Source organism: Lissotriton vulgaris, chromosome 1_1 (genome assembly GCF_964263255.1).
Source record: "Lissotriton vulgaris chromosome 1_1, aLisVul1.2, whole genome shotgun sequence".
In the NCBI taxonomy this organism is placed as follows: Eukaryota; Metazoa; Chordata; class Amphibia; order Caudata; family Salamandridae; genus Lissotriton; species Lissotriton vulgaris.
In genome coordinates this window covers 1,123,382,554-1,123,454,642 of record NC_141685.1, presented here as the reverse complement: position 1 = coordinate 1,123,454,642, position 72,089 = coordinate 1,123,382,554, and the positions used below count along the sequence as shown (strand labels likewise).

The following is a 72,089-nucleotide window of genomic DNA, read 5'->3' as shown; positions in this document are numbered from 1 at the left end:
CCGCTGTCCGTGTCTTTTTGTTCCCGTTGTGTCCGTGTCTTTTTGTTCCCGTTGTATCCCGCCCCCCTCCCGCTGTCCGTGTTTTTGTATCCCGCCCCCCTTTGTTGTTTTGAGAACCAGCTCCGATGTTAAGCGGGTGTGGTCAGTTTAGCCCCGGCCGTGCTGCAGGGTGTCAGATTCTGACTTTAGAATCGAGTGCTGTGTAAAGTGTGCTTGTGCGTGAGGACGCGCAGTCCCGCTCGATCAGGACTACACTGAATGTGGTGTCTGTTTCAGCCAGGAAGATTTTCGCCCCCCCCCGGGCCCCTCCCTGTTCTGCTGGGCGTGTACGTGTGGGCAAGAGGCAGGGACCGAGGCCTGAAGGGGCGTCTCATCCCAGCAGCAACAGCCCACATCCTGCAGCGGGCAGGACCGGGGGCCTGGTACCGGAGGCCTGCGCCAGGCAGGGGGAGCACCCGGTCTGTGGAAGGGAAAACTAGGGTAGAGGAAGCAGGGAGGAAGTTTGGGTGCAGCGGTGGACATAACAAGAAAGAGAGAGCAGGAAACTGGGGCAAAGCAAGGGAGTCCTGGGGCGACAGGGTAGCAACAACACGTGCGGGGGGGATGGTCGTAATAGCAACAGAGGAAGTGTAGGGGCGGGCCTGGCAACACAGACCGCAGGAAAGAGGAGAAAGTGCTGCGAAGGAGGTGGGCGCGAAAACACAGAGCTGAGGAACGCATGGGGGAGGGGCTTCCAAGAGAGAGGAGGGGTGCATGAGGGTACCTGCCAGGGCAGAGGCTGCCCTGGTAAAACGCCGGCGCGGGGCATCTGATAAAGGAAGGGCACTTTAAGAATCACGCTCAGCATATGGCGTGCGCTCTTTCGACTTTGAGAGTCGAGAGACCGGGTCCTCCGAAACTTGCCTGTTTTTGGACAAAGCTGAACTTTGAACTAATGATGGGCGAGAGCTCACAGATGCTGAACTCAGAGTAACTTCTTCACTACAACAGAGAGACCCTGAGGTGTACGGAGTACAAGGAGATACCCGGTGTAGGCAGATGGGTGGGATGATGCTATCAGTGAGTGCTAAGGAAGTGGAGGACAGCGCCGGAGAGCATTAAAAGGGGAAGTGGGCTATGGGTACCGGCAGAGGAAGGCAGGAAAGGCTGAGAGGGCCGGGGAGGGACGCTAGGGGCTGCAGAAGTGTGGAGAGAGGGTGCCCAGGGCTTGATTGATTGCTTAAGTGAGTGAGTGAGGGTGTGGAGGTACCGGAGGGTTCAGCAGCTGTTGTAGTGAGAGCTGTAGTGACAGGGTAGGGGGCTGCGACACCGGACACTCCCGGACCAGCCATGAGTGTGCACGTTGTCCGGACCAGCGCCAGCACCATGATGGTGTCCCAGGACTCCGGCCCCATCGACAGGGGTTATCTCCGGACCGTGCAGGCGATGCTCAAAGTGGTGCAGATGGTAAGTGCCACCCCCACCCCACTTCACCCCCCCGGTCAGGAGGTTGACCCTCTCTGTGTTTTAACTTATTGCTTGGAGCTGGAGTTGTTTCCGACATGAGACAGGCCAGACTCTGCAGCATCGTAGTATCGTTTTCTGTAGCGCCGATATAAAGCCCGGAGGCAATTTTATAGCGCTATGTTCACATACAACGCGTTATTATTTGAACACGGTGTATTTTTTTTTATTGCCTGTCAAGAGCGGTGGGAGGCTGTAAACGTACAGAAATGCCAATAACAGTAGCCTATAATGCCTATAAAGCAAAACTACTAGTACCAGCCTGCAAGAGGGATTCTGTATTCTGCTCTCAAATGACACAAGGTCACGTGACATCTTTGATAGCTCGAACATGTTAGCCTTACACGTGAAATCACATCTACAATGGCAATGCGTTTCGAAAACTGACTGTATTTTTCGTTAGAACTCAACAGAATACATCTGGAAAAATATGTATTAGTTGAGCTTTATGAATGCTGTGCTTTTATTATCACTCCGCACATTCACGGACAATCTATACGCCAGTGGCGTAGGCCGGGGATTGGGACGGGCGAGACGGTTACGCCAGGGGAGCAGCTGGTGGATTGTTACTGTCGAATGGAAGGCAGGCTGGTGGAGGCTTAAAGAGACAACAGCAGGGCGAAGAGAGCAAGGAGAATGAAGGGATTAATGGTGCAGGAGAGGACTGCCGCCCCCCTGTGACCGTCCAAGACAGGTAAAAAGCCTCCAGACGTGCATTGGGTGTTGGGTCTGAATTGCGGGCAGGCGGCTGTGACTTCATCCTGTTGCTTACGTTGAACACATCTCTTCCTGTTGGCCAATTGAGGGAGGCTTTGGGAACTCATCTGTAAGAGGCCTTACCCACCCCTTGAGGTAGGGAAGATACTCTCTTTTCCCCATTCTCTTCGGAGACGTTTTCGGACCCATTATGGGTGGGCCACCAATCGTTTTGCAAAGTCAGGATCATTTCACTCGTGGGAGACACGACACCCACACTCTCTTCAGGGTAAAGCTTCATCTAAAAATGGCAGAGTGGACAGAGGCCCTTCTCATTCCCAGGAAACAGGCGCCCCTCATCAGTGGAAATAAATGCTTATATTTGTAGTGATCTGAGGCCCCTCTCTTATGCAAAAGGGAGAGTAGCCCACACACCTGCAAAGGGCACTCACTTCATCAGCACGAGGCAACAATACAGCCCACTTATCTGCTAGAGGTAGAGTTGTCCAATCACATGTGCAAGAGGCAGAGTGCCACCACAATATGTAAGAGCAACCAGTCACTCCATCTGCTAGATGAGAAACTCCTGTGGGTTAGAGCCCACACACAGCTGCAATGAGCAGAGTAACCCCTGCCAGGGGCTACTTTTCCATCTGCTAGATGCATGCCTCCCTCCATTCAAAAGGCAGAGAAGTGCCAAGTCTCTTGTCCCCAGGGACTGTGGCCAAGGCCAAGCCTCGTCCGCAGGGGCCGGATCACCCCTTCTCGGATCTGCAGGGAACGATCCTCACATCTGCATGGCATAGTCGCCATATCTTCTAGGGGCAGAGCACCCTTCTTTCTAAGAGGTAAATGATTTAATGTGCGGAGTTAAATAGGGTGTTCCTCCCACCCCTATTCTGTAAAGTACAGAGTACTTTCCCCATCCCCAATGGGCCAAGTTGTGTCCTCCTTGCTGTCATCCTCAAAAAACATTGTTATACCCCCGCCTCAATGATCAGGGTTGTATCTTTCCAGATCTCACTGTCCATGCCCTCATTGTCAAGGGACATAACTGTATCATCCCTTACCTTATCATGGAGGAACAGAGTCTTCATCCCCACCACTGTCCAAATCCGCAAGGAGCAGTAGTAGTAAATGTATAGACATTTATATAGCGCACTACTTACCCGTAGGGTCCCAAGGCGCTTCGACCGCTGCGAAACCCTTCCTGGCTTCCCTGAGAGATGGTCCCTTAATGGGTATCTCCAGGGTGAGACCAGGCATCCCCGGCGGTCTGGTGGGGCCGTTAGTGAAGATGAGGCAAGCTAATGCCCAGAGTTGCCGAGTGTGATCGCTGATCAGAGTGGGCACCGAGGCGAGAGAATTATCGAGTCCGCTGACCCTGGTCCAGAAACCTGCCGCGCCGGGAATCGAACCCTGGTCCCGGGCTGTCCTCTGCTCTCGGGTCTGCCGCCTCTAACCAGTGAGCCACACTACTTCACTCATAGTAGTACCCCTCATTGTTAAAAGGTAGAGTGCAGGCTCAGAGTGCAGGCTCAGAGTGCAGGCTCAGAGTGCAGGCTCAGAGTGCAGGCTCAGAGTGCAGGTTCAGAGTGCAGGTTCAGAGTGCAGGTTCAGAGTGCAGGTTCAGAGTGCAGGTTCAGAGTGCAGGTTCAGAGTGCAGGTTCAGAGTGCAGGTTCAGAGTGCAGGTTCAGAGTGCAGGTTCAGAGTGCCGATTGTGTGGGTGGCTCTGTATGTGTGTGGCTCTGTGTGGGTGTAAATGCAATAGGTCATGCATTTGCGAGCGATTAAGCTATTGGCAATCTAAATGACAATGCCATTTATTTATGATTTTTTTTAAAAACAAACACCCAAAAGAAATGTCATGGGCAATGCCAATACCTCTACCTTTTATAATGCCAAGACCATTGCATTGTAAATGCTTGTTAGTAGAATGTTAAGTAATTTACTTTTATTACACAGTGCAGTATACCTGGATACTACATCAGCAGTAAAGCAAATGGTGGGGGCAACCAAGCAGAAAGAGGGCACTTTCTCACCCACCCCCACGAAAGAAAATGAAGACTCTAGGGAAAGGTTAATCTCACCCTCTAAGTGGAAGTACCTGGAATGTCCCATCTGCATCATTGGCATGGGCAGTCCCAGGTCTGTGTTCCACTACAAAGTCCATTCCCTGTAGGGAATTGACCACCTCAAAAGTTTAGAATTTTCTTCTTTCATCTGCATTAGCCACCTGAGAGATCTGTGTGAACTAGGAAGTGAGTACCAAACAAGTACACTCCGCTTCTTCAGGGACCAAACCACAGCAAAGGCCTCCCTCTCAATGGCACTCCAGCGCTACTCCCTGGAGAGAAGCCTTCTGCATATAAAAGCAACAGGTTGGTCTTAGCCATCACCATTGCTTTGGGATAGGACCGCTCCTATCCGTAGCTCAGAGGCATCAGTCTGCACAATGAACTGCTTGGCATAGTCTGGAGCTTAAAGAATTGGTACTGGGCACATTGCCGCTTTCAGGGTGTCAAAAGCTTGTCGACAGCAAACTGTCCAGTTTACATTTTTGGGCATCTTCTTAGAGGTGAGTTCTGTGAGGGGAGCCACAATTGACCCATATCCCTTCACAAAACGCCTGTAGTACCCAGTCAAGCCAATGACCTGCCCAGTCCAGGGTAGCCTGGATCTTGGGCTGTAAGGGTTGCACTTGACATCCACCAACAAGGTGGCCCAAGTATACCATACTTCCCTGCCCTATCTGGCATTTAGAAGCCTTGAAAGTTAGGCCTGCAGTTTGCAAGGCATTTAAAACCTTCCCAAGGTGGATCAGGTGATCCTGCCAGGTGGAACTAAAGACTGCAATACCATCTAGATAAGCTGCACTAAAGGATTCCAATCCAGCAAGGACTTGATTCACCAACCTTTGGAAGGTGGCAGGGGCATGCTTTAAACCAAATGGCATAACAGTAAAATGATAATGCCCATCAGGTGTGGAGAATGTAGTCTTTTCTTTTGCTCCTTTTGCCATGCCCATCTACCAGTACCCGGAGGTTAAGTCAAAGGTACTTAGAAATTTGGCTGCACCAAATTGGTCTATCAACTCATCTGCTCTTGGGATAGGGTGAGAATCTGTCTTGGTGACAGAGTTGAGCCCCCTATAGACCACACAGAACCTTATTTCCCTTTCCCACCTGTGGATAAGGTTTGGGGACTAGAACCACTGGGCTGGCCTAGGGGCTCTCAGAGGGTTCAATAACCCGTAACTCCAGCATCTTGCTGACTTAAGCTCTGATGCTTTCTTTGACTTTAGACGGTCAATAGATGTTCTTGACAGGTGATCTGTGACCAGTGTCCACATCATGGGTACACCAGTTGGTCAGACATGGTGTCATGGAAAAGAGCTTTGAATACTGCTGCAAGACTTCCTTGCCATCAGTCTGCAGTTGGGCAGCGAGGGTGTCTGAAAAGACAACTCCATCCACTGTCCCATCTTTGGGGCTGTATGAGAGGAGGTCAGGGAGAGAGTCATTCTCTCCGTCTCCTGATCTTCATCAGTCACCATCAGCATGGTGATGTCAGCCCTATCATGGAAAAGCTTAAGGCAGTTCACATGGATCACCCATTTGGGTGTCCTGCTTGTGCCCTGGTCCACCAAGCAGGTGACTTCACTTTTCTTTTGTAAGACGAGGTAAGGGCCACTCCATCTGTCCTGGAGAGCCCTTAGTGCCACTAGCTCCAAAACGCACACCTTTTGCCCTGGTTGAAATTCTACATACCAGTGCTTCTGAAGCTCCTGGCTGGCCTCAAAATTCTTGGATGCTTTTTCCATGTACTCAGCCATTCTGGACCTTAGGCCAAGCATATATTCCACAATGTCTTGTTTTGGTTCTTGAAGAGGCTTCTCCAAACCCTCTTGTAAAAGACAGAGTGGTCCCCTGACAGGATTGCCAAACAGAAGTTCAAACGGGGGGGGGAATAGGGGGGAAACCCTACTCCCTTATGATGCACCTCTCTGTAGACGAAAAGCAAGCATGGTGCGAACACAGGAGAACGTACGGACCCCCTGGACCTGGAGCACGGAAAAACCAAGTCTTGACTAACGGACACCGCCAAACAATTCATTCCGGTCCCCTGGAATGACTCCTTATACGTAAGGAGGTACAACAATTCATTCTATCCTCCGCCAACACCAGAACAAATAGAGAAAGGAGACACACCGAACTAAATACACCGGTGGTCACACGCCGGGTACCACGACAAATACGATTCAGTGATTGAGATACACTGTTATAAAGTATGGTCCTGATGAGAACTCGACAAATAGGAGGAGTTCGAAACGCGTAGACCCTGTATTGTATGATGCCATAAGAATTTAAAAGAATTGTTGAATTGCTTATAAAAATTTACAAATAGGCTGAAAACATTGTCTATGGCACTATCGGAAATATGATTTATATTGAACTGTATTGAATTGTTGGTATTTTTGTATTGTAGAGAGTGTGTGAGAGTGGCTGACTGATTGTTTGTGATTCACAACTGAGTGTATGCGAGAGTGTCGGTTGGGGAATGTTTTAAATGTATATAATGTGTTCCATATTTTGTATGTCATATGTCTTTTCAAACTGAAAAAAAGAAATTCTGAAAAAAACTAAAAAAGTTCTAATTGAAGAAATATAAACAATAAAATTGAAGATTCACAAGAGACATTGATCTCCTCACTTTGTGTTTAAATCGATTGTGAGATGCGAAGATAGCAAGAATTATTCAAAGGCAGCATTGGCGCTCTTTGTTTTTTGATAAATTAGGCTGTGGCTTGGCCTTGCTGCTTGGGAGCCCATACCCAGTAGTTTTCATTTGCAGTCTGCAGTTGGGCAGCGAGGGTGTCTGAAAAGACAACTCCATCCACTGTCCCATCTTTGGGGCTGTATGAGAGGAGGTCAGGGAGAGGGTCACTCTCTCCATCTCCTGATCTTCATCAGTCACCATCAGCATGGTGATGTCAGCCCTATCATGGAAAAGCTTAAGGCAGTTCACATGGATCACCCATTTGGGTGTCCTGCTTGTGCCCTGGTCCACCAAGCAGGTGACTTCACTTTTCTTTTGTAAGACGAGGTAAGGGCCACTCCATCTGTCCTGGAGAGCGCTTAGTGCCACTAGCTCCAAAACGCACACCTTTTGCCCTGGTTGAAATTGTACATACCAGTGCTTCTGAAGCTCCTGGCTGGCCTCAAAATTCTTGGATGCTTTTTCCATGTACTCAGCCATTCTGGACCTTAGGCCAAGCATATATTCCACAGTGTCTTGTTTTGGTTCTTGAAGAGGCTTCTCCAAACCCTCTTGTACAAGACAGAGTGGTCCCCTGACAGGATTGCCAAACAGAAGTTCAAAGGGGGGGGGGGACCTTACTCTCTTATGATGCACCTCTCTGTAGACGAAAAGCAAGCATGGTAAGAGGACATCCCATCTCCTTTTGAGTTTTTCAGGGAGCCCCAAAATCATGCCTTTCAATGTCTTGTTGAACCTTTCATTAAGACCATTGGTCTATGGGTGATAGGGTGTAATAAACTTGTACTGCACTACACACTCTTTAGGTAAGCAGATGTGAAGTTGGAACCTCTTTCTGTAAGCACCTCTTTAGGAAACCCTACCCTGGTGAAGACACCAATGAGGGCATTGGCTACTGCAGGAGCTGTAGTGGTCCTAAGGGGGAATTGCCTCAGGATACAAAGTGGCATGATTCACTACCACTAGTATGAATTGGTTTCCTGATGCAGTGGGAGGTTCAAGTGGACCCACCATGTCCATACCTATCCTTTCCAAGGGAACCCCAACCACTGGTAGTGGTATCCCGGGGCCATTGGGTGTCCACCAGTCTTGCCACTGGCTTTAATTTCTGAGACATCTGGGGCCAATAAAAATGGCTAACTAGCCTTTCCCAGGTTTGGGTTTGGCCCTGATGTCCAGCTACGTGGATGTCATGAGCTAAAGTTAGTAAGAACTCCCTGTTCTTCTGAGGCACTTCCACTCTCCTAGTGGCTCCAGGGTTGGGGTCTCTGACTTTAGTTTACAGTAGCCCCTCCTCCCAATAAACTCTGTGGGTACCACTGAAATCTCCCTTTTCCTGGAAGGCAGACTGCTGCCTCAGGCTTCCAAGAGTTCGACAGTCCTGCTGCCCAAGGCATAGCTCTTCCCTAGAGGGCCCCCGGCCCAGCTCAGAAATGCCACAGATCTGTTGGCTTTCAGAAGGGCCTTAAGAACATGGCTGTTCAATAACTAACTCTTTCTGTTGGTGATAGCTGAAAGGGCAGGTAACCGTTGCGCTCTACAAATAAACTTAACATTAACAAGAGTTCAACCTGGTAAGGGTAAAGCTCCATGGGCTCAGTTCCCTTTGGGGTGTCCTAGGCCTCTCCCTGAAGAGAGTGATCCTTTTGCTGTATAAAAGCTGGTTTCCCAGTCTTCTTACCTTTTCTCTTTGAAGTTTGGGCCATACTTGGAGGCTCAAACACTTCCTTTTCACCTTGTTAGAACAAGTAGCATCTCCAGGTAAGTGTCCCAAATGTCTACAGTTGTTGCACCAGGTCTTGGCAGGATCAAAGTTATTTCTCCTGTATCAATTAGTAGATTGGGAAGAGTGTTTAGACCCCCCCCCCCCCGCCCCCCATGCAGGTTTTTGGAGCACTTTTGAAGACTCAGGCTTTTTATCTTGGGGATTCTCACCACCTTTCCCCTGGGGAGGTTTTGTAACCCCTTTCTTTTGCTCACCCCCAGTGGTTGTATTTGTCACCATTGTCTAGACCCAATGGTCTGCCTTCTTTCCCAATTCTTGGGGAGAAATTAGACCCAGCTCTACCAAATGCTGATGTAACTTTATTAGTGCAATTACTTGAAATATGTTTTACATAAACAGTTGTCAATTAAAATCATGCACATTGTGTTCAGTTAACCAAACATCTAGTTTTTTAACTGAGTAGTCTACGAAATCAATCCAGGATTGGTTTTGTGAGTCCCCCTGAATCCAATTCTATATTACTCAGTTTGGAGTCCAAATCCCTCAATCAGAATTCCCTTCTTGAGGTCATAAGACCCAGCATCTGCCCCAGAAAGGGTCAGGAGTAGGTCTCTGCAGTTACCAGAGAACAGTTCCCAAAGGAGTGACCCCGTGTGACTTCTTGACCTCTCTCATTTAACAAGTCCTCTCCGACGCTATGAACCATTTTGTGATATCATCACTCTTTATATTTAGGGACAATCCCTTTGGGATTTTAGGATCATAAGATTGCTCTTTATCCTGAAGTAAATTACTACCACCATTGATGGGTCCTAGGCCCATCTCTGCCCTCTCTCTAGAGCAAGGAGTCTGGTCTCCAGGTCCAATCTTTTGCTCAACCTTGCTAGCAGGTTGTCCTCCTCATTGAGGTGGTCCTCCATAGTACCTGATCCACCTGTGTGGGTTCTAGGTACTGACTGGTTGATTTTTGGATTCAGGGCCATTGGGGCCTTTTTTCCCTATGAAGTGGGGGTTGATCAGCATTCTCATCCTCTCCATCTTCTTCCTCATCGGATTGGTCTTCACCATTTTCAGATGGGTGATCCTTAACATACCCAGCCAACAACTCCTGGAGCTTTTGTTTGGTGGGATGGGACCCAATGGTAATGTTTTTAATTTTACATAGGGATCATACCTCCTTGGAAGACAAGTGAAGGTAAGGGGCGAAGTCAAGCTCCTCAACATGGTCCGGTAGGTCATTGCGGTTATCTTCACAAACAGCTGGCTTCTTGTTAAGGGTGCCAGGTGCAGGGGTGCCTTTTAGGGTCAGATCTTCTTACCAGCTCCTGGTCGCGGTTGGCGGGGGCTTCTGTATTTAGGCTGAAGGCGTCAGCTGGAGGCTTGACGCAGGTCAGGGGTCACCAGATCTCGGGTCAAGATCGCCTGGGAGACCTCCCCATGGTGTTGGGCCACTCGAAGTCGGGCTGGGGGCATCAGGTGCAGACTCACGGATCCTGCCGGAACTGGAGTCTGTTTGGTGAACAAATCCGGTGTTCACAGGAGACAAAGTGTTTGTTTTGGAAGGCAGGGCAGGTCCTCAGGGTTTTTGAGGTTGCTGGCTGCAGGACACACCGGAGTTTCACTTCTGCAGGTTCGAGGTGGGGACAGGCCGGTAGGGCTGGGGCCAAGACAGTGGGTGTCCTCCTCTTGTTAGTTTCGGCATGGTTGTTCGATGATTCTTCTTCTGGTTTCTTGTCTGAGGAAGCATGGTTCAGAGGTGCCCCTAAATACTAGATTTAGGGGCGTTCCAGGTAAGTAAAATATTGGCACCAATGGGTCCCATCCCTGGGGTGAGTACCCCTCTATTATGCCACCCTCCAGTGGGAGGGGGCATATGCCTCACCCTGGTTGGCTGGGTCCCCCCCTCCCCCATCTGCAAGGTGGTGGTGGGGACAGAGTTGTGGTTCACCTCGCCTCCCACACCGGAGTGGTGGAATTATCAGAGGTGGGCACACCTCTCTTCCTCACTTGTTTTTCCTGCCAGTTCTCCCGCTCAAAGTGGGGATCAGAACCAGTGGGGACTAATTAATGAAAGTAGCAAGTGGCCTGGGGTAGCTCACAAAGGCGGCAAAGCCTTTGAAGCTTCCCCTTCGTGGACCCTGCCCATCCTGGGGGAGGAGGCTTGGCACCTCGTGCCAGGATGTGCATAGTTTCAGGCCCCCGAGAGCAACAGACTCTTGACTTCGGGGTCCAGAAACATGTCTAGTGGTGGCAGCTGAAAGCACCCACTCAGCCTGGACACAAGTGGTAGGTCGTTTAGGGGGCATCTCTAAGATGCCCTCTGTGTGCATTTTTCATTGAATCCCACACAGGCATCAGTGTGGGTGTAATGTGCTGAGAAGTTGAATACCAAACTTGGGGACGGAGCTTGCCAGCGTCGATGGTGGACGCTTCAGTGCGGAGCTCCGCGCCAGCACCCTAAATACCCATAACTTATCCTGAACCAACGGAGCAGGGGCACAATCAAAGTTGGGGCATGACATCTGGAGATACGGAGCCACACTATCTGATTTGCACGGCCCCCCGACTGCCCGGGATCGAGATACGGGCTAACCTTCACTCCGACAAACAGGGCCGCTAAGCCGCGGCCTCGCCTGACGAGTCACCCGGTGTACGTCACCTTGCGTGCGGCTGGAGCCGCGCGATATGACCCGGGGGCGTCGTACTACACCAACACCCTGGGGCTCCTGAAAGTTGAACGTTGCCTCTGAATGCCCAGATTGCCAGGAATTAGCAGCCGCACAGAAATCTGAGCTCCAGGAGGGAAGGAGTGCGGACACAGTTGCGGTGGGGCGATAGGCCCGCGGAGCCTCAGTGCTGAGAACACGTCCGCTGGCACGCGCTGTGAGTCTTGCGGCAGGAGCGGAGCAATCGGCCCGGGGGACACCGGAGTGCAGCGAGGCCCAGTGGTGGCTGGTGAGCCAGGAGAGCGGACGGCAATAATAGCGGGCGGCGGAGTAGCTTCGGGCAGGCCTGGGCCCATACACTCTTCCCCCCCCCCCCCCCCCCCCCGAAATACCAACAGGGCCCCACCGGTTGCTGCCATTTGGGGAGGCCTGGTGAGTCCCGGGGCTGCCGATAGCCGTGCCCCCCCGGCGCACTAACCCTGAAGCGGACCGCCTGCTCCCACAGAGCGTATTGAGCTGCAGGAGAGCTCAGGGTGCTGGCCCTGACCTATGGCCGGTCGGTGTGGGTGCTGCGGAACGGGATATGCCAGTGGTTCCTGAACGACAGTAGCGACCTCCCTGAGAGCACTTTGGACATCCGGGGTCCTCACCAGGAAGAACACTGAACCCTGCCCGCACTCCCCTGTATCTGCCTGAGTTCTGGAGGGAAAGTCACTGGGAGCCTGAACCTCCGCAGGGAGACGGGGGATCGGAGGGCTCGATCTACTCGGGCATTAAGGAGCTGTTGGTCACCATGGAGAAAGGCCTGCAGGACAGTATGGCTTAGATAGGCACGAAGATAGATGCCCTCACGTATCGCATGGACCGGATGTCCGAAAGGGTGGACAAGCACACCGAAAGGTTGGGCATGTCAGAAAGGCGCCTGACCGAAGTGGAGGAAGCTCAGATGGAACTAGATAAAAGATCGTAAACAAATTGGCAAGCTCCTTCAGGTAATACAAGATACATACGCATCACAGGTGTTTCGGCGACGACGCAAACCGGGAAGATGGAGCTGTTTGTGGAGAAACTGCTGACCACGCTACTAGGAGACGAGGTCTTCTCGCCCATTTTTATAGTTGAGGGCGCATCGCTCGCTGGGCCCGCGTCCGGGAGCTCCCCAGAGACCAATTATCGCAAAACTCCTTAACTACGGAGACAGAGATACTGCGTTGCGTGTGGCCAGAGAGAAGGGAAAGCTGCAATTAGAGGGGGCGGCCATCTCCCTATACCGAGACTTCACGGCAAAGGTGCAGGAGGAGCGCAGGCACTTTGCTCCATATAAACAGCAACTCCGGGAAGGCTGGATTATGCCATGCTGTATCCGGCGAGGCTACGCATCAACCGACCGGGGCACTCTCACTTCTTCACGGATCCGAAAGACCTCCAAAAAAACTCTGAAAACGTGGATTAAGGAACAAAGCCAGACTGGTGACCAGGTAATAGCCAGCGGCCTGGACGAGCAGGAATAGGATCACTGCATCTTCGTTGTCGCACTGCCATTCGCAGGACTGTGGCGCGACCTGAGAATCTAAGGAGAGCTGGGACTTGCCGAGCTGAGCCTTCTGTGCGATGGAGAGTGGAGCTGACTCAAGGAGTGAACGGGAGCTGGAAGTCCTTGAGACATGGTGAGATCTGTCCAAGTTGTCTCCTTTATGCATGCAAGTAACAGTCATTAACAGTCACTGAGTGGGCATACGTGTTCCTTTTGGTGCTTAGTTAGCACGCACTGAGCCCGGATGCAGGATAGGGGGGGGGATGAGATGCACAAGTTTAGGGGCTGCGGGATGTGGCCCTCTGGATTACTGACTTTTGCTCTTGTTAAAGGATACGGATGTGGTGCTGGCGCTAGGAGCATCAATGAGAGACAATTTGGCATGGAATTGCTATTGGCCCTTTTTATGGCGACCTCTGCCCTAGTGCTGTATGCACCAATTGGTCCCGCGAGGGACTACTTGGGTTGTTTGGAAAAGTCAGGGGGGGGGGTGTTTCATGCTAGGCCGAGTTGGGGTTGGTCTGCTGTGGGAAGGGGGGGGGGGATCTTATGGGAAGCGGGATGTTTTACTGTTTCAGGATGACTGTACCTTCTCCCTTACCTCCAGGGACACAACTGGCTTACTATAGTTTGACCCGTGCTTGTGATACACCCTGCTTCCTGGGTTGCAGTGCTGATTGGGTCCACTTCCATCAGTCAGGCGCCTCTCACACTATGTACCACACCCTAACATGACTGGTTTACCGAGAGTTCAAGGCCATGCGCATCCAGCCATGGTTTGTGCCCTTACTTGGAATGTCCGGGGGCTAAACGACTTCAGAAAACGTAGGAGAGTGGTGGGCTACCTAAAAAGACACAGTGTAGACATAGCGCTGCTGCAGGAAACACATTATTATCGAGCAGGATGCTGCAAAGTAGAGGCCTCGAGGGTAACATAGCAGCAGCCGGGTTCACCACTCACGCCAGGGGGGTTATTACATGGGTCAACCCGGATTCGAAAATACAGATTCAGACGCTAAGCGCAGACCCGGAGGGCAGATACATAATAGCGTCCTGCAGGGGAAGGGGGCTAGACTTGCTGGTAGTCAACGCATACGGTTCCAATTAGGATACCCCAGAATTCTACAAATCACTAGCTGTTAAAATAGGTACATAAGACATGCCCCACGTAATATGGGGAGGGGATTTTAACCTGACACTCAATCCGGATAAGTCTATAGGCCCACCTCGCGGATCGTCGGCGGCTGCACAGATGTTAGTAGCTAGACTTCTGGTGTTAGACATGGAGGATGTGTGTAGAAGCAGAAATTCGGGTCCGGGAGGGTACACACACTACTCGGCCTATCACAGAGTACACACTAGAATAGACTATTGGTTCGCCACCTCGGGGATTAACCGCAGTATTAAACATTGCAAAGTGTTGCCACGCACGCTGTCAGACCATTCCCCCATATTGCTGGTAATGGAGGCCCCAGTGAGGAAAATCCCCTTTTACATGGCGCTTTCCACCGTACTCGCTACTAGACCCAATTTTTCGTGGAGAACTTGCAGAGTTGATCGAAGTATTCTTTGAAAAGAACGTCGGGTCAGTGGAGGACTTTCAGACAGTGTGGGAGGCGTTTAAAGTCTACATACAGGGCATTGCGATGTCTAAGCACTCCAGCGTCCTGAAGGCGATAAGAAGTAGACTGGCGAATCTAGAAAACCAGCTGCAAGCCCTTGAGGAGCAGCAGCGTAATCTCCCGGATGAGGCCAATGAGCAGAGTATCAAACGCCTTCTGATGGAGTTTCATGACAAAGCAAACAGGGAAATTAAACATCTGGGCAAATATGCCACGGCCCGCACATATGGAGAGGAAGAGAGACCTGGCTCAGTGCTGGCTAACATTCTCAAAGGTAAGAGAGGGAAACCACTGGTCTCGGAAATGAAACAGGCAGATGGGCAAAGATCCACAGATGAGGCAGCTATAGCAACTATCTTTAGAGATTATTACTCGGAATTGTACTCCTCGAAGTGTGGGGAAATGTCAACCGAAATTCTAGATTACTTGGAGCATATACAGCTTCCATTCCTCCCTAACTCACAAAGCGAATTCCTCATGTATCCTATACAACTTGATGAAATTAGAGACGCTCTGAACTCAATGCGATCGTGTAGCGTGCCTGGCATGGATGGCCTGACCATAGACTTCTATAAAACTTTTCTGGAGCAGTTACTGCCGCATATTTCCACACTGATGAGCGATTTGCATTCAGGGCAGCATGCCGAGCTCCATGAGAGAAGCAATGATAGTCGCCATACTTAAGCCGGGCAAGACAAGACGAGTGCGGATCATACCGTCCTGTCGCTGCTGAACGTTGACACAAAGCTCTATGCTAAAGTACTAGCTACCAGATTAGCACTGCTGGCTACAGAATTAGTAGCCCCAGAGCAAGCGGGGTTTATACCTAGCAGGAACTTAACATACAACATAAGGACGGTGCTAGGAACGGTCCAACATATTAAGCAGGACGTGACAGCCTCAGCCATTTTCCTGGATATGGAGATGGTGTTTGACTCGGTTGAGTGGCCGTTTCTGATCCAGGTACTACGTCGGATGGGACTTGGGGAGCCCTTCCTGCAAATGGTGGGCGCTCTTTATAAAAGGACCCTCGGCCAGAGTGCGAGTCGGTAATGCGGTCTCGGAAGCTCTCTATATTGGCAGGGGAACCTGCCAGGGTTGCCCCCTATCCCCCTTGTTATATGCACTGGCGGCGGAGCCTCTGGCTTGTGCAATGAGAGAATATCACAGACACGAGGGCATACGGTTCCCGACCTATAAAATAGTGGTGTCCATGTATGAGGATGACACGTTGCTGTATGTGCACGATCCAGCGAGGAACCTCCTCCCGCTGCTGAGAGGTGGTAAGTTTCGGTGCGCTTTCCGGACTCAAAGTCAACTGGGCAAAATCTATTGTGCTTCCCCTCACGCCTGTGACTAAGCAGGTGGAGACCGAGTACCCACTCCAGTGGTCAGAAGACCCGATTAGGTACCTTGGAATACAAATACATACAGACCCAGGCCTACTCATTAGTCAAAACTTTGGCAGAGCGGTCAGCAAATTGGAAGATTATATAGCGATTTGGAGTAAATTGCCTCTCACTCTTATGGGCCGCATAGCCATCATGAAGATGGTAGTGTTGCCGCGTACCCTGTTCCTCTTTAATGCCCTCCCAATTGTGCTATCCAAAGCCTTCTTTCAGAGGCTAACGAGCCTCATGATCAGCTTGACGTGGGCGGGAAAGCGGCCGAGGGTCAAATGGTCGACGCTCACTTTGCCCTACAACCTGGGAGGCCTGGCAGCCCCAAATCTTGAACTTTACTACCGAACGGCTCAGGCATCGCACCTGCACACATGGATTCAGAGACAAAATGATCCCGCATGTACGTATGGAGTGACTTTTCGCGCACCCGCGGCCTCTTCCAGCCACGATCTGCATGCCCCTAGATCGTAGAATAGGAGTGTTCGACTCCATTACTGCCACCAACCATGCCTGGCCCTCACTCCTACAACGACAGGGAGGAGCGCTACTATACTCCCCAGTGATGCCGCTGGAGTGGATGCTCTGTCTACCGCCCATGGCAGAAAAAGGTGTCAGAGCTGGCGAAACTTGATCTCCATCGAGCAGGCGACCTCTTTCTAAACAGTGTGGCCGAAACCTGGGATCAGGTGCGCGGCGATAGCAGAGAAGTGCCTATTCTGCAGTGTTTCCACTTTCACAGGACTCGGAGTGCACTCTCGGAGCTGCTAGGTCCAGACATAGCAGAACCCCCTGAGGTTCTGGAGTTGTCATTTGTCATCAAGGCTAAGGAGCCTCTGAAGCCTCTCACGAACCTGTACAGGGTGGCTAGATCACAAGGCGATCATCAGGTCATGAAAGCAAGATTGGCCTGGCAAAGAGACCTGGCCACCACGCTAGAGGACGCAACGTGGCGGTACTGCTGCGAAAGCACGAAGAGGATATCGCTTAATGGCAGACAAAGATTGATCCACTTCAAGTTCCTGCAGAGGGTGTATTACACCCCGGAGAGACTCCACAGATATGGTCTGCGGCCATCAGCGGACTGTGAACGCTGTCATGCCGCTGACGCGGACTTCATGCATCTGGCATGGACCTGCCCGGGTATCCAGTCGTTCTGGCGAGATATTTTCTCCGAAATGAGCAAAATACTGGAGTTAGACATGTCCCCGGAACAAGGCTTGGCACTCATTGGCAACTCCAGGCGGCTCCCGGTGGCACTTCGCAGACTCACGGATATGGGGATGCCAATGGCAACAAGAGTTGTAGCACACTGCTGGATGAGAGGACCACTCCTAACCAGAACTAGATGGGCACGAGATATGGTGTATTGTAGCACACAGGCGGGGAGCTACAGTGAACTACTGCCTCCAAAAAGCCGCCCTAAGAATTTTTGGACATTGTATCAAACTTATCTTGCAGGGAGAGAACGAGTGGAATCTGAAAGCCCAGGGGGGGGGGGCGACTCCAAGTACACATGCAAACAGTGAATCGGAAGTTGGGCCACGGTTGGTTGGAGAGGAAAGCTGTGCACCTGATACGGAGGGGGTGTCATTGAGCACGATGGAGGAGTGGAGCAGGACGGGCATTGGTTAGACTAGCAGGGTGGGATTGAGATCGCGCAGCCTACCCCCGATCTAGCTGGGACATTGCAACAGAGACAGGCATCCCGGACAGGAAGACTCGAGTGAGGCGTAGACACTATTTAAGGACAAACCTGGGCACAGGCGCATCAGGGAGGTAGATCTAGATGTCACATGGACGTACATACCACAGGTACCCGCGGAGGTTAAAGGGAAGGGGGGTGGGGACACAAGGCCAACGGCCTAGTTAGGGGGTTAGTTTTAGTATAGTACACCTATGTTATTCAATGAGGCAATGTTCACAAGTATTATCGTTTTTCATGTTGTCTGTGGCATAAAGAGTTCTAAGCTGAACGCAATGTTACGGAGAGCACACGAAATTTCTGAAAAATGTCAGCCCAGATGCATTCTGGTTGCGAGAGTTGGTTAAGCATATGTGGAATATACCAGACCAGAATGTGGATCCCCTCGTGCCCAACTAGTGCACAGAAGTAGAACCAGGGTGGTTCACCAGATTTAATACTGGAATGGGTCGTCACAAGTTGGGATGTGTTGCTCAGTTATTACCTTTAAAGATTTCTGAGATCTCATTCAATCCCCTGGTGGCAGTGTTGAATTTCATTATTAAAAATGCTTCCCGTTGTGACAACCTTAAGTCCAAATTTCCTCCTCTTGGATCATTTTCAATCTTCGAAATGATCGTCCACCGAAGGTCACTATCATTATGTCCATGTGAGTTCCAATGTTGTACCAATGGTGCATTGGGGACCCGACGTCTTATTCTAGACTTGTGCTGAGTAATTCGTTGCCGTGCCTCCTGTGTCATTTTTCCAATATAGAGCTACGGGCATGGGCACCAAATCCCATATATTATATTCTTTGTCAGACAATTCGTAAACGTGAGGTGTTTCCTGTGCATTTTATCAAAACTGAAGACAGACCCTTCTTCTGTTGAAGGACAGCAGACACAGTTGGCACATTTGTGGTGTCCCAACTATTGCAGGAAGTCCCAGCATACCTCTTAATGTCAATCTAGGTTCACGGGGCAAAGCTGCCCTGACAATATGATTGGCCACACTTTTTTCTTTTTTAAAAGCAAAAGGGGGGGGGAGGGTCATGAAATTCACAGTGTAAGTCTTTGACTAGATGCCACTTTTGCATCACCATTTTCCGTAGTTGGTGTGTATTGGGGCTAAAAGTGGTAACACATACAATCCGTTTTTGTTCCTGCGTGTTTTTTTAACAATGTTTCCCTTGGTACCCACCACGCTCTTCTCAGTGAGTTTTTTTTAAAGAGTTTTTTAGGGTAGCCCCTAACAAGTAACCGATCCGAGAGTGCATTTGCATGTATAAAATACTCCTCTTGGTTGGAACAATTCCTCTTAATTCTTAAAAACTGCCCAAAGGGTAGATTTTGTTTGAGGCTTCTTGGATGGTGACTTGTATAATGTAGGGCTTTATTCCTATCAGTTGGCTTTTGGAATAAGGTTGTTCCCAGGGTACCATCAATAGCATATACTTTGACATCTAGAAAATTGATTGATTGCTCGCCACATGACTAAATTTAATATCTTCTGTTCTCATGTTAAGCCATGCCAGAAATTCATCCAATTTTTCATGTGTTTCCGTCCATATGAAGAAGACGTCGTCGATGTATCGCATACATTTAGTAATATGCTTAGCGTATGGATTGTTATAGATGAAGAGATTTTCATATAGCCCCATAAATAGTACGGCTAATTCCGGTGCGAAGGGGCAGCCCATGGCTACCCCTTTAATTTGAAAAAAGAAATCTGAGTCAAATTCAAAATAATTTTTCTGCAGTGCAAATTTGGCCAATCGAAGGATATAGTCTGTAGGGACCCTGCTTGGTTGTTCCCGTTGGTCCAAAAAGAATTCCAAGGTTTCCAAATCTTGCTCTTGTGGTATCTGTGTGTATAAGGACACGACATCCATGGTGACCATTAATTGTTTATTTTCATCAAATTCAATCGATGTCAATTGGTTGATAAATGCGGTTGTGTCCTTTAGGTGAGCTTGGACTTTGGAGACAAGTGGTTTCAAAAAGTGATCGATGTACTTTGACACCGGTTCGATCAGTGAATCGCACCCTGAAATTATTGGGCGTCCAGGAGGCTCCTTAGGATCTTTATGTATCTTTGGTAAGATATAGAATAGTGGTGTTCTGGGATTTTTATTTTGAAGAAAAGATCATTCTTTTGGTGCAAGAAATCCCAAATCATGGCCTTCTTGGAGGATGTTGAACAGTTCATTTTGAAGTTCTTTGACCGGGTTGTGAGTGATCTTTCTGTAACAAGTTTGGTCGTCTAGTTGACATCTGACTTCCCTCTTGTATTTGTTAATGTCCCAAAGGACTACTGTACCCCCTTTATCCGCTTGTTTTATTATAAGCGATTTGTCATTTTTTAATGAAACAATGGCATCCTTTTCATTTTTACTCAAATTGTAATTAACAAATTGTTTCCTTTTCTCCAACGCTGTAATCCCTCCTAAGATGGCTCTTTCAAAGGTAAGTACCTCTTTTGGCGTTTTATAAGTTGGTGGACAAAAATTTGATTTAGGTCTAAGACCAGTGGTTTCTTTATTCATTATTTCCGGCGTATCCTTGAAAAAAGTTTAGACTTATTTTCCTACAAAATTCTATAGCTTCCACCTTCATTTTCACAAATTCTGTGGGTCTTACTGGGACGAAAGAAAGTCCCTTCTCCAGGACAGTTATTTCGGAAGGGGATAACTCACGATCTGATAAGTTAAAAAGAGACGATGTTGTTGCTAGTTCCGGGAACAACCAAGCAGGGTCCCTACAGACTAAATCCTTCGATTGACCAAATTTGCACTGCAGAAAAATTTTGAATTTGACTCAGATTTCTTTTTTCAAATTAAAGGGGTAGCCATGGGCTGCCCCTTCGCACCGGAATTAGCCGTACTATTTATGGGGCTATATGAAAATCTCTTCATCTATAACAATCCATACGCTAAGCATATTACTAAATGTATGCGATACATAGACTACGTCTTCTTCATATGGACGAAAACACATGAAAAATTGGATGAATTTCTGGCATGGCTTAACATGAGAACAGAAGATATTAAATTTAGTCATGTGGCGAGCAATCAATCAATTTTCTAGATGTCAAAGTATATGCTATTGATGGTACCCTGGGAACAACCTTATTCCGAAAGCCAACTGATAGGAATAAAGCCCTACATTATACAAGTCACCATCCAAGAAGCCTCAAACAAAATCTACCCTTTGGGCAGTTTTTAAGAATTAAGAGGAATTGTTCCAACAAAGAGGAGTATTTTATACATGCAAATGCACTCTCGGATCGGTTACTTGTTAGGGGCTACCCTAAAAAACTCTTTAAAATAAACTCACTGAGAAGAGCGTGGTGGGTACCAAGGGAAACATTGTTAAAAAATAAAACCCGTCAGGAACAAAAACGGATTGTATGGGTTACCACTTTTAGCCCCAATGCACACCAACTACGGAAAATGGTGATGCAAAATTGGCATCTAGTCAAAGACTTACACTGCGAATTTCATGAACCCCCCCCTTTTTGCTTTTAAAAAAGAAAAAAGTGTGGCCAATCATATTGTCAGGGCAGCTTTGCCCCGTGAACCTAGATTGACATTAAGAGGTATGCTGGGACTTCCTGCAATAGTTGGACACCACAAATGTGCCAATGTGTCTGCTGTCCTTCAACAGAAGGGTCTGTCTTCAGTTTTGATAAAATACACTGGAAACACCTCATGTTTACAAATTGTCTGACAAAGAATATAATATATGGGATTTGGTGCCCATGCCCGAAGCTCTATATTGGAAAAACGACACAGGAGGCACGGCAACGAATTACTCAGCACAAGTCTAGAATAAGACGTCAGGTCCCCAATGCACCATTGGTACAACATTGGAACTCACAAGGACATAATGAAAGTGACCGTCGGTGGACGATCATTTCGAAGATTGAAACTGATCCAAGAGGAGGAAATTTGGACTTAAGGTTGTCACAACGGGAAGCATTTTTAATAATGAAATTCAACACTGCCACCAGGGGATTGAATGAGATCTCAGAAATCTTTAAAGGTAATACCTGAGCAACACATCCCAACTTGCGACGACCCATTCCAGTATTAAATATGGTGAACCACCCTGGTTCTACTTCTGTGCATTAGTTGGGCACGAGGGGATAAACATTCTGGTCTGGTATGGTATATTCCACATATGCTTAACCAACTCTCGCAACCAGAATGCATCTGGGCTGACATTTTTCAGAAATTTCGTGTGCTCTCCGTAACATTGCGTTCAGCTTAGAACTCTTTATGCCACAGACATGAAAAACGATAATACTTGTGAACATTGCCTCATTGAATAACATAGGTGTGCCTGCACAATTTCACCTTAATAAAGTTGCAAACGAAAAAACGACGCGTTTCCTTTAAAAGCAACAAGGTCACATGACCGGGAGCTACTCGCACTGAAGGATTGCTTGCCTACACTGCGGAGACGCCACATTGTGAGAAACTGACAAGTGAGTAGGTTATGCGAAAGTGCAAGAAAGCTTATTTACCTCTTGTTTGAAGCCTTACGCTGTTTAAAAACGGGTCGCATTGGCTAATTTCGGGCTGTTTATTACAGGACTGCGTGCATTGAACGCATTGTTTGTAAAGAGATGGCGGCAACTTGAACCACTAGCCCCGAGCCACAAGAACGCCTGGTACAGCGAACCGCATTTCATTAACGGGTAAGCCGTTTAAACAAAAAGCGACAGCAGTTTTCGAATTGCGCTCTTTAAGGCAGATAATTGAATAACGGCATTGTGCTTTCTTTTTTACCCACAGGCACCTCAAGCGATCTTCAGTTGCTTGCGAGGTGAGTGGATTTATTAACTGCCAAAATGGGTAGCACCGGCCTCCATAGAGCAGGATTCACCTATAATGTATGTGCAACACCGGCATCCATAAAGCAGGATTAGCCTGTAATGTATGTGTATTGTGTTTTTGTGTTTCAGTGTATCTAACACAACATCTACTACAGTCCTGAGAGACACCTTTAACTTGACTCATAAGGTATGTTGGTTTTAGCCGGTTGGTGGCTGCTTTACAGAATTATTTTGGACATTATTCAACAGGATAGCCTAATTTTGGAACATATTTCTCTTCTTCCCCTAGAAATCGGTCTGATCCTGAGGAGAACCCTGCAATCAGGGTGTTCGAAACGTGTAGATCTGTTGTGGTCTTGGTCAACAAATAAAAGGGTTTAGAGACACTAGATTAATATAGTATTTGATTTTAACTGTTTGAAGTATAAGAAATCTAAAAAACTGTGACTCATTTAATTTGTTTAAACCTCTTGCAATACAAATAATTTCGTGTTGACGCTGACCTATACCTCAGAGGTAACATTTTTTTTATTTGTTATATGTATGAATGTGACTTGAGCGTTTGTAGTGTGAAAGATATGGTATGGATGTGTTGTGTGGAAGTTAGAAGACAGTTACTGTAAATCTTGTAAAAATTGTATATTTTGTATATTTGTACAGTTTGTATATGCACCAAAAAAATTTGTTCAGAAACTGAGAAAATTAAAAAGTGTTCTGACAATAAAAAATGAGTATATAAAAAACTAGCAATAAAAGAAAGAATAGACTGCTATGTTTGATTCATAGCTGATCTTTGAAAAATAAAGGAAAAAGTACTTCCAGTACTGGCAGTTTTGTTTTTGTGATTTAAATAGGCTTAGCCTTACTGTAGAGGAGCCTAGACCCTGTTCTGTTCCTATGGTGAAATTCATAATGACATACTCCCAGCACTGTATAATCTTAATGGCAGCACTACACACAGTGTCTAAGAATGCACTTAGAAACTGTAGGGGTATAGGGCTCATGCACCTGTACCTTCACCACTGTTATAGTGCACCAGCTAGAGGGGTGACTGGTCTATGCCAAGGCAGTGGGTTGTATGCATGGCACATGGAGGTGTGCCATGTCGACTCTTCACTTTGTTCTGCACCAAGACACACAGCCTGCAAAGGCAGTGTGCGTGTGCATAAAGGTACAGGACCTCTGAGGGTGGCACAAGAAGTGCTGCAGCCCATAGGGGTCTTCCCTGGTCACAGTGCCCTGGGTACCTGTGGTACATTTTTCCTGGGGCTGACCTGTGGCCAGAGATGCCAATTGGGTTTGGGTTTCAATGCAGTTTTAGGGAAAGAACATAGGCCCTGGGCACCTGATTAGCAGGAGCCCAGGACACACTCAGTCAAAGCACATCAGCTGTTCAGCAAAAAGTGGGGGCAACCATGCAGAAAGAGGGCACTTTCTAACAACAATCCTCAGTGAAAGATTCAGAAGCTACAATAGTAGATTACCAACACATAAAGGAACACATGGGCCATGGGCTTGCGCAAACTGGGGTTGGATTTAATATTATTGAAGACTCAGTAAGGGTTTGATGCATCTTCATAACTTTACGTACAACTGACAAGAGCTGACCGCCACATTGATCTGAGGCACCAAGGACAGGAGGATTGTGTGAATGGTATGCCCTGTTGGGGATCCACCAGTGCGATTTTTGCACCAACAAACATGAGATTTAGCTTGTTCAGTTTCAATAATATTAGTAAACCAAAGGAAAATAAAAGCTAAAAGGAAAAGCAGGATTGAAGTGGAAGTTATTACATGCACAGGAAACCAGAAAACAACCTGAAGGCAACCAATATTTCAACTCTCCAAAGACTCATCTGTACTAAACAATACGAAGCCTTGGCAAATTTATAAGCCTTGCTTTAATAAGCCAACACATGAACAGCATTTGTAGGTCTTATTTTATTAAAGCCAGGCTTTCTGGTTTTTGCAAACCTTTCATGCGAAAACAGAAAAAGGAAAACCGAGAGATGCAGAAAAATAAGAAAAAAATTCATGAGGAGAAAAAACAAGCTTTTGCAATGCAATAGGTTTCGCATTTACGCAAGTTTGAGCTATTGACATTGGAAATAACAATGCCTTATTTTTGTTTTTAAAAATATAAATAAATGGCATTGTCATTTACAATACCAATAGCTTAAACTTGCGTAAACGCGAGACCTATTGCATTGTAAATGCAGGTCATTTAAAAGAGATGCTGTGCTTTTGTAACATTTCCACTTGTAACCACCAGATGGCAGAAGTATGTAAACAAATGAAATCTAAGCAATGCTTGTAAGTTTAAGTGTGCAGATGGTATGCATGCACTGGCAGGGTATTTTGTATATTCGAGGCATATGAAAGCAACATTTGTATATAAACATTTGGCCATTCTTGGTGGCTCACCGAGATAGTTGGTGGTTTCTTGTGCAGTCCGCAGCACCTTCCTTCCAGCGAACCACCGGAAAAAAAACTTCACAAAAACCTGATATACAGTTCTGTAGAAAACAAGCACAGCCGTGCAAGTCCACGCTAATTAAAACAAGATGGCGTCGGACTGTCCACTGTCCGTACGTATGCGTGCATGTTAGCTTTGGCTGAATGGCGAGAGAAGCCATCTTTGTCCATCAGTATACGCGTGCATGTTTAGCTTTGGCTGAATCGTTTGCAAAAGGCGCTAGCAATGGCGAGAGCAGCGTATGCGTGCTACTAACGCCAGTCGAGCCCAAAAAACTAGAGGAAATAAATGTAAACAGAAAGATAGCAGGAAAGCCAAGGGGGGGGGGTCGAGGACAATGAGGGGGGGCGCAAACCGGGAAAATCCACACACAAGTCCAGACTAAACTTTTTTTAAGCAACAAAAAAGGGTTGCTTTCTGCATATAGGGCATGTAGGAGATATAGAATGTAATGAGTGATGATGCAGTTTACCTTTAGATGTGAAATAGTCCCTCCTGCATTGCAACACTCCCTAAGCGACAGAAAGATACATGTATAATGCAAGGTGAAATAGGAATGCTCCTACAGGCATAGCCAAAGCCCACTCCATGTACATAATTGAAAGAATTGTGACCTGTAAATCATGCAGGCAGCTCAGCTATCAAAAAAGGCCTAAAAAGATACATGGAAACAAAGACGCAAACAGATACATTGCACAGGTAGAGGAAAAATCGAAGTATTTCAAGGACTATGGAAGAAAAATTCCAAGACTGGGCAGTTCTGAGGCACTCATCTTAATGGAGTAGCTTTTGCAACCTTTGAAAGATGAAAAAAGCAATCACACACACACTCATAATAGGTCATAGCCACCATTACCGACCACCTCGTGAGGTGTTCGCTTGTGTTAGGACTTCATTGTGACATCATGAATTTATCCTTTCAATAAATACAATTTTATTAGTTCTGGGACATTGAGCAAACACTTTTAACAGATGTAACCTTAAAAAAAATTATAACTTACACCAGTCCCTTCCCACTGGCCTTCAGCAAAAAAGAAAACTTTTCACAGCTTTAAGTTGAACATACAATTGAACTCCCAAAACCCCTGCCTAGCCCGAGAACCACCTTGGAGGAGGAAGATTTGCTACTAATATTTTTTTTTACACTGCTCCCTTCAGTTTCTGGAAAGCTAGTAGTGCAGCTGCCACTGGTGTTTAACTACTTGGCGCGGTTGGTGATGCCCACTTTTAGGATACTGGGCCAGCACTGGAAGGAAAAGATGGGGGGGCCCAGAAAGGGGGTAAAAGAATTGGATTCTTCAAATTTTACCCAGCTCTCAGATCTCCCCCTAATGTGCATTAAAAGTCTTTGTGCAAATGTATTGCTGGCACGGAGAGGGGAACGGTTCACCATTCGCCGCTTCCCCCAGCCCACTCGCCTTAGTCTGTTGGTTCCCTTGGGTACCCCCTGGGTGTCTCCCTGGGTAGCCCCTAGGTGTGAGGGCCTGGTCCAGCACAACCCTCAACAGCAGGCCCAGCCTGTCCAAGCCCCTCCCTCTGCCCCCTCCCGCCAAGCGGTGACCTTGAAAAACGCAAAATAATGTCCAATGTCAATGAGTGACCCCCCTCCCGGCGGCGGGAGGAGCTGCAGGTCTTACATGATGCAACAGCTTCTGGTTTTCTCCTTTTTGAAGGTGGAGGAGATGATCTCAGAGCGGCTAGGGAGGTGCAGCAGCCGCTTGGACAAGCTGCGCACAGGAGTCTTGCGCACTGGGGGTGGGGCCTTGTTCATGCACAGCGTGGAGGCGCTCCGGAAGATGCTATGCACACTCTTCTCCGAGGTGAAGGCGGAGCTCTCCAGGTACAATTCAGCACCTAACTGCTTGGATGCAGCACAACCCTGTGGAAATAAGAAAGGACAAGCAGAATAGGTCAGGACACTGCATCTTTAGACAGTGAAGGGGCAAGAGTGGCTACATGAGGGTTAAGGAACATCAGGAACCACGGACGCGGATTAACCAAAATGTGGGTGTCACAGAAATTACATCAAAGATTTGCACATAAATAAAATCATGGATTTGACCCCTTCTCCTGCTATTATTCCCTAAAATGCCCCTGTTCGTTGCAGAGGGGCTAATGAATGGACGAATACAAAATACAGTAATACTCATGTGCTTCCGGAGTCAGTTTGCTTGCTGTTTCTACAACTGACTTCATGACCTTAGAGACCAGAGGTAGCAATGGGCAAACAAGAGTAAAAGTTGCCAGTCACTTCTTCAGAAAAAACAGAGCTCTTAGGAGCACTTTCATGTGGACTGCGTTGGGATATAGAGAGTGTTCCACAATGCTAACATGGAGACAGACTCTTGGATACATATGCATTTGGGAACTTAAATATGCAGCGGACCCGCCCTTGAGAGCAGATGTTGAATATCTCCAAGATCAACCATAAGTGCAGAACCAGGCACAAGAAAAAGATAGCATGCACCCAAGAGGATGGAGAGGCAGATGGTAATTTTGAACTTTAGTCACCGTCAGCTGGCTTTACCAAGCAACCGCCTGCTGCCAGCAGGCCTTCATCATTAACATTATTATATTACCAAATTCATAAAGCGCATAGCTACCCAACAAGGGTTTCCCAGCACTATGCTCCTCAAGGTACCACAAGCCAAGTCATTACTACACAGAAACAGGTCCTGTGTCTACACCATGGGACTCATTGCCAGCTAGCCACCTATGCCATCCCAGTCTTAGAATTGACAACAACAACCATAACTGATGGGGAACTTTTGCCAGCGGGTGGAATGTGTTGGGCCTTGCCAGCAGGTGGAATGTGTTGGGCCTTAACAGACAGCCCATTATCCATGTTGCGGGAAGACCTGCAATTGCCTTTTAGTAGGACTTCCTGCCCCGGTCTGCTTGTGGGACTCCATCGCGGTCTGTGGGATACACTAGTCCCAAAGAGCAGCCCTTGTCCTTGGCTAGGTTCTTCTGAACCAGATTGCCATTAGAATCACACTCCCTGGTCTCATACTGCCAACTAGACCACATTGCCTTCAGGTTGGTCTGACTGAGAGTCACTACAGCAACCTGCTGATAAGACATCCCTTTTCACTATCCTCTGCTGGCAGCAGAGGTTTCCGTCTCACCCAAAGTGCTCAATGGAAACTGCAACTCCTGCCTCTCAGTTAAACGGTGTACCCATGGCTACCTTTGGGATCTCGCCAATGTTCTGCCATGACTTTCATAGGTATGCCCCGGGGCAATCTCCGCCAGATTGTCAGAGCACAACCTCCCCATTGCTACTTGTGAGACTCCCAAGCAACCTGGTTTTACTTGCCAAAAGGGACCCCTTTTCTTGTGGCTGCCGCTTAGAAAAACCTGTTTACCAGTTAGTGAAACGTCCCCAGGTCTTAATTTATACAAATAAAAAGGTGGAGCGGCCCAGTGTTTTTCTAAAGTGCCCACTGTTGCAGCATTCCAAGGATGCCTGATAGCAAGGCTGTCTAATTCGGATTCTACCACCACTATACTTGACTCCTATATCTAACGCTTGCAGGTTCGTTTTCACCTTTCTCCTTTTATCCCAGTTAAAAAAAAAAATCTACTTCACTTTCCGGTCTTTATCTTGCTCTGGGTCAATGTCGAATGATGAAAAATCCCCAAAAATGAATGCCGGTGGCCAACACCTGCAACCACCGGCACAAATTAAGCACTGATCTCCCGCCCGTGCTCTTGTCTGCTTGAGGAAATCACTGCCCCTGACTTTGGGTAGATTCGGGGCACACTCACCTGCTCAAATGACACTGGAACTAGTTTCTGGTGGGAAAGCTCCATGAGCGTGCTCAGGTCTGTGCGAAGGTCAGACTTGCAGCCAATCAGCAGCATCCTGGTGCTGGGGCAGAAATCCAGCACCTCTGTTTTCCACTGCATAGGGAAAACACACCAAATATTACAAATCAGAATTGGCGTGCTGTAAAATCAGAAAAACGCTAATCACACAACTAGACTGGCAAGGTCAGTCTCATTGTAAGTTCTTACACTATCACTATCGTTTGTGACAAGCAGAGGGTAAAGGACACAAAGAAACAATATGCATGTGGCCAGAATCTAAATCCAACTGAAAAATTGGAGATTAAAAGATATTGCCCACCTCTGCCCCAAAAAAAAAAAACAGCCCTGGTATATTGGTGGTCATTTTTGGCACACTTTGGGCAGCTATGGCATGATTGTGCCCACACTTTGTATTGAGTGCCCTGACAAAATGGTGGACAACTATGCATAGGGTGGGCCTCCATGCGCATGCACTCCCTTTCTTTGGTAGAATGCTGGCCCTGGCATAATGGTGTGAATTCCTGGCCTATTGTGGGCATCCACGGCACGATGATGCCCTTCACTGGTAAAATATTTGCTCAGGCATAATGAAGACAATTCCTAGCATACGATGGACATTCATGACAGGATGATACTCCTCCTAAGCATGCCCTGCCCATAGCATGATATTGTCAATCAGTGACATATTGTGGCTATCCATGGCTCGAATGTGTGAAATGTGAGCATGCAAGGCAAAATCTATCCATGTGTTGCAGTAGTGCATGCGAGTACCTGATGTAAATGGTAAATCGAGATTTAGGCACACTCCGGACTGCTCCCCTAAACACCCTGCACGAAAACACTTAAAGCTTTGGTTGTGCCAAAGTGAAAGTAGGCAGGAGCCTTTAAGAAAAAAAAAAAGTTGTGCCCTGTGATTTGTTGAGCCGCCACTGCTACCAGAACTGAAGTTAAACAAACAAGCCTAGATTGACTGAGCTACAGTTTCTGGGTCTGTCCTTTTCCTCCCTCCCACCACAGGCAGATGGGGAGAGCTAAACTGTGTCCTACAGTAGCAGAATTCAGCGCAAGCCTGATTTGGGCCCCGTTTCGCCCACCCTCGGTGCAGTTGGGTGCACGCACTCCCCAGCCCTCCATCGAGGTCATAGCGCCCACTCACCTTCTTTAGCGCGCTGTCCAGGGTGTCCGGCCGGCTGATGTCGAAGCACAGGAGGACGGCGTCGGAGTCGCTATAACAGAGGGGCCGCACATTGTCGTAGTACGGAGAGCCTGGAAGAAACAAGGGAAGATTTGAGGTAGCTGCTACAGACCATTTGGCGCTACAAGGCAGTCTCGTGTCTGACTCTGAAGTGGGACCAAAGTATAGCTTTTCTGTCCAGCACCGTGCCAAGGTCGCCATGGGCCCGGGTGCAAGTGTGGAAACCGTCCCGTTGACTGCAGTTAGGGTAAAACTGCAGCAGTTATCCCCTCGGGACTCTGAGCCCCGGTGCCACTGCACCTGCTGCAGCGATGGTAGCTACGCCCTGCTGCTGCTGTGTAGGCGCTGCCCGACAGGTGCTCAGTTTTGCTATGCAGACCCAGGGTGAATGAGCTCGGGTGACAAGACAGACTTCGCGGTGGGAGCCAAACCCGGATTAAACGCTCCACGAGATAGCTCTGCTGTCCGGCCTACAGCTAATAAGATCGCCATAACCAGACGTATTCCTGACGTCGGAGACCTGGGCCCCTAGAACTACGTTACCTGGGCGATGGCTCTGCTGCCCGACTCGTTGGCCTGTACAAGCTGTGTAACCTCAGAGCATCACTGCTGTCCGGCTCAGAGCTGCGAAACCTGAGTGTAGCTCTGCCAGCGGAAGTCTGCCTACTCCGTTCTCTGCCCAAGGCTGTAGGACCCACAGGCTGAGAGATGGCTCTGCTAAGCATGTACATGACTATGGCTGTCCTTAAGTAAACTGGTGCCCCATGACACTACCTACAGACCGTGCAATGCTGGAAGGCGGCGTGTCAGACAATGAGCAATGCTTTCCTACAAAGTAGGGTGTGAGCAAGAGGAATAGCAACACTTGAGAAGATGCGGTGGTGTTTTACACGCACCTACGACAGCCTCCCTAGGGCGTACCGCTTAAAAGATAATATAATTTTTTTAATGACGTTTCAAGGTGAAGGTGTAAAATGCAACTCTAGTTGAGATGTAAAAAAATAAGGCAAGCAAAGGTACGGGTAGAATATTCGGAGTGCAAAGAACGAGCCCACCCAATAACAGTCAGGACAGAGGGCAGCCCGGGCTCGTGGAAACTGCGCCCTCCCTCACCCAAATTCCTCCGCCAACTCTCTCCAGTCCCCGTTTCCCTCTTTAGGTGCCACCACCCCATCTATACCTTTCATATAGTTAGCAGTGTAACAGGATCTTAAGGGTTATATTTTTAGGGCTGCCACTGCCTGGGCCATGAGAGTGACCCCCACCCGCGTTCGTCTCCACCATTGCACCCCACCTCCCCCATCAGACTCTCATCCCAGACAATCTGTGCTCTGAATGACAAACACCCCTAGAGCGTTGCCATGGAAACTGGATGGAGGAACGAGGGTACCACTGAGATGGAGAGGAGCGCAGAAGATGCAAACATACATCCCCGTCGCAAACAGGCGTGTTCGGAGCCTTCATGCATGACCCCCCTTACAAGCTGTAACTCATGGATGCACCCCACTAAAACCCCCACCCCGGCCCTTTACGGCAAGGCCTCAGTTTCACATTCTGGAGGAAGGAATGTCAGGGAGAGGGGTGAGTGAGAACGATGGTGGCGACAGGAGCACTAAGAGAAGCTCGTTTGTAGAAGGTTTTAGCTCCCATTGATCTCACTTTGACACCAAACCTACAAATTCTGCCAAGAGGCGAGTCCGCTAAAAGTCTGCACTGTGCGAGTGCCCAAAGGGACGCTCTTGCTGGGGCACAAACTCACTCATCCACTGCCTCATTGGGACACTGTCACTCATCCATACACTCTCCCACATCCTCACCAGGACACTCGATTAACCATTCCCTAAAACACTTTCCAACTCCAGACAGTGCGCAGCTGCTCACACAGCCACTCCCTCACCAAGACAGCTGCTCACAAATCCACCCCCACTCGTCAAAACACTCATTTAAACACAAAATAACTCATAACACTCCAGTAACACAATCACGCCCTCAAGCATTTAACAATTCACTCCCTTACTTACACTCACTCAAACACACCTAACAAACATCTACGTATTGAAATGACTCCCTCCTTTCCTCCATCAATCGCTAACTGAAGTATTCGCCAATTCACTCAGCCACTACCTGACTCACCAAACTTTCACATCCGTGCTTAATTTGCAACTGTGGTTTCCGGTGCTCGGCATCAGCACCTATTTGTCAACACCGGCCTTTATGACAGTCTGCCAAATGTTGGCACGGTTTGTCTAATTTAGAGATGAACACAACAGTTCTTTATTAATGCATTTAACATTTAAAAAATTGCAATATCTGCTGCCCAAGCCATTCGTATAGCTTGTGGGGCTGGAATAGTCGGAATTGTCACACTTGTAGGAGAGTGATGGTTAGTAGCCTGTGTTGGCGCAGCCAATAGGTAGTGTAAACTGCAGTGGCCTAATGACGAGGGCCCTCGCACGTATGTGTGTGTAATATGATTATATATATATATATATATATATATATATTTTTTTTTTTTTTTAACAAATGAAACACTGTTTCACGTAAAGGCTCAGCCACACATCCATCTATCACCCACTTGCCAAGACACTCAACTATAACTTACAAACAGTGACGCTTTCAAACCAGTCGCTCACTCACTCAATTCAGCCAACCCGTTCATCTAAAATTTAACCACTCCTCCACCTCCTTACTTGTTCTGCCACTGTCCTTCCCGCTCCTCTATCACCCACTCACTACCTCATTCACTCACCCAGATGTCTGCTCATTCAATTCCTCACCCAATAATCCACCACAACCTCACACACCCAGTCACCCACAAACTCACTACAAGGAGCAAGTGTCTGCCCCCACCTCCAAGAAACAGGCACACACAGAGGTCAGTGTTGTGCACAAGCCCTTACACCAGGGCACTCCATCCCCCCACCTGGACAGGACTGTTACCCCGAGACCTACGATTCGGTCCCTACTATCAGACCCCCCCCCCCCCCCCCCCCAAGCACAGAGCTCTCTGAGGCAGTTACATTCTGCCCACTTTCAAGGGTTGACCTTCCCATGCTAGTACAGTCTAGATGGTGTGTGCTTCAGTCAGTCAACGACAACCAGTAATTTCATCTCCTGCCCTAGGTGAGGGGGTGTCTAGTGAAGAAGTACCCCCAGATACCAGGAGTGTTCCGCTCAGTCGATACCATCCAAAAACACTATTTTCCCAGAACCGTCATGGAAGCCCGGTGAACAATTGTGTTTTGGTTTAGTTAATGTATTAGGTGATTCACTAACTCACCAAAAGGGCTTTTTGGTGTTACATAAGTGGCTGTGTAATCAGTATTACTTAAAGATGTGCATTCTCTAAGATTTCCTGAACAGGATGAGAGGATTGTTCACGTAACTGAACACGTAAGGCATTCCACAGCTCGGCTGGGGTCACTGAGAAATCTTGAACGAGGAATGTAGAAGCAAACTATGGGGATTTTCAAAAGAAACTTCCCATTGGAGTAAAACCACCTGGAAGGGAGCCAAAGGATCATTTCTGGGCCATACAAGCAGAGATATTAGAATTAACAGCTGTATGTACAATAGTTACAGCTGTAAAGAAGACTCTGCCCTGCACTGGTAGTGGATGTAGTTTGTTTCTGGCCGAGGTCCCTAAATAAAGATTTTTCAAATTCCGAAAGTAAGCAAATTGCTACATTTGGAACCATAATAATCTATTCAGTTAGTTAAAACCATGACAATATTACATGCACCATTTCAAAAAATTACCTAAAAGTTACATTGTTCTAAAAACATAAGATATACATAATTATTAAAATATTCTTCAGCTTTTCTCATTGAGCTGATTTAGCTTTCAGTCCTTGTTCATGAATGCTTGAAAACTATCAATTTGCAGTTCATTTGGGAATTGGTAGAATCCAGTCCCCTTATAATCGTGGTTCTACAAGATTATATGCCTCTGTCCAAGAACACTCTCCGTAGAAATGTAATTTGCTCTGGTTGCAGTATCTTACAGTGGCATACAAGATGAACCAAATCTTCCTTTTTATTTCCACAAAGCCTGCATTTTTGGTTCTCCATATGCATCCATTCGCGGGGCATCTGCAAGAGTGAGGAACTTTCCAAAGCGCAATGCAATTATTTGTCTTTTTACGTGAAAAGAAAAAGTGGAGTCCAAATAGGCCACTTGTTCCAGTGATTTATAGCTATTGATCACTGTCTAAGAATGAGTTCTTTTGGAAAATATGCCTTTATCAACCAGCAGCGAATGGAACTTTGCGGCCTTGTTTAGTGTTAACTTGAAGGTTGGGTAGGGCATATGTTTATTCGAGAGATTAGCAGTACAGGTAACCTTTAGTGCATGTTCCAATAATATATTGGCTGGCGAGGTTTTATCCTGTTCCAATTCCTGCCATAAGGATTTGTTGAGACTATTTTCCTCTACATTTTGTTTTATCTGATGCAACACTTTTATGCATGTGTAGTCTCTGCCCAATGTTTCGTTCAATAGCCCAAACTTTAAGCACATTTGCGCTGGTGAGGCGGTCTTAGGGAGCTGTAGAACCTTTTTTATAAATAAATACTCGTTTAGTTGGTTTAGAGATTCAGAATCCTTCCCATGCATAGCAGCACTGGTGTTTGCAGTCCTTTAGCAGAAATAGTCCGCAATAACGGTCTTAATGAAGGTCCCTCCAGTTTCTTTTGTAAGTGCTTTATGGGCAAATGTTCGGGCCCCCGCTCGCTGCGTCATATTTTTTTCTGGTCTTGAAATGATAACTTATCTACATAAAATCCCAAATACTTGTAGCACGATACATTCTCTAAAAGGTTGGCTTTTAGCCTAATGTTATGAGGAGAGGCTATTCAGTTTGTAATGAGCATTGATTTAGTTTTAGAAAAATCAAGTTCCAATTTATTTACAAACAGACATTCAGAGAGTTAGTTTAATAGTCTTGTCAAGCCCACCTTAGTTAAAAAGAAACTAGATCTGCGTAGGCAAGATGCAACAATTTTAATTTGCCCAACTTCGGTGAATGTGAATTAATTCCAACAAGCTTTCTGAGATGAATAAATTAAATGGGTGCGGAGCCTGCACTCACCCCTGTTTTAGACCCATGGTGGTATACACCTTTCTGGATAATCTAGCTCCCTTCTCAAGCTTCACACAAACCCAGGTATCCGTGTAAAACAGCAGTAGGCCCCTCAATATTCTCTCCAGGATATTCCAGGATTTTAATTTAATCCACATATGTTTCCGGTCCACGTTGTCAAAAGCAGCTTTTAAATCTATATAACACAGATGTAGGTCCTGTTTCCTGGTTTTGCATTTTCAGCAATCAGAGAAATTGACAGGATATTCAAGATAGTTCAGATGCCCTTTATAAATCCGGTTTGATTTTTTGGTATTAAATTACATTCTCTTGACCAGTCTGCCAGATCCTTAAGGATAAGTGAGGCAAAATGCTTGGCTTCAACATCCTGTAAGGCAATTAGCCTATACTTTTTAGGATTGGATCGGTCACCTCCTTTGTAAATAGAGGGTAATTATTGATCCCTGCCAACTTTCTGGAACTAGATTATTGATTTGTAGAAAGTTGGCAGAGATCAATCATTACCCCTATTTACAAAATAGGTGACAGATCCATTCCTAAAAATTATAGGCTAACTGCCTTACAGGACGTTGAAGCCAAGTATTTTGAACCAACTGAAGTTGCACAGTACTTTTTTTTGGTGCCAACCACAAAAGCAGGCAGTCAGTTTATTCTTGATATTTTCAAAAGTTTGTAGACATCCACCACCTGATTGCATTCCAGGTGTCCAATGCTTTGCACAATGTCCCAGATGCCGATAAACCCCGGCAGTTGCCAACATTTTTTGCAGAAGCTTTTAAGACCATTGTCAACAATAATTTGGGTGTTAAGCCTTTTGCTAAAATAGCAGCTCAACCGCAAACTCAGACGGCCAAGTCTAATAAAGACGACCACCCAGTTTCCTAAACAGAATAGGAAAAATTAACAAGCATTTACAATGCAATGGTCTCGGCATTATTAAAGGTAGAGCTTTTGGCATTGCTCATGACATTTTTTTTTTTAAACAAATAAATAGTATTGTCATTTACAATGGCAATAGGTGAGCATTAGAGAGTAGTAAAGCGTATTCGCGGACACAGAGCCACACACAGACAGAGCCGCGCACACAGACAGAGCCGTGTGTGTGTGTGTGTCTCTGTATCCGGGAATACTCTCTACTACTGTCTAATGCTCACCTGTTGCCATCGTAAATGACAATACCATTTATTTAGGTTTAAAAAAAAAAATGAAAAAAATGTCATGAGCAATGCCAATAGCTCTACCTTTAATAATGCCGAGACCATTGCATTGTAAATGCTTGTTTCTATTTTCAGTACTGGTTAAAAGAGAAAACTACAAGTCCCCCGAAGAAATTGCAGGTTAAAATTAGACTTGTCACACAAAATAGGGGCAGTCTCTACCCCCACAAATACAGCACGTTTTGGTTGTGTTCATGTTGTATCCGTGCAATGCCGTAAAGCAGCTCTGAAAACGTTACTGAAAAGCCAAAACGTTTGTTTTCTTCATGCACATTATTTTCCATTCTTTTTTATTCCCACGCCTTTACCTCGTTTCTCTCTTCTCGTTGCATTATTGTCCTTCCCCCTCACTCCAATCTTTTGTTTGCACCAATTACTATTATCTTCCCCTCGTGCCAATTTCTTTCTGCTCGCATTTTCCTTCGGTAGTCACGATCTCCTATTATCTTCCTCCTTTACTTCGCATTTTATTTTCTGCATTTATTAGACATTGAACGAGACTGTTGTTGCAAGAAATCAGCTCCGAAAGCAAGGAAAACAAACTGAGCCTGTTCAGCGCCCTACAGAGATGCAGCCAGAGGGCCAATTTGGACAGCGTACCTCAGCTCGGCGAGCTTCTGCTTCTGTCTGCTAAAGGGGCATTCTTCTACAATGGGCGTGGCTAGAGCGCAGTCGTCCAATAGGGCAGAGCTACGAAACTAACCGAAGGGCAGGACAAATAAGTTTTAGGTGAGATGCGAGATATTAGACAACAGAAATAATGGCCCCCAATGTCACGGTTTGTACGCCTCCAGGGCACTCACTGTAACAAGTCCTAAATCCCTTTAAGAGTGCAGTTTAGGGAGTGCTGCTGGTTGCCCGCGGGACCCAAGCTGAGGGATGTGGGGGCAAAAGTCGGCGGGGCACAGTGACGAGAATCTGTCTTCACCCCCCCCTCCCCCTTACCCCCACACACCCAGGCTGGATCAGACACCCTGGCACCGGGCGAGACTTGGAATAAGAGTTTCATTGTTGCAGCTACCCATGTGCTCGACTCTGCAGCAATGCACACTACTGTCACTGTGCCCGATACATACTTTAGGAGGACTAAAGCACATGAGATAAGGCGATGTGTCCAGGATCACACGTTTGTGTAACCCCGGGATTAGAGCTACCGCCACTGGGTTCCAAAATAAGCATTTCACCCACCATATCCCACGGGCAGCGCTCTACCAACTTCTTCTCGGTTGTAAGTACGTTCATCGCCCACCCTCTTCTTCTGCACAAGGGGCTTATGTAAAGTTTCTGCCCTCTTCCTAGCACTTTGAATAATTCTGCAGCCCCAGCCCGTCCACCCCTGCCGCAACAGCGTCCAGGCCTGCCGCGAAGACAACAACAACTAAAAAAAAAAAAAAAAAAAAATGGCGGCCGAAATTTTCGGGATTGGGGGCGTGTTTTGTGTTTGAGTGACACACAACGTCACTATCTCAAAAACAGCAAAACTTACGCCCCCAAATCCGAAAAAGACAGGGCTAAATTGGAGTGACGCATCTCTCCTCGAATGGCTGGCCTCCGTTTAGGAAGCCAGCCAATGGAGGAGAGACGGGCCAGGGAGGCGGGTTCTAAAGCCCTACTAAGATACATTAAATCTCCTCCCCAAACTGCGCAAGCGCAGCCTTTAGGTCCTCGACCTAAAAACAGGGGAAGCAGCAAAAGAAACTAGGGTCGCGTCCTGCACCACCGATACCAGTGTCTACTGAGCGCACATATGATTTGCGCGACAGCGCAAGTATAAGTCACCTGATAGATTTCAGGTTCCTGATCAACATTCTACTCGTTCTTTACAGTAAAGAACGGTCTCACAAACCGGTGGCGGAGAACGCGGCAGAGGCCGGTGTACCCCACAAGGACGTGAGCAGCCCCGCCAGACAGAAGGTAAAGGTAAGCAGGACGACTTTCAACGCTAACGCCCTCAGTTTCAGAAAAAGAAAGTTGCTGCTTTAACAGCGAAGTATGCCACGGATAGTGAGAACACAGCTTCGGAACCAGACATGGGCGCCAACGCTGCTAGACAGCGCAGCGCAGGTTACAGTAGTGCGGCAAGTACTGCATCCGTATCTGAAGGGGCCAGCAACTGAAACGTTCACCGTAGAGACAGCGGTCACTAGAGTGGCTCCCCCGACAGACTATATGACAGTCCTTTCAATTGAAGGTGACACACAGCGTAAAATAAAAAGGGATTTTTTGGGAAAATCTGCCCTCTACATATGACATTTTGTTGGCCGAGGCAGACTGGCCCCCACCTTTCGTTTTGGCCGCTCCGAAAGGGGAGGTGATCCTCCCTAGTTTCGAACACACTGGGCCGAAGGAGCAGGAGCAGAATTTTGCAGAAGAGTGGGCTAAGGTGCCTGCACCGGACTCAAGTCGGATGGGACAAACTATCGCCAAGACACGAGATTCCATTGCGGTCTATGCCACAGCCTCAACCCCAATATCCCATGCGTGAGAAGCGAGAGCTCCTGTTGCAGAAATCCTTGATCAATTGGAATATCATGGTGTGATTGAAACATGTGCGTCGCTCATGAATAATCCTCTTTTTACTGTAACCAAATCTGATGGGTCGTACCGCCTAGTATTGGATTACCGACATTTGAACTCATTGTTGGACCTGCATGGTACAGAATACTCACAGTTCAGCCCTTGTGGATAGTCTCGTGAGAAAAAGGTTTAAGACCACACTTGACTTATCCAAAAGCTTTTTTAGCCATAACCTGTCCTATCTTAGGAGTCAATGGACAGCTTTCACTTCTGGGGGCAAACAAAGATAGTTCAAAAGATTGGCCATGGGTTATAAAAATAGCCCAGGCGTCTTTGCCGCACATGTCAGTTAGAGAGGATCAGTCCTAATGCGTACTCGTATGTGGATGATATTTACCTCACAAACGACAAATTATGGTCGCATCTGTGTCGCATTAACCGCATCATTGTTAGGTTTGCGGACTTTGGTTACAAATTTATCTTTGCAGAATCACACATTGCTGAATATACAGTGTTGTTTCTCTGCTATGAGCTCAACATTGAAGGTCGAGGTTTGGCACCTCACTTTCTGGAGAAGTGCACACAGTTGCACGCTCCAACTCTGAAGAAACTACAATCTTTACTGTTTTTTAAATTTATTTTTGGCCGTACTTACATTCCCGATTATGCCCAGCGTATCAAGCCGCTATATGCCTTGATACAACCAACTCGGACCAAATCTTGCTGGAGGCCTGAACATTCAGCTATATTGCAAATTTTGCAGGCTGGTCTTCTTGAATCTAAATTCTTACCAACACGTGACAACTACACAAACCTGGTAATAAGAATTGTGCCAGGCGAAGTGGGTTTCATGTACTTGACGTTTAATGAAGGAGAGACGGTCCCTATTGTTACAAGTCACTTTTGTACACTTCGGCTGAAATGCGCATTTCCTCTGTCGAAAAAGTTGACTGCAGTGCAGATAGAGATTCTAATAGAGAGAGCGCTGTCGCAGGGGAAACGCTTGTTGGTTGTTACACCGTATCCTGCCCTTGAGGCAGTGGCCAAAGCCAGTGTACCAAATTCAAAAGTTTTGCATTCACGTTGGATACAATGGGCAACATCCTTGAAGTCTCCGGATGTTACGTTTATCTTGGATTTCTCATTGCAGACTCAGGAGTACTTACAGTATGAATTTGTAACATGCAAGCCCCGAATTTACCCTGCATTTCAAAAGGTAATCTGATGCCAGTTATGACACCAACTTTCATGCTGCTAGCCAACGGTAGCCATTTACTTTTAATTAATGAAGATTGCTGCGGTATGCTGGCAGGGATTCCGTACATTGTGACAGTCTCCCAACTCGTAGTTTGCTGTAAAAAGGTGCTTTTCCAGCCCCCGCATGGGAGACTCGATGTGTCCATCTGCCCTTCAAATCCGACCTTGAAAGCAGAGTTCAGCAAGATGAGTAGAATTAGGGCTCTATTGTCCCAGAAAGAAGTCGCCCTTACTTCTTCCCATGATACATTTGACCTTCACGTGGCAAACACTCGCACCAAGGTGCATGCGCTTTTAAATACTGATCTCCCACTTAATTTCGGCGCTTTGATTCACACTATATTCAATGCCTTGTCAACAACTGGCTTGGCGCATTTTTTTTTTTTTAAACCGTGGGCTCCAACTTTGTGACCTCATTCCAAACTGGATTTGGCGTGATGCTGGCATTTTTTCATTCATCTTTTTCCAGCATCTTCGGTGGGTTACCATTAATTCTCGCCTTGGCTGCCGGTGTGCTTCTGTGGATTTGCTTGCTCAACCATGGCTGCACAGTCTGTGTCACAAGACAGCCTACCCCGGCTGCTCCAGCTTCGCAACCGGATGCTTGAATATTATGGAACACTACCTCTGGCCACCTTGTGTAGCCTATGGATTATCCTTCCGGTTCTCCTACTTTACATGCGTGCAACCGGTTTTCCATTGCCTGGATTGCTGTTTTGAATGGGCTCTGGATTTGTGTCTCTGCAATACGGTATCTCCTGCTCCGGATTATGATTAGGATTGACTAATGAGTCCCTTAGTGCCTCATGAGTTGGACTGTTCTGGTATCGGGATTATGGCCTGTGCGGCGGCGCATGGAGTCCTAGGGAATTGGAATATATGTGTGGCTGCACATGACCTCCTGGAATGCAGTTATCTCAAAGAACACACAAGTTGTCCTCTGATGGTGCTAGAGGCTCCAGCTATCGAAGAACATGTATGTTCCTTCACTTAATTAAATTGCATGGATGAAGTATTTTCTGATATGACTTCCTCTTAGAGGCTGTTGCAACGTACTGTGCATATACGCTGATGGGTTAAATTGGCATTTGTCCATCTTCAAAACGTGCTGTACTCGAGAAAAAAAATGTCTATTTTTTCCATCTCTGTGATGGGCGGTATTCCCCCTTTCTTGGTTTTTATTTTTTCCTTACTGCTTCGAACTTATTACTTCCATTTATCCAGTTTGGCAATTTTTGAACTTGGTTCTGTCTCACTTGAACTCTGCGTTCCTAAATTGCTTCCCTTCTTGTATGTGGTCCGATCAGGGGAAAGTGTAGTGAAGACAGGGCCTTGCTTGCACACATTGCTATGTTAACATAAGCTTATTAGAAGTTTAAAACGCCATTATGCCACTTTGCACTACATATAATTGTTGTTGTAAGTTAAACTGCTTCATTTTCCTCGCTTGAGAACTGTCTGTTTTTCACACCCCTAGACTTACACCACAACCTTAGTCTGTGCACTGCGTGCAGAAGTCTTCAGTCACCATAACAATGTATGCTGTTATTCAGGTTGATAGGCCCACGCTCCAGACACAACACGCACACAGCTGCAACCAACTGAAATTCTAGTGCCTTTAATATTACAGTACATGCAGGGCCGGACTGAGAACCAAAACCGGCCCTGGCAAAGTGGTCGGCCGGTCACCTGGGGGTGCGACCAAGCTCTTTGCCGGGGCCGGTTTTCGCCAGATTGTTACAGGGCCGATTTTGCAGCTCTGCTGCAAAAACGGCCCTGTAACAAAAACGGCCCCCAGGGGCCCAAAACCGGCCTCCACCCTTGCGGCGCACCGTGAATTGCCCGGTGCCCGCAATGGCCAGTCCGGGCCTGACTACATGCATGATTTGAGCACTTGGAGAAAAACTTTTTCCAGTGACCAAGAGCTTTGCTGGTCCTGTGATGTGATTCACCTCTGCTGATCTTCAAGCCTAAGAGACCTACTTTTATTATAAAACCTAGTTCCTAGCAGGGGAGGGTGGTTCACAAGGCGCTGTAGGACCGGTTTCCACTATCATAATAATATGATTTCTCCCTTTGTGTTTTATGGAATTGTAACAATGCTGATTGTTTTATTTCTAATCATATGCCTGCTTATGTTAGCCAAAATACTGCATCTAAGAGCATGTCGTTAAAATAAACATTTTAACCTTTTCCATGTCTCCGATTACTCACGTTGTGGACTGGTATGAGAGTGTTCTTGATTCCCACCATTCCTGAGAGTACCCTAAGTCGCAGGTTCTGGGTTGTCTAATCATTGATAGCTTCGCTGTAAGACAGAGAGCTAATGAGACACGATGCTAGTCGGATAGGGGTTCTGGGTACTGAGGTGAGTTTTTTTGGTACACCACAATTCACTGAGGTCCTGGTTTCCTGTGCAAAGTTCTGTGCAGGAGCAGAATCCCCGCAACATTGTGGTATAGAGTGTAGTGCCGCAGCGTATAGTGGCATACAGTGGATTGGCAGAGTGAAGGGGCAGGGAGTGCATCAGCCAAGAGTGCAGTGGTGTAGATTGCAGTGTTGCAGAGTGGCGTGGCTTAGACAGGGGTGGTGTAGCGTAGAGTGCATGCATTGCCACAGAGCAGAGTCGTGCAGAGTGTTGTGGCGCAGAGTGGAGTGGTGTAGAGTAGAGTAGAGTGGATTATGCATAGTGTGGCAGCACACTGCCATTACAGACCACACATTTCAATTGAACCAACCATTATATTTGAGCAGACATAGTTTTACTAAAAAAAATGCACTGCGCAAATAATGTGTGGAGACGGCATCAACTAGTGTATTGATTTAATCATGTTAATTATTTGTTCCCAACACACTTCCGAATTAACAAAAAATGTGCTACATTTGTGCTTTGCGAATTCAGTTATATTCTAAAATACTGTCACAGTTCATTTAAATGTTGTTGTGTGCTAGGTTAAACAACTTTCCCTCTATCCCTAGTATCCAGCAAGATTATCCCATAAATCCACTTACTTTGAAGTCAGAGAAAGAAAAAGTAAACACCAAGCTCCCTCAGAAGACAGAGTGACATTTGACCTCGGTCTTTGAATGCACAGCAAATGTGACGGCACAAGAATAATATTTAAAGGTCTGTTTACAGAAAGGAACACTCGTGGAAGAATACAAGGAGAGGTAGTCTGAAAAGGCTTTGCCCCTTGGGATGGCCTAACTGAACCTGGATAGCCTAAAACAAATAAAGCCAGCAAATAGAAGGCCAGAACACGCTAGTTACAAACCATAAAGCCAATGGTAAGCAATGGGCAATGCACACCCAGGGAAGCTTTCTGAATGTCCCAAGATGTCTATAGCGAACCAGACAGCGGTGCTGTCTGGCAGGCTTCGACCTAAAAAGGGAGACAATGTGTTTTATTCTGTAGGCATGATTTATGCCAGGCCAAGACAGGTCCTCTGAGCCCCATCAATAGTTTATTAAAATAAGATCTTGTGGTAAATTGTGTCAAAATGCTGCTGAAAGCTCTATGAGAACAAACAAGTTCGGTTCCCTGGCCCAGTCTGAAATCTCCTCGTTGAGTATTCAACGGATTGTCTTTATCAACAAATTCACAGAATTTCAAAAATGCCAGTTTCTTCAACAACAAAACTGGCTGATAATTGCTGGGGGCTGTGAGGTTTAGAGAAGCTTTTTTCAACAATGGTTTAATAACAACCATTTTCCAAATTTCGGGCAATATGTCAGTTTTAAGTGAATCGGAGAAAATGAGAAAGATTTCCTCTGTCATATCTAGAGATAGTGCTTTCATACATTTTGCAGGGCAGATGCCAATAGGGGACCCAGAAGGATGGCTTTGTATGCTGCGATCCCTTTTGATGGATTCTGAAATTGGGAAACATGTCAAAAACCAAATTAGGTTCATCATATGGCATCAGTGAGGGAATATTACACGGTCTGGTTATTGGGTCGGTCTTAATTTCGTGTTAATTTTTCCTATTTTCATAGGGAAAAAGGATGCAAGATGGTCACACAGACTGAATATGGAAGAAATTTGTACTTTGCTACATTATGGAGATTGTAGCTCTTTCGCTAGTCTACAAAGTTATGTAGAGAGATTGGAGCAATATGTAAACACTGAGAAGTAGACTTATTTAGAATGTTTGATCTGCTTGACATATCCCTTAAATTATTTTAAGAATACAATTTTTAAACTCGGGTCATAGGTTTAACACCACTTGCACTCAATCAGCCATAGTTGAAATTTCCCATAGACAACTTAACTTAGTAAAGCAAGTCTTATATTTCCATTTGGTTGTTTTCACTTTGATCTGGACTGGTAAAAGTTAATTTAAGACCTGAAGAATAGAAATATTAAGCTCCGATTCTGGACCATCAGGTACTTCGTGGTCAGGAAACTTTCTGTAATTCTACAACTTGCTTTATGATCCTGAAGGCAGAATTTAATCTCCAGGGTCACACTTCTACTGTGATTTCTAAAGAGATACTATAGATATCTGTAGGCACTTTAAACATGAACGGGATAACTTAGATCGTCTGACCTTTTAAATGGTCAGACGATCTAGCAACTGTAATGCCTTTGATATTGGGTCAAAGATGACCTGCAGAGTGAGCTGGCTCACCAGAAATCAATTTAAATTTTATAGTTGGGGCGTTCGCACCTCCAAGAGTCAGCGTTGGGCCACGCAGAGCAAACATTGATGACATGCAAACAAAAGGGACAGGGAAACTGCACCAGAGCATACAAAGGTCAACACCACAGAGGAATCAATTCATAGAAAAGCTACATCAGTTAAACAAAGCAGGCAATTATAGGACAAATAGGCATAGGGGGCTAAGAGTCAGGCTCAATCTAATAGAGGAAACATGGGGCAAAACAACAAGGCCTAAGGAGGCACAGAACAATCCCACCAATAACCAAAGAGTACAACTTTACCAACCAAAAGAGACTAGAGAGGCGTGTAACAATCCCACCATTATCCTAGCAAGCCATGGAGACGCTTGACAAAGTAAAATACTACGTACAGAATAAGAACAAAGGGGTGTGCAACAATCCAATCCTAAATATACAGATCTATGGGATGCAGATACCTTAACAGTAAAAAGATAAGACAGAGAATGCAACTATCACACCATAAGCATACAGGGACATCTCAGTAGAGGAAGCCTATTCTCAGGACACAGAAAGCAGAGATTCACATAACAAACATTATAAAAATACAGGAGCCAGATACTGGCATCAAGAAGATACCCCCACAGTGAGAACAAAGCAACATGTAAGAAACCAACCCTAAACCTACGGGGGAGGGGGGCAACGCTAACACAGTTGCCAGAGTGAATCAATATAAACACAACAAAAGCTAAGGAGCATGCAACAATAACACCATAATTATACAGGCCAAGAGATGATGAAAACCCAAAGTAAGAAGATACCTACAGGAGAAGAAAGTGGTGTACAAAATCTTGCAATAAACATAGGTCTACACTTTATATATAAAATATACATGGACCTTTAACAGAGTAAAACGATGCCCAAAGAACAAGACTTTGAAGAGCATTTAACAACCCAGCCATAAACATACAGACCATGCAATACTTACACAACCCAACAAACTAAGAAGATGCAAATGAACAAAAACAAAGGATGTGTAACAATCCCACTTAAATAGAGAGCGAATGGACATGGAGGACCTAAGTTGGTAACAACTTAGCAACAAAACTTGAGGAATACTTAGCAATGGTACCATAAGCGCATACAAAGAGGGGAAGTAAATACCCGAGGGAAAAATGCCCCAGGTACTAACCAAACTCAGCAAATGACATCGGGCATTTGATCTCAATGGAGGCACCAAGACTAAGCAACATAAATCTTTCTAGCAGGCAAAAGGGCAACAACAGGGAAACATCTCTCCCACAACGACAGCTACCCAGAAAGTAAACAAGTAGAGGGGGCAAGGAAGCAAGTTGTAAATCTAACTAGATAGTCCTGGACGGTGTACCTAGAGGAGAGTGGACACATTAACAAAAGCTCAATATAGGCATCAGAACTCCCCTGAACCACCAGAGGGAAGCAGCTCAAAAAGGATAGGCAGATGTGAGGGAATACAAAGAAACAACTGCACATCACAATCAAAATACAAATGCTACTAAATAAAGAAAAGTTGATAGGGAGATCTTACGAAGATATCTACAGAAAAACAAGGATATTGGGTCTGCACCAAGCACCTGCATATTCGATAGGAAGTTGGACAGCAGTGCAACATTCAGGAGAGGCAAGGGCGCTCATGTAGTGCTCATCCACCCATTATTTCTCCAATCCATCTATTTTTCAGCCCAATCCACACTTCTTTTGCACTTGTAGCTAATTATTTGCCACCATCTGCCTAGCTTCACACCATCCACCCATTTTCTTTCACCACCCACATATTGTTAACCACATCAACTCATCATTTGTCCCATCCACTCATTGGCTGCACCATTGATCTCTTATTTGCCCCATCAATAGATTGTTGGCACCATTCACCAGTCCTTTGCCATTCTAGTCCCACCCAGTCAGGTGCTTCCATACAACCATTGATTGCTAAAAGTGTGTGCACTTGTACGAGGGACAATAAGGGAGTCCTTGGTAAAATATTTCACAAGACCCACGCTGACCGTAAACATCCCCAAACCACATCTCACGTACATAGAGGCCAGTGGATTGCCATGCTTAGCAGATTTGAAACAAAAACTATAGAGCGCAGAAAGGGAAGAAAGAGGATTGACATTTGCAGTTCACCTTCCTTAGAAAAGTACACAAGGAGAGGGCACTGGCAGCAGCCCACCATGGAGGAATGCAGATGTGGGGCATGACCACCAGACTTCATTGATTGTGTGTAGAATGGAGGGGCACAGACAGCAGACCCCATCTGAAAGGGCTAAGCTGGACTTACCGGAGGTGTCCCAGAGGCTGAGCTCTACGCGCTGCTCTTCTGTCTCCAGGCAGGCTGTGTAGTTCTCAAACACTGTAGGGACATAGGTCTGGAAACAGAGAGACACACATAAAGCAATGACTGACACCACTGCAGCAACACACAGCCAACAAGAAAAGAACACAGAACCACATATAATATCAGCGCTGACAACTACCAGCCACCCCCAAAGGCAAACAGCGGAGATTAAATAATACAGAGAAAGCAGTAGCGGCCTTGAGAGGGAGCAGCATATGTGCCAGGGAGAGACAGATCGACTACAAAGAGACAGTGATCCATCAAAGTTAGGCAGAAACCCACCAACAAAAGCTTTGTAAGACAACCCAGAAGTTAGGCCAATGCATATCAATCAACCAACTCCCAAAGGCAGGCAGTGGAAAGTAACTAACACAGAAGCAGCAAATCCCAGGATACAGAAACTCCTACAGAAGCACAAGTTCCACCATAGGCTGGTAGAGAGCCACCACAGAGATACAGAGACAGTAGTCCACCACAAAGAACAGGGGACATCTATGGGGCAGTTCTACTTCACTTGCATACCTCAACTGAAGGGACACACCAGCATTGCCAAAGCTACTAGAGGACCAGACTCCCACCAGATGAACAACCATCATCACTCTCCTAATACCATCACCAGAGAAAAAAAAACTACAGTGGGAGCCAGAAGGTGAAACAAGCGTTTGCAATGTAATAAGTCTTGCATTTGCGAGAGTTTGAGCTATTGGCATTGTAAATTACAATGGTTTGTATTTGTGTGTTGGTTTTGAACACATAAATAAAAGGCAATGTCTTTTACAATGGCAATAGGTTAAACTCTCGCAAATGCGAGACCTATTGCATTGCAAACGCTAGTTTGCAAAAGCGCCCCATGCTGTGCTTTCACTTTAATGGTGGCCACGCCCCTTTAGATAAGCCATGTCTAAAGAAATGTGCACGGTCGCCATTAAAGTGAAAGCGCAGTATGGGGCGCCTTTACTAAAAATAAGCGTTTGTAAAGTTGACAAAACAATCTTTTTTTGTAAAAGTGCCCCATGCTGTGATTTCACTTTAATGGCAGCTGCACTCCTTTCTTAAGACGCAGCTCGCTGTAAGCTGTATATGGCAAGCAGCGTCCTCATTAAAGTGAAAGCACCATATGGGGTGGTGCTCCCCCCCCCCCAAAAAAAAACTGCTATTCCGGACCACACCCGCTATAGTACCAGCAGCCACACTGGCAACTAAAATAAAGTGCAGCCGCTATAGTTAAAGTGTACTGGCAGCCATTACTAATAAAAATATCAAAGCGGACAGCATTCTGTATTGTAGGAAAGCACGTCGTAGGTAGAATAGGGGAAAATAGACTGCAGATAAAACAGACCATGTAACAAAACAAGTAGAAAGTCCAGTCCCCATGGGAGGATACAAATGCAGACATGGTGGAACTAACAAGAGACTACTAAGCCTATTCATGAATCAAAAGCAAATATTTAGAAAGGACAGCAACAGGAGCCAATTTAAAAGATGGTGGAAAATGGGCAGAGCTCAAGTCCATGCCCTAATACAGCATGCCTCGCAGAGCAGCGCATTGGCGCTGTTCAGGCTCGACCTAAAAAATAATCTGTTCTGCTTTTTTGTGTGGCAGGAACCGGTCACTAGCTGTCTGGACCCTTGTATATCCTGGACAACTGGGCAAGGATGCATAAAAGCCCTTGCAAGAGTAGAGTAGGCTGATCCCTGGGAAAAGCAAAGTCTCCAGTGCCAGACCGAAGCATGCCTCTTAGCTATGCCAAATTGAGCCAAAAAAAAAAAGAAAGTATATATAAGCTCAGAACAAATCAAAATTTTAGACACACAAATACCAATGGGTTGTGCGTGAATCCTGAAATTGTGATGTCTTTTGTGGTCTAGGCATTAGCCAATGTCGTTTTTTGTTTTCAAATTGGTGCTGGATATGCAATGCAGGTCAGCTTTTTTGTCTCTGTATCCCTTTAGTATTCCTCATTCATCACTGCATCCTTAAAATATTTCATTTAGTGCTTCAGTGTCTTGGAATCACCAAATTACTTTACCACAATCTGGTATGAGGGTCTTTCTGCAACTGGTGTGTAAATGTAGCATTACCATCTTAGGCCCAGTGTCATCAGTTGTTGCAGAGGTTTGTGTGCATTATTCTTGTTCTCAATTTAAAAATCTGATTTTTAAGAGTCCCTTTTTATTTAAGATTAAAATGTTAAAGGGGGTCATCTAATGTAAAGAAAAATAGTTATTTCTCCTCGGCCCTGCATCGCTAACAAAAAACAGCAAAAAGCAATCCAGAGTGTTCCTTTGTTTTATGTCCTCTACTTGGGTTTTCAAACCGATTGTAACATCGGTCACCAGACTGCCTATTTGAGGAAAAAGCAGCAGCATCTGGTGAAGAAGAGTCCTCCCTAGAAGAGTGAGTGTGTTTTTCAGAGCAAGACATGTTGGAGGTCTGCACTAAAGGTGCCTTAATTTCACCCATGCAGGAGGGATGTTCTTAACCACTTCTTGGTGGAACCCTCGGACCCACTTACTGTTATGTCTGTATATTTACTTGGTTTGCACCTTCACCTATTTCTGGGTCGACCCCACTGGTCCATTTTGCCGTAGCACACCCACCCAGAGACTATTTTTAGATGAGGACTGTATCTCAAGACCCATCTGTTTGTTTGTCAGGTCTAGGCTGACTCTCTGTGTTATGTTTGGTCACCTCCGCAACGCGCCAGGATACTCCCCAGTAGCAGAGCGAGCTACAAAACAACCTATACCATAACATATAACATAACATTGTAAATGCTGCATAAATAGCACACGCAGTACAAAAGGGGGGTGGTGATGGACGGAGCATCTGAATCAATCAAACACTCACACCCAGTCAAAAGATCTGGGTTTAATCCATCACCGTTCTTTAGCCCACTCTGCCACCCCAGTTCAGACATGGCTATATGCAAATCAGTCTGACCCTGTGCCTCATGGGAACAGTCCAGCACGAACTTCCAAGCCATGTCTTCCCTGGACCGGAAACAAGTTTCCGAGGACCGGTTTCTGGCATTCCAGCCGTCTTCAGCCCGGCTTGCTTGAATCCAGTGGCAAAGTGAGCAAGGGTCTCACGTCTGACTGGGTGTGAGTGTTTGATTGATTCAGATGCTCCGTCCATCACCGCCCCCTTTTGTACCACTTTTGGCCGCCATAAGTGTGGCAGGGTATGCTCAGACGTGAGTCCCTTGCTCACTTTGCCACTGGATTCAAGCAAGCCGGGCTGAAGACTGCTGGAATGCCAGAAACCGGTCCTCGGAAGCTTGTTTCCGGTCCAGGGAAGACATGGCTTGGCAGTTGGGCTGGACTGTTCCCATGAGGCACAGGGTCAGACTGATTTGCATACAGCCATGTCTGAACTGGGGTGGCAGAGTGGGCTAAAGAACGGTGATGGATTAAACCCAGATCTTTTGACTGGGTGTGAGTGTTTGATTGATTCAGATGCTCCGTCCATCACCACCCCCCTTTTGTACCGCATAAATAGCACACTTCATCTCACATACTTCTGTAACCTATTGCAAGCGTAGCATCATCATCATCATCATGTATGCCACAACCTGACCAGCTCAAGTGTCAGTTCCCCCTCACTTTAGTATAGATCATGCTACACTACACACTCTCAAACTACACGGGAATCGGTCTGGGCAATTTAAGAGTGATACAGCGGCACAGTAGTGTAGTTGAGCACTAGACAATAGCTTTAATTATAACAGAGCTCAGTGGGAAGATGTTTTACCTTGAAAGTAAGTTCAGAAGAAGCAGCTATTTCACTGGAAACAGCTAAGAGATTCGTCCAGTCTAAGGTCACGAGATCCTCTTTGTAAATAGGCAGACAACCAGCATGCATCCGAAGTGCCAAGGCAGACCCCTTCATCAGTCGAACCCACTTTTTTCTCTGATCTCCGTTCCATGGCTTTGGAATCTTGAAGGTCCCTTTCAAGGTTTTCCTTAATCACTAAAGGTTGTGGAGCTCAACTAAAGAAGTTCGGTATTTTCTAATACCTCGACTTTGGACATCTCAATTGAGATGATGATAATGTCTAGAAGTGTATTACATTTTTAATAATGGTATAGGTTAATACATTTTCATAAGGCGCTGTATATGCAGGTTATATTTGTATTCCACTTTTATTTTTAATTCCATTTTTCTTTGAGTTGCGAGCGCTGAACCCTTTTTTGTTGCTCCTTTACTGTACTAAATTGCACGTCCTATTCCATTCTTACTACCACACTTCTAACAGAGAAACGGTCCTCAACCAAAAGTTGAGCAAGAGGATTTTACTCCTTGAGCAGGATTACCTTAGTTGTATTTGGCAGGAGACCTGGCCTAGCGCTTTCTAAACCCAGATCAGTAACAATAATTACTATACCTAGGGAGCACACTACCATTTGTCTAGACTTTGGGCACCAATAGTAGGTGTTGAATGCTACACTTAATCAACTGTGGAAGAGGCTGGGTGAATCTGCAGGGATTTAAAATTGTAACCTTCAGGTTCCACGCAAATATCTACAATGAATGCCTTACTCCACTGAGTAATCCTATCGGCTACTTACAGACAAATAATGCCATCAAGATAAACGTTTAAAACATAATTATAAAAGTGTGACCTCTAAAAAATGCTTTTGCATGAAAAATACACAATAAAAATATTTTGTTTGAAACAAAAAGCTGTACAATTCTAACCATGGCTATTCCAAAAGCTAAACATTACCCACGCTTGGGTCTTGCTACTTTAGTTATTAGTTATTAATATCAATAAGCTATCTTTTGACCTATTGTACCTGGGTTCTAGGCTAAGAAAAACAGGAGTCAGCCACCATCCAGCATCACAGGTTTTTTTAATCGTAATTTTCAAGGCAGTTACCATCCCTACGATCATAGTGACTTTCTTTTAGGGTCCTACATGAGAGACTAGAGACTTTGTGTTGTGATGCTTTAAGGATCAGATATCAGTTCCAACAGCTTCTCACACACCTTTTTCATCGAAAGAATGGTATGGAACCACCTGAGATGATCCAAAAGTTTGATTTGATTTTCGCACTCTATTTAAAATCAGTGTTTTAATTGTGGAAATCGCCTCTAGGCAAGGTGTTGTGTCCATCATCTGGCATTCTAGCACATACACTGTGGTATTCTTATTCATGACATTATTAAAATGTATATATGTTAGAGTAGAATGTGAGGGAGGGTTTGGGAATGTGAGGGAGGATTCGGTAAAAGAGACTGGGGTGGGGGGAGGGGTCCTGCGTGGAAAGTTGGTCTGCTGCTGGCTCCTGTTGGTGGTTGTTCAAGCTGTCTTTCTACAATAAATCATCATTTTGAATCCACATTGTCAGACTTTTCACTACATACACCATGCCCTCAGGGATCTTCTCTGCTGCAAGAACACATCCTGCCAAGCCTCCAGCTCACTCTACTGCTTTTTCCACGACTGCTGTAGTCGTTCTATCATTAGTCACCCTGAACTGTGCTGGCAGAATGCTTTCCTTTTGTGGATCCATTAGTGTGAGGGTGATCTCTTGCAAGATTGCTGTGCCACCTATGGGAACCTGTCCGCCAGTGGCTGGAAAAAAATCATCCACACGAGTCCGCAATGGTAGCGAGCACGTAGCTAAAGAAGGGCAAGAAATGGATCTGGTAAAAGACTTCTTAGAAATCGAAGTAGCCAATCTAATAAAGAAACAAAAAGGATGGAGCACCGGGAGCCAACGGAATACCATTTGCACTTTATAAGGAGGACCCGGCTCTATGGGCTACTTACCTGACAAAAGGTGTTTAATGAAGTTGTCGAAACAAGGCAAATACCGGAATCCTGGAGAGGATCATTAATATCTCCCGTTTACAAGAAGGGTAATTGGCAACTACCAGAAAATTATCGCTTGATCACACTTCAAGACACGGATGCAAAGCTATTTGCGGGTCTTCTACTAGCAACTCTGTCAGATTGGGTAAAGAAAAGCTAATATTACCCCCAAACCAAACCGGATTCATTAAAGGTTTAGGTACTGCAACAAATATTTTAATTCTATCAGTTTTAACGGATAAGGCACTTTTATGTAAACAGTCCCTCTATTTTTGTTTCATCGATTTTAAATCGGCATTTGATCTTGTAAACATGTCTCTTCTATGGAAAAAACTTGAAGATTATGGAATCCCGGGCTCACTACTGAACCTTATTCAATTACTGTATTCCGAAAACTGGGTTCGGGTGAGGATCGGTGATGGGCGAACCTTATCCAGTAAAATATTGGTGACACGTGGCCTTAAGCAGGGTTGCGTCCTTGCTCCAATACTTTTTAACTTATTTTTAGCTGACCTCACCAATGCACTAAACGAAGTGAACTCACATCCACCAAGGCTGGCAGGAACACAATTATCAAATTTGTTGTATGCAGATGACGTGGTGTTGTTGAGTCAGACAAAAGTAGGACTGCAAAGACTAATTAATCGAACACTTAGTTATGCAAAGGATAATCAAATGGTAATAAATGAGGTAAAGACAAAAGTAATGGTGGTCACAAGGAATAGAAGACAAAAAAACAAATGGATGCTGGGACAAACTCAGCTAGAGCAAGTTGATAACTACCGATATCTCGGCGTTCTATTTAATGAGAATGGAAGTTCTCCCCCAGAGGAAAGATATCACTAGAAAAGCAAATAGCTTGATTGCGGCTTTTAGAACCATACAAAAGAAACTAACTGCCTTGACATACGGTCCTTTACTAAAAATCATAACTGCTAAACTATTACCGACCTTAACATACGGTGCTGAAGCCCTAAATGGTAAGGATGCGGACTTAATTAACAACGCAGTGGCAAAAACATACAAAATACTATTCCAGCTACCATGCAATGCCTCACAGGCACAAGTAAGGCTCGAGTTTGGGATAAACAATCAACAATACGCCCGTCAAGGCCAAATTTTGAAAGTCTGGAACCGTGTAAAAAATGACCAGGATAATCAATTGTCCCGAGCCTTATGGCAAGAAGTAAGAGACAATCGTAAACTTCAAGCCTGGGCTTATCTAAATAAAGCAAAAGAAGAATTTGGAATAACAGCAATTTGGGAAAATACAATCACCCAGGAAAGCTTTAAAAAAAACAATAAATTGGTTACTCATTTATCGCTGCTAAAAGACAAAGAATTATTGGTAAAAAGGAAGCATGCATGGCCAATTATAAACGAATATAAAAAAAAAAGCAAGTCCAAAAATACCTTGAAACTCCATGGTCCCACCAAAGTAAGCGATCATTTATAAGTGTACGCTTTGGACTCTGGCCAGGCTTGTGCCATCTTCCACCATGGAAGGCCATTGAGGGCAATATGACATGTAGGCTATGTAAACTGGGACAAGAAGATATTCTGCACTTGGTATGTCTTTGTTCTGCAATGGATACAGAAAGGAAAGCAATCCTCAGGAGGTTATTTAATGCCCGAGGTATAAGGACTTGTAGACAAGCAGTAATGGCTTGTCTAAACCCGAAAGATCTACCAATGAACTCTGCTTTTGTAAAATTTTTATCGGTGATCGTGAAAAATCTTAAAGAAAATTTTAATTAGATTTCGTTTTTATGAAATGCATGACGTTTTTAAAAATCTGATTACTTAAAGATATTTTAAATACATATCTGTTTTGTAAGATTTTAATTAATCAAACAAATAAACATGAATTGAATTGAATTGAACGTAGCTAAAGAATGGCTGTCAGACTCCGGTATTGCATTTAGAGCACGGCGGTCCAGATGACGAAAGAATTTGCTGCATGTCATTTGGAGTTTGGATGGACTCTGAGCTGGGGGTGGGTGATTTGATGACCAGCCCCTGCCCCCAGGAAGCCATTCAGAACCCTCCATGTCCTGGTTACGTTGCAGCGTTGTCTTTGCACTTGTACCTCCTCTGCTTGTTCTCAGAAACAGCAGGTTCTGGTAAATCCTCCTACAACAGCCTCTCTCTCTCTCTCACACACACACTTGAGCAGCAGACAGTTTTGCCAATATTAGCTCAGATGTTGTGGTACACACTGCCTTGTGTAGGCGGAGTGAAGCAGCAGAGTGCCCTGCTCATGTTCCTCCCAATAACATTTCTGGAACCTTCAAGGGCACCTTATACGCCTTTCAGCCTGATATGGCAGACTTGTGGCACGAAGGGCAGCACACTGTTTTGGTCAGAAGTTCTGTGACAATGCAGACATTTTGGGCTTCTGCTGGCTCATCTCCTAGTGGTGTTATTTAATGCCCCCAGGCTCTCTCAGCTATTCCACTGGTATTGAACAGGTTGGACCATAGAATAGCATGAAGGTGGACGGCATGTATACACTTTATACCTTCAACCATGGAGCTTCAACTGATCCAGGACTGAATCAGTGTGCGTGTGGCTCTGATAAGATGGAATGTGTTTCGAAAGAATCTTCAACAAAGAACATCGCCAATGCTGGAAGTTTACCTCTTGTAGCTAGCTGCCCCTTAGTAAACTCCAAGCCAAGACTTTCAACTATAACCTGCTGAAAAAGTAATAACTATTTCAATAAAGTAAACATTTGCCAGGAAGTACAGCCTTACCTGCCTTCTTTCCGAGATTTTGTAGAGCATCGTTAATCCTAGTTAACTAACTGTTCGTTAATCCTTCTGCCATTTTCGGACCGGAAGTGCAGCCTTCGTCCTTGCTTAAAATCACTTGGGCCGAGGACGGCGGGTTGTAGTTTTTTTGCTTATCTACCACAGTGCACATGCAGCACACTATAGCATTTTTCCTCATTGCGCTACGGGGTTTCCTGCTTCGAACGCGGGACAAAAGCGAAGATGATTGTGGGAGGCTGCTGAAAGAACCCCTCACTTTCCGAGGGGCATTGGTGGAGCAGAGGAAGTGCACAGTGGGAGGAAGAGCGTACAAAAAAATAGTCCTACAGATGGAGAGTTCCGAGGCGAAGTGGTGCCTCCGATTAGGACAAGCACATCGTGATGTCCTATAGACTAACAATACATTATTCGTTATTTAATTTGTTTATGGCATAGGAATACAAGGTTTCAATGTTCTTTTCGCTATCTTTCATTACTTTGTTTCTACTTCTTTCCCTTCCTTTTTCGTTTGTTCTTCTATAAATATGTACTTTTTTGTATAAAAAGATTACTTTGCAATAGTATATAGTCTTATGCTAACTTCGTGTTTTAAAACAATCTGATATTGTAACTTCTCCATTAACTTTGTGTAATATGTTTTTCTGATATAATAATATTATTATTATTATTATTATTATTATTATTATTATTATTATTATTATATGATATGAGGGGTATTTATAAAGCGCATATCTACTCAGAAAGAGTGTCCTGGCGCTAGAGAACCTTATTCACATGTACATCGACGCAGTGCCTGTTAAAACAGATAAAAAAGCAAGGTCAGCTGACGGATCTTTCATCCTGGATGTAGGAAATCCAACTCCTCGGCGATACCCTCAGAAGCACTGTGCTTCATCAGCGTTTGAACTCAGTAGAGGGTCTGGACACTACTCAGACGCTTCAATGTTCAATTGCAAAAGAACTAAAGCAGGTCACGAGGGCCAGTTAACCTGTTGCTGGCATTTGCCACTGTCGCTGCACGCCCAAGGGAGGCTTGAGGCCGGTTTCCCTTTCCCATCACTGCCGAACCAGTAGTGCATGCACCAATGGCCATGAGACAATTACTACACTGTTTAAATTACTACATCCACTTTGATAATTTCCCCTGGCACTAGAAAAATACACTGAGGAGTTTTTATTAATTCTAAACCTGGAATTTGTTGAATTGGAAAAGTGTGTCAGAGCTGTGGAACAAACTATCACTATAGTCAAATTATCCATTTCAATTGTAACTTCAACATTGCTTCCATTTGTAAAATGGCTGCAGGAGTTTATAAACTATAATTTCGTTTTCTGCTTTGGGGTCTAGCCAAGTTTCAGAATCCCCACAAGTCTTACATAATTTTCTAATGCAGGTTTTTAGGTCTGGCCTTGGGAGGCAGGTTCACCCGTAACGACAATTATTTTTATTAAAAAAATAACACTCGATATACATACACACATCCATCCATCTTGGGGTTTTTGGACAACAGGCTTTATCCATATGTTGCTTCTGCCCACTACAACATACTGCATGGAGCAGTGAATCAGCCCAATGTGCCCATTGGCTCCATACACTTTCAGCGACTGCATAAAGCATGTGCAAGTTGTTCACTGGCAACTAAATATAGTTCTTTACACATCAGTGACAAATCTGGTTAAACGTGTGTTTTTTCATTTAATTAGAAGTTTAAATGCCAGCAATTAATTTGACCTGCACTTATGATGCCCTGTGATTTATTTTCCGTTTTTAAAATAGCTTCCTTCGATTCGGGTAGGCAGTGATTTATTCCTCTCTCCTTGACAAATAATAATAGATGCATGGAGCAACTGAAAGGCTTATTATGTAAAAACATCACTAGTAAACTAACAAGATCTGTGATGGTTTGCAGTTGTGGCAGTATATTTTTTACTCTTTCGTTCTGTGGCACATGCTTGCGATAAAAAAAAAAATGTAATGTGTTCCATTTTAGAAACCCACTGACTTAGGAGCATAACCACAATGTTTTTCCATTAGGAGTTTTAAAGAGGGGAGGAAAATATATTTTACACAATTTTATAATGGCTTATCAGACTTTAATTGACGCCTGCGCAGCCACGAACCCTCGATACAATGCTAATTAAAGTGTATGATTTGTAATACCTCTCTGACTTCAGTGAAGTGAGAACTCATTTGCAAGCAAGAGGCGGTCCCTTTTGTCAGCATTGATGCTGATCATTTGACCAAGCAGGGGCATCTTACAACTTTCTAAAAGATATTTTGGTGAACGAGTATGGTCAGAACATAAAATGCCCAAGTGACCTAGTAAAACACATTGAATGGAGACCCCTAGCCTGCCCTGAATCCAATTAGTTCAAGAGTGTGCCTTTAGAGTGGACGAAGAGACCAGTACCAATGAAATAAAAGGCTTACAGGGAGACTAAGTATGGAGGGAGAAAATTGTGCAGAGTATGCCCAAATGGGGGTCCTGTGGTCTCCATGCCAGTGGATTCAAGCTAGCCTGGCTGATGAGGGGGCGATACCCCGAAACCGGTCCCAGCATGCTTGTTTCTGGTCCAGGGAGGACCAGGCGTGGCAGTTCGGGCTGACCTATTCCCATGAGGTACGGGGTCAAGATTGATTTGCATATGACTGGGACTAAACTGGGATAGCATGGCAAGTAAAAGAACAATGGATTTAACCCAGATCTCGACTGGGGGTGAATGTTTGAATTGCTCTGCATTCCGTTCATCATCTGTGTGTCTAATAAATAATGGTTAGGCAGATCGCTATTTGCGACCCGCTGTGAATGGCTACAAACATACCGATGATGACCAGCAAGGAGCAGCAGACCACCATTCCTCTCTTTGCTTCTCAAACAGGAAACTTTCTTAAAAAATAATCCGGTGTTCCTTAAATGAACTGGTCCTGCATCAATGTTTCCAGTTTGAGCTGTAAATGGTCCTCTAGACACTGCCAAACGTCCCCCTCCCCCAAGCTGCAGATAAGATTCACATATGTAACACATTGCTACTGACTCCTTTCAGTGGTGGCTCCTCAGCGAAGGTGAAGGAGCGTCACCCCAATGCTCAAAAGGAAAAATTAAATGATAACAGATTTTTATGTTTTATTTTCCTATTGAGTCAGTGGCTTGCGGGGCAGGCCAGATCACGGGGGAGTGGTTTACACTCCTTAAGTGCGCATGACTGCTTGGCCGGCCCTCTTGGGCAGGTGAAACAGTCCTACGCACTTTGCATCTTCCCCACCAGGCTTGCTTTACACAGCCTGTTGAGTAACAAGCAAAGCCTCCCATACCCAGTCCGCGCACCGATCTACGGCGCTCAGACCAATCACACCCCACCATCCAATAGCAGCTGCTACGGACTCCTTTGAGGTGTTGGTAACTGGTGTAGGAGAGTACGATCTGCTTCCTATGGTTACCCCCACTTTTTGCTGTGTTTCACTGGTTTAGCGACTTTAGTCTGGCTGTGGCCCTGCTAATCAGGACCACAGCCTAGCTGTTCTCTCTCTAAATTGATTGCATGTACTTTAGGTACATACCATATTGGTTACTGGGTTAACCTTGTGAATTCCTAGTATATGGTACCTTAGGTACCAAGTGCATAGGTACCCAAGAGGCCTACCAGGGGCTGAAGCATGTATTATGCCACCCCTGGGATGCCTTCCAAAATTGCACCACAGGTCTGCACTTGCAGCCTGGGTAAGGAGGTGTAAGCACCCCTTACTTAGATATAGTATACCTACCATTTAAAACAGACACATATTAACCTACAAGTCACTCCTATGGCAGGCCTTGACAATCCTGAAGGCAGAGTGCTTGGTTTTGTGTGAGAGGGTGCCCCAGCATGAGCTGAGCCCTTCTGCAGCTTTCGGAAGCTCTTCCTTATAACGGTTCTGTGATATAGCCATACCATATACTCTTAAGTGCATTATAATCCTCGCGGTTAATGTGAACTTTGATTTGGCTTTATCAAAACATGTGTTTGGTGTCAAACACTTTGGAATACTAACCCCCCCCCCCCAGTTCAGTCAGAGGGGCTAGCATTCCACCTTTCTAGAGGGAGAAGACATGTACACACTGGTATACCCGGTTAAAGTTACACAGAGCCCCCAGCATCACAAAATGGATGCTGCTGCCACAGACACGAGTCTGACCTCCTGCTGCTGGACAAAACTCCGGCAGGGGAGGCTTGGACAATAGGTTTCCTGTCCAGGGAGGTGCCAGCACCTCCCCAGACAGGCTTTAGTGTATTGGGGCAGGGTGGGTTGCATTCAGTGAATGCTTTTTTAGACACTGCCTGGGGCACACAAGGTGCCCCTTGTATTTACCAGTTCAAACCGGTTGCTGGGGCACTCAGCCCCAGCTCTGGCGCAAAACTGGACAAAGGGGTGTAACCACCCACTCCCCAGGTCCTCCCATAGGTGGGACCCTAGAGTTAGCCCAACCCCTAAACTTAGTACAAGTATAGGAACCCAGCCACTAGGACTTTAGATTACCATGGACGAAAAATTATGAAGAAGATATCTTGGACCTTCGACATTCCATATCAAATGGAAGACGGAAGAAATCTCCCTTGGGGTCAAGGAGTGACTCCCCTTTTCAAGCAGGCACCAAAGAAGCATCTTGCCGGACAGTATTTTCAAGGCTCCCGACGGATCCCGAAGAACCTGCGACACAGGACACAGACTTCCAGGCATCTCCGAGGCGGACACGAGTCCCCAGCTAAGCTGAAACCTGTAGCTATCACGAGAGACGTGGGACCAGAACTCCTGGACATCCTGCAATTTTGCAAGTGCACCTACTTCCCGAAGTTGTGCATTGGGCTATTTGTTGCCCTCGCCCAAGCACCTTTGAACCGAAGCTTAGAGGCCTGCACTCCACGGTTGTTCCGTGGGCCCGCTTTCTGCATCGCTGCTCGAGGCTCCTTCACGATCTCTGGTCCGTTGGCTAGTAGGTCCCCACGAAGGGCAATCCTTTGTTTCTTGGGCTTTCCTGGTTGCTCCAGACGTGCCCTGATTCCCCTCCAAAGGGTGAGTCCCTCAGACCTTGCTGGTCTGCCTCGAAGCCAATCTAGTCATCTTGCGTGGGTTGCTGTTGCCAAGGCTTGTTGGGTCCAATCCGGATACCGACGCTGCAGCACTCGACATCCAACGTGGGATAGCTCGAACCCAGCATCTGGTTTCGTCGACGCCTCCTGGCTGAAGAGTCAATCTTCACCTAAAAGCACCAGACATCGGCTGGCTTCTTCCTGTCGCCATCCTGGTCACTGGCCAGTGACCCAGACTGTCCCCTCTGCTTCCAGGTTCTTCAGATCTCCGATCCATCCGGACACTTCTCCTGGACGCCTGCAGCACTTCTTTGCAGCTCTCCATTGGAATTGACGACAAAACCCGACACGAAAAGACACCTATGCACCTGGCTTCCCTGGGCGAGGTAACACGAGTGCTTCAGTGCTCCCGTGAGTCTTGACTCTCGAAGTGTCTAGTTCTAAAGGGGTTTCACCGCAGTCCACTCCTAAGTGTCCTTAAACATTAAAACTCAGTCAATGGTGATTCAAGGCTGTGTTTAGACACTGCACGCGTCCTCAGTGGGTCTCCTGAATCTCTCTACCTTGGGTGGTTCATGGTTGCCCCAGTGGTTCTACAGGCCCTAGGCCTCACTTCTAACTCTCACATGGTTCTTATACCACTTTTTTAGTATATGGTTTGAGGCCCCCAGGGCAAAATGTATACTGTGCTAGTTTACTGTGTGCTATTTAAGTTCTTGTATGGTACTTTTGCCTCTAGCCTCAAAGAGACTAGAGGGGTTGTGTTTCAAATAAATACTAGAAATTATTATATACATATACATACATATATCTCCCTTTTTTTGATCATTCAAGAGTTTGGACTGGTAAAACAAGCTGCTTTACATTCCTTAAAGACTACCACTAGGATACCTTTCTATAAAGGTTGTCTAAACCTACCATCAATAAGGGTCGTTTGGACTGGTGCAAGGTGCCCACTAGAATAGTGGACATCATATGCCAGGCCAACTTCTCACAACTGATCCCAGACCTTTTTTTTATTCACAACTATAAACCATTGATACGAATCATACGAAAGCGCAATTAAGCCCGAACACCACTTACCTGCCATTTGGCGAGAGCAAGTAAAACCATTTTGCGAATCCAATGTCCTTCCAATTCACAAATTGGGTCTAATATATACCAAAGGACATGTTGAGATTGTAAAATCTGTCAATTTTCAAATTGCAGGGCTTGTGGCCACAAAAACAGCTTTGTACCTTCGATCCAGAACTTCAGGAAGAGCAAACACTACCCACGTGAAGACTGTCAGGATGGGAGAGCGGGCTTTCTCTCATCTAGCTGCAACCAAGTGGAATGAACTACCTCCCAATCTCAGACTGACAGAATGTCTCTTATCATTTAGGAAACAATTAAAGACACTACTCTTCCCTAAACCAGAATAATCAGTAATCAATGCGGTTACCGTACCCCTCCGCACCAAACCTCAGCGCCGTGATATCCTACCTAGGATGATTGTTAGCGCTTTATAAATAAATTAAATACAAAAATACAAATACAGCTGGCCGTACAGTCTATATATTTTTTTTAGCTAAGCTATTGATAGAAATATCACGAACAAAAAAATAGTTTGGGATTTCAGGAGTGGGAGGCAGCCTCTCATACCTCTACAATAAGTAAACGCAATGAATAATACTACAGAGAAATTTTGGAGCGCAACCAACCAAAGATACTAGTTGCAGTTCAAGAGAAGTAACTCTCCATGAAGAGAAAAAAAAAATGTATATCTAGAACCTGCAGAGGTTAGAGAACATTTTGGACATTCACATCAGAATTATGTACAAAAAAAGTGTTAATTCTATTCCCCTGATCCTTTAACCAGGCACCCAGAGATATGAATCTTCCGCTGATCCACTATCTGAAAAGCTGTCCCAACCCCTCTTCCCCTATCCAAATGACATGTAGCCATGGCCACACAGAAAGCATCACTTCAACATGATGCCTCTACTATTACTAAACCCACCTAAACCACTGCCTGAAACAGTCACCACAATAATACCCAAAAACAACCCAGACCTGCACCGTTAACAGCTTTTAACCATCAGATACCACACCATGACCTTCCCCCACACCATCACTTGAATGGGTGCCCCATCTACTCTAAACACTATTTGATGCTCTCACCAACCCACTACTTAAATATGTTCCCACAAACCCCTGTACCACTAGCTAAACTTCCTTATAGACCGAGCATGTAAAGAGTCCTTCCCAAAGGAACACTTTAGCCTGCGCCCAGGTCCCTAGAACACTACATTTACCTGATGGAGAGAACGACTAGACCGTCCCCAGACTATCACGTGAATCTGGCATCACACAAATCTTACCCAGCCCACAGACCTCCACTAACACAGCCCCCTGGCAGGGCATAACGCAGGCCCTTAAGCCCCTGCAGTTCAGGGGCGGGGCAGGAGGAAGAGACAACGACGGACAGGGCGGGGTCTCTGAATACCTGAGTAGGTACCAGGTGAAGTGAGGCCAATACCTTGCACATGACAGGAGTGAAAACTCACCCTGCCTGTATGGAGGTATTTTGATTCATCACTGTGTGTACATTTAGGATTTATTTTCACCAATTGCAGTAGCTCAAATTTTGATAGGGCTTTGTGCCCTGGCTTTCTTCAGGACCCTATCTGGCTGAAACTAGTAGACCAAAACCAGCTGCATATTTGTTGAAAGCCGTTCCTGCACTATTTTAATAGGTTTGGAAGCAATACTCTAATGAAAATATTTGTTTCCCTCCATATCCTTTTTAATCCTTCACTTTATTTACACTGCATTTTTTGCCATCGTTCTGCCTTAGCATATAGGATTGTAGTGTAGGCGCATGATGTCTATACTATCGACCTAATGATTTCCTATTCTCTGTATAGTATGTTCATTTCAGTCACCTCTTGGTTTTAGGAGGTGCTGCGACAGGGAAGCTGGAATTCCAGATGATGACACTGGCCACGAAGGGCAGTTGATGGAAATCCAACAGCCACTTTTCTATGTTGCAAAGGGTTCATTCAATTGAACAAATGTTGTTGATGTAACATTTTTTAGGGCGCCGTATGATCAGCAATTTTATTTCCTCTTACTCTTTGTTTTCCAAGTCCTTTTTTTTACCACCAGATTCCAGGTATGAAATCATGTCCATCCCGGCTGAAGAGATGCCCTCCTTAAAAGCTGTTCCAAAAAGAACCACACGTGGTCTAGTCAATATTATACAGTCACCTAAATCTACTTTACACCTGGAAATCTTGATCTATACTGTAAACATTACAGTCAAGTGTAAGTTTGGGTTTTTCAAATTAGCAATACTAAGAATAGTAGGTGAACTCCCAGTACCAGTGTACATAAACTTCAAGAGGCTATGAATCACAACCCCCCAACTAGGTTAACTATTTTAGTCTCAGTTCTCTAGAACTTACGCCACTTTAGTAATACAGCACACAACAAACACTGGGGATTTTGCTATAAAAAAATACCCAAGAAATGCAGTATCTCACTGAAACGTTAGGTATCCATTACAAAGCTCTTTACTTTCACCAAATGTCAGACCCACACCTTATGGCGGTTACTATATAAAAGATGGATAATATTTATCAACAAATTCAATTTGAAGGAATCGAGACAACGACAACTCAAGTCAGTGCATGATGATCTGCAATAAATTAAAACAGAGCTGAACACTACGCATCAGGCATAAATATTTGTACAATCCTAAAGAGTAAAAGTTGGCCACTAGTCATGGTATTGCTCTGGCCTAATATGCAGAGATTATCAAGTTAAAATAACAGACATTGGCACTCTCCCTAACATTTCCTGAAAGACAACTTCTCTTCAAAAAGCTGGAGAGAGGTTGTAGCCTTACAGTTAAAGATGCCGACTTTGTAGCTGGGGAACTGGGTTTGAGCCTCTGTCAATTCAGCATCCTGTAATCCTGGGCAAATCACCTAATCTCACCGCGCCTACCAAATAATGAATGTGTACATGTGTAATGTAACGGGTGCTCATGTAAAGCGCTCCAATACCTTTGGGAAGAGTTTGCGCTATAAAAAAAAAACCAGTAAAAACAAAAAAAAGCAAACAGCCGTGAATCTGACCAAAGGCCCTGAAGTTCATTACTGCTGGCACAGGCTATGTGAAACAACCACCTGCCCTTCCTCTTCCTCTAGATGCAAAAAAGCCCACCAATTCCTTTACCGATCCAAGTAGTTTAGTCTCTAACTGGCACCCAAACAAATACATCTAGCCGTGATCCAAATTTCAGGCTACACCTTACAAATGGACAAATGAAAATAGATAAGCAATGGACACCAGTATGCCTACACCACAGAATCAGACGGGGACCATAAGTAAACCTTGTCACTGGACATGGAGATCATAACCACCCGGTCTTAGCCTGGCCTAGCAGTAAACCATGGGGGTCTCCAAGGCACCAGAAGCCACAGAGGAAGGAGGGGACCATGAAGGTGGTCTGGTATTTGACTAAGAAGGGCCTAACTGGGTCTTGATGTAGACCACACAGGCTCTATTGTGGCATGAAACAGATCATGAGGGCATATGGAGGCTCAAATGCAGACGATGTGTTAACGAGCTGCACAATGGTAGCTTGAAGAGGAGGGCAGACAACACTAGGGTGATGTAGGTTTTCAGTAGCTTAGATTCACAACATATGTGAGGGGAAAGGGTTCTGACCAAGACCATGTGTGCATGAAGATGCCTAGGTCTCAGATTTATTAGAATGTTCAGACCTAGAACATGTGGGTCTTAAGGTGGCTGGGAACAAAGCCATGGGGATCTAAATGTAGTCCAACGATAGCCCGGGGGCATAAAGGAGGACTCAACTCAGAACAAGGGGCAACAATGCAGCCTAAAATCGGACAGGGGAACATTAAGATTGCCTGAAAATCAGAGTATGGGGCCCTAAGGCAGCAGACACCCATGTTTTAACTAGCAATAGTGGTAAAGTTATCCTTTATCCAACCCCATGGATCTTAGTGCAGACTTGAGCCCAAATCAAGGGCCTAAAGGGAGCTTTGAAGCCTAGAATGTGGTCTTACGACAACCTTAGCACAGACCATGAGGTAGTAAGGCTGCCTTGAGCTTTTTATGACTTCCTTTGGTGGTCTGGAGCAATATTTCTGGAAAATTAACCAAGGCATGATTCAGATCATGGAAGAAATAAAGTGGCCTGGACTAGATGACGTGGGCCACGAGGCAGCCTGGACCCTGCAATATGGTCATTACCACAGTCTAAGCTTAGACAACAGAACTTTAAAGTAGCCTGGTCCATAGATGCCTTAAGGTGTATAGTCTCAGATTAGGGGGACCTTAAGGCGGCCTTGACTCAGACTGGGGTCTTAAAGTGTCCTAAATTCAGACCACATGGCTCTTAGGGCATTTTGGATCCAGATATTTGGTGTATTTTGGGACACCTGAAAAAGACCATAATAGGACAAGGTAGCCTGAACCCTGACTGTGGGAGTCTTAAGGCACCTTGGAAACCCTAAATGGGATGGATTCAGACAATAGGGGTATTTTGGCTGCTTGGCAAAAAGTCCAAGAAGGACTTAAAGTGGCATCGATCAAGACCCCTGGAGTCTGCAGACAGCTTGGTCCCATACTATTAGGTTTTAAGGCAGCCTAGATTCGCACCACAGAGAAGCTGGCCTGGATCAAAATCATGGGGGGCCATTTGGTAAAAGGACTTGAGGTGGCAGAAATCAGACCACTCAACACAGTGTGCCCTAGACCTAGATTACTGGTATTTTAATATATTTGCTCAGGAATCACACATTCATTCTCATAAGGTCTCTTGGTGCTCCCTAGCGGGACAATTCAATCCTAGGTAGCAATATACTATACAAATGGAAGACTAAGGAAAAATGTCATGGTGACAGAGTTGGAGGTTTAAGGTGGTCAGAGCCTACATCAAGAGGGTCTTAAGTTGGCCTAGACTCAGACCACAGAGATGTTAAACAGATCTGGGCTCATACAATAGCGATCTGAAGGCGCCCTGGTGCTCTGAAAAAATGACTTAGCGGAGGATTCAAAAAAACATTTTTTTTTAAAAATGGGACATTGATCATGGGGGCCTTGGCTTTAAGGGTGCCGGAACACAAGATGTGGACCTTAATTTGTCCGGGACCCAGACCACAAAGACCTTACAGCAATAAGGATGTTTGACTATTTGGCTTAAAGGCAGCTCACACTCAGATCTTGGAGTTCTTATGATCTTAAATCACTACAAAGCATTTACCAGAACAACCAGGGAAGTTTCAACACATTACATTTACAAGGCATTTAGGAATTTCCGTGTGGGCAGACTGTGGTTGGTGGTATTTAGGGGCTGGAGGAAGTTCTGGGGTCGTAAGAGGTTTTTAAGTTTTAGGGATGGGTAGTGGTAAGGATTTTTTGGGGGTTCAGAGATGGGTATAGGTAAGGGGTTTTAGGGTAGTAAGGAGGATTTGTAGGACTCAGGATAGGAAGGGATTTGTTGGGTTTAGGAGTGGGTAGTGGCAAGGGGTTGTTAACGTTCAGAGATGGGTGGTTTGTAGGGATAGCAAGGGCTTTTTAGGGTCAATCGATGGCAAGGGTTTAGGGGACTAAGGTTCTTATAGGATCAAGAGAAGGTTAGTGCCAAGTAGTAGTAAAACGTTTTATAGAAATATGTGTGTGTGTATACACACACACGTGCATTAAAGCATTGTAGTGATGCTGCAATGCGCGACTGTGGTATTTGCAGTAATGCTAATGTTGCTGAATGTATGTGATGCACTGTACGGGTAATCGTAGTGGTAAATGTGCTATAATGTCTTGTGTGGTGTGTGTTTGCATCGCAGTGACCTATATTCAGTCTTAAGGCAGCTTGGACTCAGATCAAAACTGCATTTTTGGCTTACATCCAAACCAGGGACACGCTGGCTATGCCACTGCTTACTGATAAGGCCTGGACTTGGCCCATGAGACATAAAGCAGCCTGGGTCTAGTTGATGGTGGTTTTAAAACAGGCAGGTTCAAGGTAGTCTGGGTGTTGGAGTAGGTCTCCATAAGGTAAAGGCTGAGTGGATTCAGAAGTTCTCAAGTGTTCTAATTAAGTTGCTAAGATGGCCCAGTTAAAGCGGTTTGGAAACACAGAATTGTAAAGGTTGTCTGACACAGAGGTGAAGCAGTTTGGCTATGGAGAGCTGGTTAAAGAAGTCTGGCCCAGTTTCAGGGGTGGGAAATGTGGTCTGGTTTGAAAATATTTAAGGGGGACTCAGAGAGGGGGTTAAGGAGACATGGATGCAGGAGTTGTTAGGAATAAAGAGGGGGGGGGGTCAAGCTGGTCTGATCATGAGGGGCATACAGACCTGGGTAAAGCGGTTTTGTTACAGACGGGTTAAAGCCTAAAGGTAGTCTGATTCAGTGGTACAAGAGGAAGAGTTGAGGCGGTCGGGCTAAATGAGCACGGTTTAAAAGGCCACATCGCAGGTCCGTCTTAAGTGATCTGTTGTTTGCAAGGGGGCTAAATGGGGGACTGTGTAAGGTGCCCGGTCTACTCATTGGGAGTATAAGGGGGTAAAGCGGGAGGGTTACATACGGAATAAATGGGAGACTGATTAAGGATGTCTGCTACTACGGGGTTAAGGCGACCTGGTTAAAATGACGTTGTTACAGACGGGCTGAAGTGGGGTCGGATTATGATGATCGGGCCAGAGGGGTGGAGGGTAGATGTCTGGGGGATATGTTCTGCATCCATACGCGTCCCTGCACACTTACCTCTGGATAGCAGTCCTTGGCCAGCACCTGTAGCATGGCAGTCTTCCCACAATGCACGTCCCCCACGAGGACCAGCTTACACCTCACCACGGCGGGGGCCTGGGGGCTGCGCCTTTCCTTCATACTCGGGATCTGCTAAGGGCTGGGCCCCTTGTGCTGAGGCTGGCCTCCTGGTGGTGGTACCCACAGACTCTGCGGAGGCCTCTGCGGCTCCCCAGGCTGCAGTAAACTGTGGCGGAGCTGGGATATCAGCTGGACCCAGGCTGTCCCGCTGCAGTGGCTCTCGGAGGGGTGTCCAGACTACGCCACTGGAGCAGCGCACTGAGGGCCGCCCGGCTGCTGGTGCTTGGGCTCTGCTGCCTCTCAGGCCTGCCCTCGGGCCCGGGGGCTGCTGAGGCTGGAAAGGCTGGGGGCAGCACGGGCTCTATGGGGGCCGCGGGGAGCAGTGCAGCGGTCAGTCAGTCCTGGCTGTGGATGCCCGGCTCTGGAGGGGGCTGTGCACGCGCTGCGCTGGTGGTGCTCGCGCTGCGGCGGTGCCTGGGCTGCGTGCTCTGCTGCTGTTTGGCGGGCTCTCCTGGGGGTGGGGGCTCTGCTGACCTGCACGGAGGAATGTGGCGGCTGCGGCTGCAGGAGGATTCCCAAAAGGGTTCTAGCCAATCCTAAGGCAGTGACAGGCTAGGGCGCCGGCCAATGAGAGGCGCGCCCCCACCCCCCCTCACACCGGCTTGTCATTAATGCCTCGGTTGCATACCGTAAAACCAGAGGTGCCGCCATTCTTTTGTGTAGAAGTGTCGCGTGGCGCAAGCTGAGGTATATAATTGTACCTACAGTAATGGAAAGACGGGCGGTAACTCACCAGTCAACGTGGGATCATAAATCCCCATATTACGCGTCCTACAAGCCGAATAACCCCAAAAGTATTTTAGCCCCCAGAGAGCTCAGTTTCATTACCGCCTGCGGTCTTCAATGGTAAGAGTAAGCCCCCTCCCCTCCAGAAAAAAAAGAGGTCAGTCGCATATATGTTTGTGTTATCCCCCTACCAAAAGTCGTCCTCACTATGGATGTCATAGACTTCATTCAATCGCATCACCGTCCTAAAACGGGTTCGTCTCAAATAGACTTCAATAGAAACACGCTCACAAAAGTGGCCCACTCCCAAAGGCTTCAGTGGAAACACTCCCAGAAGTTCACCTCATAAATATCACAGCAACAACCTCGCACATACAGTGCACCAATACACCAACAGCTTCTGCAGGGTTTTTCCTTCCATCCGTGGACTGTAATGGAATGGCGCTCCCCCCTCTTAAAAGTGGTAAATCCATTCTCAGTACGTTCCTGGAATCCCTGCCCCAAACATTTAACTTCACCGCCTTGGAGCGGGAACAGGTTGAGGACGTGTGCGGGAGAAGAACAGTGTGTCTGTGTGGAGGCGGGGGAGGGGGAGTTGGATAACAGAGACGTTTTAAGACGGGGCCAAAGTGGACTCTGGCCCAGCCTTTCAGCCCCCCCCCCCCCCCCCCCCCCCCCCCCCCCATAGAGAAAAATCTGTTCTGCTCTATAAACCTTAAATAGTTCTTAAACAGATTATTTTAATGTGGGTAATGTGTGAGAGTCCATTACAGACATTTTGCAGGGTAATGTGTTTATGTTTCATGCAACATTTATATGAAAACAGTTTCTTTTATATAACAATGGGGCCTCACATATGAGAAATGGGAGGGAGCCACAGAGATTATTTTGCAGTAACATTAGTGACTTGCTGTTGTGTTACAATATTGAAAACACGTCACTATCGCTGAATATTTTATACAAATATATATATAATTTGAACTAGTGCACCTGTACACTGTCTCGCCAAAGAGGGCATGAAAGACCTGAAATTGAATCAAAAGTTCAAAGCGGTTTCAAACAATGCCCCCAAAATACATATGGCCCGGGGCCCCAAAATCCTTAAGACGTCCCTGCAGAGAGCTTCAGTAGAGGTGTGTGCATACAATCGTGGGTGAGATTGTGCGTGTGAGGATGGGATTGTATGTCTGCATGTGTGACTGGACTGGCTTAGTTTGTGTGTGGTTGTGAGTGAGGACGTGGCTGGGAGTGAAAGTGTGGGTTGAGTGCTTCACTGCCTCTTTATTTAATTAGGAGTTTTTTTTGTGATATCCAAAGCTTCAAGACCTACTTGCTTTACAATAAAATACATCCAGACAAAGGGAGGTTCTCTTTAGAATTACCTGTGTTTATATTTAATATATACGCACATCGTCCAAGGAGAACCGAGTTGGTTATGTTTTAGTAGACATAAATAAGAGGCTGCAGGTGACAGTACAAGTCGCCATTAGATGTAGCAGCTGAATGAACAGCCGGCAGAAGCTGAGCAGCAGATATGCCCTGAGGTAAACAACTAGCAGTCGGTTTAAGGAGAGGAAAGAGTGGCAGTTTAAAGTGCAAAATTGCAGTATAAAACACCTCAAACTACTCGTTGATAATAACTAATTGTTTAGGTTTGCAAATAATACACTGTTGTGTCCATTCCTCTGTTGATATTCCTCACTGCCCCAGGCTCTTTCTGAATATTTTCATGACCCCCGCCCATGGCCCAGTGAGGGCTCCTTCACTGCATGCCGTCTCGGTGCAACTTCCCTCACTTTATATGCTCCCCATGACCCTGGCGGCCTTGCGCCTTTGGTGTGACCCTGGGCGCCATCTGCTCCTCTCACCTCTGCTTGAATCCAGGGCTCTGAACCGAAGGTGTGAGGATTCACAAACAGCCAGTTGTCGCTGCTGGCGGGTTCCTGGAGAGACCGACGGGGTGTAGCTGGTGGTGGTGGTGGGGGGGGGGGGGGGTGACATAAATGCCAGTTGCCACTGGCCAGTACTTTAGCGGCAAACACACCTGCCTCTGCATGTCAGCAAAGACACAAAATGGAGAATCACAAAGATAGAGGGCTGCGCTGAAAGGACCAATGAACGCATTTTATGTTCTTACTTGTTTGATGCTGATGCATCTTCTCTGTTGCATTGTGTATCACCCATCACTCTGAAATAACCTAAGGGAGACACAGAGCGCTCTATAAAACCTCTAAATAAACGAGGACATACTGGGGACACAGAACAGATCTTAAGATGGCCGATGTGTGACAGTAAGGGCAGAGCACAAGCTTGTGAATGGGGGAGCTCAAATTGAGATCACATTACAGGCCTGGAGAGGGATACTGCTGCCGAAATGACCGCGGGCCTGACACATTGCACATACCAACTGTTCAGATGGCACATACCGGAATTGGTGTAGCTCTCCGACTACACAAAACAAACAATGCTAACTGTTACAACACACAACCAAACACCTGCAAAAAATGTTAACCTTACACACACCACTAATGACCTTACTGGCACAAACAGAAAACATTCTGGTCCTGCAGAACCCTCAAGTCGAAGATGTGAAAATACCTTATTTGTATAACTAAGAAGAACAGTGCTTCTAGAGACGACAATTAACACCACATACAAGGCGTATAAAGCATAAATATAATACACGATTAAAAGAATAAAGAACATTGAAATACATCAATGTTAATCAGTAATCACCAGAAGAATGTTTGAAATATATTACCA

At 46.0% G+C, this 72,089-nt stretch overlaps 1 protein-coding gene across 1 annotated transcript; it reads right to left on the bottom strand.

The window, feature by feature from the left end:
• Window positions 1-25,839: 25,839 nt before the first annotated feature.
• On the bottom strand, window positions 25,840-69,043 carry RND1 (Rho family GTPase 1). The gene is made up of 5 exons (XM_086963727.1): window positions 68,478-69,043; window positions 46,973-47,060; window positions 29,899-30,008; window positions 28,701-28,835; window positions 25,840-26,808 (listed from the first exon to the last, which is right to left on the bottom strand). Exons 1-5 carry the CDS (start codon window positions 68,598-68,600, stop codon window positions 26,563-26,565), a joined length of 702 nt encoding a protein of 233 aa, XP_086819853.1. The 5' UTR covers window positions 68,601-69,043; the 3' UTR covers window positions 25,840-26,562.
• Between the last annotated feature and the right edge of the window lie 3,046 nt (window positions 69,044-72,089).

What these genes read in the sequence shown, in the direction of transcription:
- RND1 (XM_086963727.1), bottom strand. Translation starts at nt 68,600, where the DNA reads ATGAAGGAAAGGCGCAGCCCCCAGGCCCCCGCCGTGGTGAGGTGTAAG. An exon ending in CCAAGGACTGCTATCCAGAG is followed by an intron (nt 47,061 to 68,477) that starts GTAAGTGTGCAG and finishes CTCTGTTTCCAG; the next exon opens with ACCTATGTCCCTACAGTGTT. An exon ending in TGGACAGCGCGCTAAAGAAG is followed by an intron (nt 28,836 to 29,898) that starts GTGAGTGGGCGC and finishes TTCCCTATGCAG; the next exon opens with TGGAAAACAGAGGTGCTGGA.